A 72,089-nucleotide genomic window follows, 5' to 3' on the forward strand; every position below is an offset into this window, starting at 1 on the left:
ACTATCAAAACCATGTTGGCTGTCCATGTTCATTTACCAAAATCAATGTCTTTCACTCTCTGTTTAAAATTATCTAGTTGTCCGCCAGAATCTGTGCTTTAGAGTTCATTGTTAGTGCAGGCTGTAGTGTTTGCTTTTCTTCCAACGAATGACTCAGTTATAACACTAAATCTCTCCCTCTCCCTGTTTTTTTGTATTTTTTTTTTTTTTTAACTTTCACCTGTGAATATAGACGCCTACCTTTTCTCCCCCCACCCCCATTACTGGTATCTGGATGTTGACTTTTCAGTGTAACTTGAAATCGTTTATTTCCCCGATTCCAATAGGCAGTCAAAGATTGAGCAAGAAACGAATTCACTGGGGTTTTTTAGTCTTGACATTTAAAAAGAGTTAGATTAGGAAATCTAGATTTAAACATTCCCTAAGGAGTAGCTGTAATTAAATAATTACTCTGACAAGTGTCTGTTACCTGGAGGACATCACAAGCAAATCAGGAGGGTGAAAGACTCAGGCCTTATGAAGGATTGGCCTTTTAGAAGGAAGGGCCGTTTGGTAAATAAAAATGTGAAACAGAGAAGGTTGAGGGGTAATTTACCCCCCACCAGGTCCATTACAGCGCCTTAACCACAACGGAGGCATAATTCATGAATTTTGAGTGTGCTGGTGGAAGCCAGGCTGCAGGTGTGAGAACAAAAGAAAAGAGGAATTACTTAGGGCGAGGGGCAGAAAGGCTGTTTTTTTTTAAAATTTTGACACTGAGATGCTTGAGGGGGGAGAGGTCAGTGCATTTTGATCTCTGGGGAGACGAAACACCTAGTTGGACAAGACAGGAGGAACCTCAGAAAAATTCAGCTAACTTCCGAGTCTGTAAAAGACTTTGCAAGAACATGTGAGGGTAAGAATGTGCTGAAGCTGTGTCTCCTTCAAATCCCATTAGTGGGGAAAGTATTTTCGCAGCCACATTTTTAAAAAGCGCATGGCCATTTGCTGGATTCTTCTTTCCCGCTGCCCTCCCTCCCCCGAGGGGACCGAGGGAGAGCGGGGAGCAGGCACATTCAGAATAGTGTCTCACGAGCAGTAATGAGACCTGCCTCCAAGGACTGATTTGTCTGCAGAGAGGAGAAGTCATCAGGTATCCATTGTGGGAAGACCCGCCTTCTCTTCACAATGGCTCTGATGAAGCTGCTAGAAGGTTCTTATGGGGAAGAAAAGACTCCTAGCAGCAGGCGGAGGGAAGAAGGGAAAATGAAAGGCTACAACCCCCCAGATCGCGCTGCAGGCTCAGTGCAGTGGAGAGGAGAGGGGAGGCACACGTCCTGAATGCCAAGTGACACGGCTGGTCCATCAAACCGAGCCCCGAAAGAGGGAGATTAAAAAAGATGAGAGAGGGCCAGCCTCCCCGCCGGCGGGCCCGGGCAGGCCGGGTGAGGGGGACCGGGCTTGCACTGCAGAATTCTAAGTTCCTGGGGCTGAAGCAAATAACTGAAGGTCATAAAAGCATATCCCCTGGCCTCTCCCTAGAGATTTCCTAGGCCCAGGTCCTGGGGGGCTCCTTCTGTAGCTGGATCCTGGGAAGGAACGAAACATTCACATCCAGCACAGTCTTAACAAGACCCCAGGCCCAATCAGAAAACAACAGATTTTTCTGGGTGCTAGAAAAGGGGAAGAGTAGAGTGAATTTTGCACTTTTTAACTTTTGTTAGGTGCTTTTGTGATTTGGACTCCCTTAAACCTAATCACCTCCTGCGAGGCAGGGCTATTTACCACACAGTTAATGGACTCTGATCACAACTCCAGTCATACCACCCTCTTTTCAAAGTGCTTCATTGGCTCTTTATACTTAAATTGAGTTAACCTCTGTCCCCCCTCCGCCCCGGTGTTGAAAGCTTCTGTGATACAGCTCCCACCCAGCCCTCCTGCTTCCCCTCCCACCACTTTGGGCGCATCTTGCTTTGGTGCTAGACAGAGCTGACGTCTTGATGTTCTCCAATCAAGACCTCACTCCACCTCCCTGCCTGGGCTGAAGTGCTTCCCTCCACCTGGAGTGTTCTCTTGACATCTCTGGCTCTGCTCCCTTCACTTTTAAAAATATATATATATAATCTTTATTGATTTCAGAGAGAGGAAGGGAGAGGAAGAGAGAGAGATAGAAACATCAATGATGAGAGTCATTGATCGGCTGCCTCCTGCACACCCCCTGCTGGGGATCAAGCCAGCAACCCGGGCATGTGCTCTGACCGGGAATCGAACCTCGATCTCCTGGATCCTAGGTCGATGCTCCACTGCTGAGCCACGCCCGGCCTGGCCGGGCAACTCCCTTCACTTTTAACATCCCGTCGTCTAAAGTGGTGTGAATTCTCTCGCCTCCTTCATGAAGTCTTGATCCAAATGGAGATTAGGTTCTCCCTCCCCGAAACTCTCAGAGTACTTTTCTTCTCTGTTATGGGGCTTCTCCTGCTGCACCTTATATTATGATCATCGATGGTCTCATCTAACCCTCTGGAATGAGCCAGGAGTTCCAGGACAGGGGCTGTGTTCTGCTTACCTCTCTTTATCTCTCAGCGACTAGTATATAGTAGGTGATCAATAAATAGAGATTGAATTGGATTTTCATTAGCATCTGGATTTCTAATTGTGAAGTGCTGTAAACTTGCTTTTGTGATCCCTAACTTCTTTTGGAAAACAAAATGCACGGGAAACATTTGGATTTGTTGCGGCAGCATTCAAGTGCTAGATGAAGGTCACAGGGGAAGAGCTGTCCCCGACTGGCACCCTTATCAGGGACAGAGTGTTTAAATGGATTTGGATTTTGGCTTCTTTCACTGCTTTCCCTTCTCCTCTGAACAGGGTGGAATAAAACCCTACAAGGTGGAATTCATGGCCCCCTTACCCTGTGCCTAGCACTTTGTTAACCACTTTACATCATTCACCGATTTAATCTTTGTAACAGTCCCTTGAAGGAGGCAGTGTTTCCATTGCACAGCTGAATATACAGGCACAAGGAAGTTAAATACGTTGCCTAAGGTGATACAGCCAGCAAAGGTTCCAGCTCAGCTACTGGCTCCAAACTTGTGTACTTGCCCACTGTACTGTGCCGCCTCCTGGACCTGATCCAGAGGATTTTCCAGGAAAGAAACAGCCAGGGAGAGCACGCAAGATGCAACACTGCGTTAAAAATGAAATTTTAAGAAGCCCCTTAAGGACAGAGTAGACGGGTAACAGGATGTAGCAGTTGGTACTCTGCCTATTAATCTTCACAACCCCTGAGGCAATTCTGATTATCGGCGGATCTGAGAGCCACTGCTCTGTAGACAGAACACGGTTGTTATCGTCAGAAAACCGTGGTTCAAAACCCATCTCTGTCACGGGCCAGTCAAATGATATTTAAGCAGGTTACGGAAACTTCGTGCGCTCAATATTCTCACCTGTAGACTGGAGAGCGTAACAGTCTCTGGGATGTTTGTCGTAAGGATTGAAGAAAGGGATTCAATGTGATTAAATGACCATGGAGGACGTGAAATGGCCACCCTGATGCTTGAGACAATAAATTAGAACACCCTTTAAAAAGGTGGTTTTTAAAAAATATGTTTTTATTGATTTTAGAGAGAGGAAGGGAGAGGGAGAGAGAGATAGAAACATCGATGAAAGAGAAACATCAACATCGATCGGATCCACTGCCTCCTGCACGCCCCCCACTGGGGACTGAGCCCCCAGCCGGGGCATGCGCTCTGACCGGAAATCGAACCCGTGACACCTTGGCGCATAGGTCAGCAATCAACCACTGAACCACACTGGCCTGGCTAAAAAATGTGTTTTTTTAATGTGTTCTCTTATAGTCCCTAAAAGTGACCAATTTCGTGTGATGATAGAATGTTTTATTTTAATCCATTTCTCTCTCTGCAGAAAGCTTTCCCAACCTAAGCTTAGGCTCAGTGACCGCCCTTTCCGGGTGTTCCCAGAGTGCCCTGTGCACACAGTCCCCCGCCTCACTCTGCAGACATTCTCTATAGAAGTGTCTTGTCCAGGTGGCACTTAGGCAGAGAGCTGAACAGGAGGGGCACCAGTGCCCCATTTTTAAGAATACCAGAAATGTTGCCCAGCGGGATGGCTCAGCGGTTGAACATCGACCTAGGATCCAGGAGATGATGGTTTGATTCCAGGTCAAGGCACAGGCCCGGGTTGTGGGCTCGATCCCCAGTAGGGGGCGTGCAGGAGGCAGCAGATCAATGACTCTCATCATTGATGTTTCTCTCTCTCTCTCTCCCTCTCCCTCTCCCTTCTTCTATCTAAAATCAATAAAGACATATTTTAAAAAAACACCAATACCAGAAGTGTTGACTAACTTGCCCGAGACCATGTGATTAGCTAGAGGCAGAACTAGGAATCAGATCCCAGGGTTCCTCTCACCCTGTCAGGAAATAACACCTTAGAAGGAAAACTTGTCCTGGCCCGGGGAAGAGGTGACAGTCCAGAACAGAGGAGACTGGCTCTCTCCTCATCTCTAATTTCCTGGCTCTGGTTACATGTTAATGATTTTGCAGAAACTTCAAAATTAAACTTGCTAGAGCCCTCACTGCTAGTGGACCTCCAGGCAATTAGAGTAGCTGTCAAAGGTTTTAGACCAACATCCAACCCGACCCTCCTAAATGACTCAAAAGTGGCATTTTAATGAGAAACAAAAGCAGAAAAGCGTTTGTTTGGTTTTTTAAACAGTTTTTTTTTTTTAACAATGGTTTTGTTTTTTGTTGTTGTTTTCCTACGGAGAACCTGGTGCTGAATTTTACTGCCATCCAAAGGGTGAGATGAGGGGGACAGAGCCCAAGGCTGCTGACCTCAGCTTGTTACTGCCACTCTTAGTTTCCTGCAGTGGGTGCTAAAGAATTAGCCCCCTGGGGCTTTACGCTCATGGGAACATTTGGGACAGGGGGATCCTCAGCTCCCTTTCTTCCCCAGTTTCTTCAACTCTAGGCCTGCTCAAGGGTAACCTACTGAGTGCCAAAACTGAGCTACTTTTTTTTTTTTTAAAGGCAAAATTCACCCTTTTAAAGTGTACAATTCCATAGGTTTTAGTATATTAGCAAAGTTGGGTAACCATCACCACTATCTAATTCCAAAACATCTTCATCACTACAAACAAAAACACACACACCTCTACGCATTAGCAGCCACGTCCCATTCTCCCCTGGTAACCACTAATCTACTTTCTGTTTCCATGGATTTGCCTGTTCTGGACATTTCATGAAAATGGAATAATATGATATGTGGCATTTTCTGTCTCGCTTCATTCACTTGGCATAATGCTTTCAAAGTTGATAAGTTAGAGGAAACAGTCTGCAAGACCAATTACTTCTGACACCAACTGCAAGTTTGAGGGTCCCAAAGGCCACTAGTTTAATAATTAGCTGCAAGAACTCAGAAAACTTGGTGGCATAAGCACCACATCAGAGCAGAATCTCAGACTCCCTCCCCAAATCTAATAAATAAAAATCTGCATTTTAGCAAGATTCCCTGGTGACTCCTGTGCACAGTAAAATTTCATAAACAGTGATCTAAAATGTTATCAGATGCTTGCTTCAAAGTTGCTTTCTTTTCTTTTTTTTAAAAAAAATATGCATTTTTATTAAATTCAGAGAGAGGAAGGGAGAGGGAGAGAAACATCAATGATGAGAGAGTCACTGATCGGCTGCCTCCTGCACGTCCCCTGCTGGGGATTGAACCTGAAATCTAGGCATGTGCCCTGACCGAGAATTGAACCAAGATCTCCTGGATCATTGGTCAATGCTCAACTGCTGAGCCACTCCGGCTGTGCCAGAGTCACTTTATTTTCAAATGAATATTGGTATCTATAGGTACAGTTTAACCTGAAATAATGGGAATCAGTGGAAGGTTTATCTCCTCTCGATAAAATAAAATGAGCAAATAGTTATGAAATCCCTATTGGACAGCTAGTGGGTGTTTCTTTATGTGTTGTGAAGTGATGAAGCAATATAGTTGCTTTCTCTCAAAAATAACTCAGTAGTGGTCCACATGGCCCTCAAAATTATGTCACAGTTATTCTTTAGATTCTAATTCTTTTGTCACATCAGTGGGGGCAATGAGATAAACTGTTGTTAGGTGAATTTGAAAAAAAAAATATCAGAGACAGTGAAAATGGTTGGGGTTAATTGTGGGGGGGGGTGTCTATGGATCTATGGGGACAATGCTGGTACCTGGGGTTGCTACAGCAAGAAAGGATGCTCTGCAGGGGGCAGTGAGAAAGAACCCAAGATATACCTCAGTCTACATCCACCAAGGCTCAGCTACCGAAGCAATACAATTTGACTTTCCTAACTCAGGCTTGATGTTCTCCTAGTGAGAACCAAGCCGAAGATTCTTGTTACAGGACAGTGGCAATGATGGAGTAAGACATGCTTTCTTATCCAATTCCTTCGGAGAGAGGGAAGATCGATGGAAAACAATGCAAACATCTTCCTGGCCCAGATGGGCAAAGCATTTTGCTTGGGGCAGATCAGTCCTAGCACATTGGAGACAGTTCCAAGAACCACATCAGAAGTGCTTCAGGGAATAAAGGACTTGGCTGGGAAAGAAACAGCAACAGGAGGTAAATGTGGACTGGCTAGCTAAGCACCTCGGGTGGGGGAACCAAGCAGCACAGCGATGCTTGTCTGCAAAATGCTATGGGGAATTTTCCTGGGCTGTAAGGCATGAAATGGAGCAAATGTCAGGTGAGGGAGTATCCAGAAAGAATACCTTGCAGGGATATATTTACAGGAGATCCTCTCTCTCTCTTCTTTTTCTCCCCCTGATGTTATACTTTCCTAATGCTTGTTATGTGTGCATTTCCAGTGTAAGAAACCTAAAAAGACAACTTGAAAATTGCCTGAAGAAAGACCACATGGTGTTTGCCAACCTGAGCACATGATGTGAACAGCAACACCTGGGCCTCCTCCCATGTGTATGCTCCTTGATAGGTGGGCACCGTTTGGAGAAAGTCTTTTTCATAAAATGCTGGGCTCTGTGTGGAAGCAGCATGCCTTTCCTCCTTATATCTCTTTTGCTTGCTCTAGGGGAGGAATCAATATTTTTCATTTACTATTCTAGGTTCTTATCTGCTCTGTAACAAAAGACACACTAACAAGAGGGAAAAAGCATACAAATTTATATGTTTTATATGATACGGGAGACTTTATATGGAAACAAAGACCCAAAGTGATGGTTAAACCTGAATGTTTTGATACTAGGCTTGATGAGAGTGGCCAGCAGTGGGAAAATGTGACAAGACAGAGAGGTGTGAGCTGAGAGTGGTAAACCTGTGGAGTTTCAGCAAGTCCCATTCCCTTGGATTTTTCTCGAAGTCTTGGTCTTGGAGATAGGATGCTCTTTTCCTTCAGGTGTAGGAGGGGGGCACCTCTCACATGGGGGTCTTATGACCTGTTTCACTGGAAGGCCCTTCAGCTTAAAATATTCGATATGCTAAGGCATCATATTTTGGGGTAGCATGTTCTGAACCCCAACCTTGCTGAAAGAAGAAACAAAAAATAGTGAAGGTTTTTAACTTTTATTTTTTAGTCCATGAAATAGTTCGGTGGTTGAAAGGAGATTTTAATGTCTCTTACCTTGATAAAGAAACATTATTATGATGATACTTTTTAAGTTAATAATTTTTCTCATTTTTTAAATAGATTCAAGTTGATACTGGATAATGTCCTTCTAAAAATCTCTCTGTGATCCCACCCATAGGTTTACGAGACATTTTGGGAACTACTCTTAGAATATGGCCATGGCCAGTGGGAAAGGGTGATGACTGGTTCTGTTGTAAATATCCAGGAATTAACTTATGCTTAAAAAAGTTTTTTTTTTAAGTTTCATGTAACTGTTTCTGAGGGTAATGTGGATCCCCTGTTAAATTGGTTTTTACTGTAAGGGAGGAAAATTTTATTCTACCCTTCTAGGTTCTTTTGGCTGGTCTAGTAATTAAATTGACATAAGACAGATTAACAAGAGAAAAACAGATTTAATTTTATACATACGGAAGCCTCACATGGACATGACAGGCTAAAAGACAGGAAGGCAATCCAGGCCTATATGCTATCCTGAGCTAAGGAGAAGGGAGTAGGGGTCTGAGGCTTTAAGGGAAGGAAGCAATTAACAGGAAGATGGACGGAGCAAATGTTTGGTAAACTAATGTTTCCCATGCCACGCAGAGGCAATGGAACACAGACTTGGAACACACAGGCCCTACTGAGCTCCCCCCAGCCCACCACACCTGGCCCATACCCTATGTAGTTATTTCTGGTATTAATTCTCTTTCTGGACCAGGCTTTCTATCTAAATCCTTTTAGGCAGTTGAGGGGGAACTAAAAAACTCTGAGTCTTTTGGGCATTGATTGTCCCCAGCTCAAAAGAATCCACATGCCCAGGTGGTACATCTTGGGGGCAGCCCATTCTGCTGCCCAAAGTCACTACAAAGCAATGCCGATTAGGCAACGACCTGGGCCTCACTGGTTGGGGGATGACTGGTTTAGGCTATTAGCTTTGGGTGGGAGAGAATGGGATTTGAGATGCAAGATGAAGGGGAGAAGGCTAGAGCGCCAGGAGCTCAGCTGTGCCATAACCCTGCCTGGCAGTGGCCCTGCTGCCCGAAGGCTGCTCAGCTTTCAGAAGGCAAGAGGCAGCTTGAGCACCGTTATTTCTGGGGCGCACCCCCGGAGCCTGGTCCTGAAGAAACAGCCCGTCCTGTAACTCTACAGAAAGGGCTGTAAACATTTATGAATTCCGAACACTTGCGGCACGTGGCGGGCAGGCCTTTCAAAGGCAGATTGTTCACTTGTTCTGCGCACCGCAGGCCCCTCGTAAACACTGTCTCCTTGGAAAAGGTGCGGGCTTCCGTTCCGTTTCCCTCCCACCTCCCTTTGACTTGGGGAACTCGAGTTGCCGCTAAGCCAACTCCTCCTGCCCAGGGTGGCAGGGACACGGCGAGGGGAGAGGCCTGCCTGGTGCGGTGGATTTTCTTGCAAGCAGCCCGGTTTTATGAAAAGGGCCTCTATCATGCACGCAGGGAAGTGCTCTCGGCCCCATGCAAGTAAGCTGGCTAATCATGAGGTAGCCCAGCTCCTCTGCATGAGAAAGTATGAGGCTGAATGACATGCATCCAGCCACAGATGCACTAATTTAATTTCATGCCCCAACATCAGCTGCTCCTCTCCACTTAAAAGGAACATTTGCATCCATCTGTCATCATCTCTCCCTTTCATTTTAAAATCTCTTTATTCTATTTTCTTTCCCCCTCGCTCCTCCCCCCACCACAACTTGATGAAATAATGGGGCACATTTAAAATCCAAACTCAGGCAATTCAGATTCTGAACTGATGTGATTTTGTGCCATTCTGAGTCAGCCCGGAGAGTGTCTGGGGAGTAGAAATCAAAGGCCCCAACAAAAAAGCAAGTGGGAGAGGGAAGATTTCGAATGCAAATCAACCTCCCCAACCCATTTGAAAGAACCTGCTGTGAACTGGGCTAGAACGCATGGCCCATTAGCACCTTGTTAGGCTGTGGGAGCCAGAGCAGCTTCACCGGGAGGTAATGGGGGGAAAATGGCTGAGATCTTTGCAAGCCCATCCCCAGCTCCCTGCTATTCAATCCTACCTACTTCTGGGACCCCCGGGGCGGGGCTGGTAATTGTTGCTCAAGAGGAAACGAAAGTGGGAAAGAGCAACTTCATTAAACACATCATTAAAAACTTAACATGCACCTTTCTAGCAAAAAGGAACAGAGGTTTATTTTAGTTCTTCAGAGACCTCTCCAGGAGGACAACTGATTTCGTGTGTGTATGTGTGTGTGTGTATCTCTTTGTGTTTGCTCTCTCCTGCTTCATTAAATATTGAGATTTAGTAAGATAGATGATAGATAGATAGATAGATGATAGATAGATAGATAGATAGATAGATAGATAGATAGATAGATAGATAGATAGATAGATAGACACATATGTGTATCTATATATATATATGGACTGGTAAATATCTCAGGGATTAAGTGTTAATCCTCAGAAGGCAAATCTTCAAATACAAAATACACGGTTGACACACGTATCAGTAAGAATTCACTTGCAGATGCTTTTAAGAATGCAGTGCTTGCGTTAGGATCCGAAGAGGGAAAGGCTGGCTAGGACATCCTGGCCCCTCTTCTCTCCCCGAATGCTTTGGTGGCGAGCAGGGTTAGTGGTCTTATCGCTGACACCATGACACGTACATTGTAGAGAGGCCACAGTTCTTGCTAATGACAACGTTTACTTCTAGATATTAAAGGTATCAGATATTCTGGTCCTTCGGCAATGGGAGTATTTCCTTTCTTTCCTTCATAAAAATGCATAATTTATTTGGTTTGGTATGAAATCAACCAGGAGAGCCTTACTGACTTTAACAAACCATTAGAGAGGGCAGTGGGAAAATGAGATCTTGTTAGCATGAACAGCTAGTTGGTATTAACAAAAGAGAAGGGAGAAACCTGGCTGAGCTCGGTTAGGTTGGGAAACTATAGTCTCACGGATACTCCAGGGAATAGCCGAATCGCTCAGCCAAACGCATCAGCGGCCTGCTTTCCCATCACCCCAGGGATCACCTGCCAGTTCCCCCAGATGAAGGAGGGAGGGAGAAATGGTTAAGGGGGACGGTCCTCTACTGGGTGCACGCGCAGTAGAAGCCACAATGGGGACCATGAAGGGCAGGAGACGAATCTGAGGAAACCTGGGAAAGAGACCGGGTAGGATAGGAATGCAAGCCCAGGAAGAGCCAGGGAGGAGACTGGCTAGTTTGAGAGAAAGCCTGCCCTCTCCCAAGCCCAAGGAAATAGGGAGAATCTTAACAAAAGGCCCGATCTCTCTGTAGCAGCGTGTGTCGTGGTGGAAATGAGACCCTTTCAGATTCACAAGGAAAGCCTTCCAGGGACCCGCGCATGGGAGGATGGTAAGGTTTACGGTAGAAGCAGAGATCAAAGGACTGCCCCAGGTTCAGCAGCATCCTGCTGTGAATGAAGTCCAGCCTTGTCTCCATGGGGCCCAGATCAAAGGCCAAGATCCAGAAATTCTGTGCCCCTGGTTCAGTCCACTTCAGTCCCTGTCCCCATCGGGCTAGCTTAGTCTGTGTCCCAACTACACTCCAGCTGGCTCTCTGCCCAGGCCCGAGCTCGCAGCCCTTGACGTCTGCTGTGGGCCCCAAGTGACTGAGATGGGGGGGGAAGCTCTTTGTTATGCTGATCATATTATCTTGGGCTTGGGAAGGACCAGGCTCTCTCTCAAACTAACCAATCAAGTTTCCAATCCATGGGGCTAGTGTTGGGCCCTCCCCGTAACCTATCCATTCCCAGGATCTTCTGGGGTTCTGTGTCCCTTATCCAATCCTATCTTTTCCCAGGCGAGGCCCCTGGGAATTGCCACTGGCATTGTTATGTCCGAGAATCAGATCCCCTATGCGGCGGAAAGACAATCACTCCAGAGCTGATAATGTAACAGCAAAAGGTACTTTTATTCCAGCTACCTGGGGTTCCGTCGTATCCAATGCAGTGGAATTCTAACTCGAACCCCGATCCAAATTTACGACAGGCTTATATAGGGTTACAGTGAGCAAACAATCATTGTCCTTGCAAGGGTTGTAAATTCTTTAGGAAGGGTGGGCTCAGGATGTTTCTCAACCACAGGCGCCTGAAGCTTGAGTACACCTGGTATTTGTCAAACCCACCGATTTAAGTTAATTCCTGGAACTGCCACCACCCTCTGCAGTTTACTGAGTCACTCATGTATGCCTTTTGTCCTGCCCCGGGGCCTAGGGGCCTGCCTCTGTCTTGGTGGGTCCTCACAGTGTGGCAGTGCTGTGGTCTCCCGGGGAGTGTGCGAAGCTGTGGCTTCCTAGTACATGAGGCTTCTTAATGCCCGATTCCCTTTGCTTCCTTTCCTTTATTACTATTTAGGTACCCACACCAAGGCGCGGGCTGAAGCGCAGTGACAATAGTGGGCTGGATGGGAACAGAGACTGAGCTAGACTACCGGAGCCTTTGGTGCCGGGGTGATGGCACAGCAGCTTTGGGCCCTGGTGACCCTCCTGGGTCTGGTGGGCTCAAGTGCGGGCCTACTGCCCTGGAAGCTGAACTTCTCCCCACAGCGAGATGAAGCTGAACTACCTGGTCATGGATGAGACGCTGGGCGTGGTGTGCCCGGGGGCTGTGAATGCGACCTACCAGCTCAGTGCCAGGGAAGTGCCTCATTGAGTGCGGCAGCCTTTTCAAGGGCGCACTAGTAAATCTTGGCACCGTCACTTAAAATCCTCCTACACTTGTGTCCCTGAAATTTCTTTCTCAGGACACCATGGAAGAACCTATTTCTAGACTGGTCTTCCTTTGGTAACAATCTTGCAGGGTTTTTACCAAAAGGTTTACTTTAAATGGGATGGTGATGCCTTTAAGGTCAGGCTTAATGAGCTTGGACTAACTGAGGGTCAATGATCGTACAAATTTAGGACTTGTACAGAGAGATACAAACAATAACCACATGGATTGGTATGAAAAAGGTTGGAAAAAGATAGTTACTAGGGGATCCATGGTTTCCCCAATGAACTCTGCCATTTAGAAGGCAAATTTCTTCGAAAGAATTTCGAAATTATTCTGTTGTTTTTATCGAGGGGTGGGTTTATGTGGTTTTGCTTGGGGTAAGGGAAGATATTTCATAAATTCTTAAGGTCACCAGAATGTTTCTGTCCTCTTGGGCTATTCTTTTTAAAAAATATATATCTTCATTGATTTCAGAGAGAAGAAGGGAGAGGGAGAGAGAGAGAAACATCAGTGATGAGAGAGTCATTGATCGGCTGCCCCCTCCACGCCCCCTACTGGGGATGGAGCCTGGAACTTGGGCATGTGCTCTGACCGGGAATCGAACCATGATCTCTTGGATGCTCAACCACTGAGCCACGCACAGCCGGGCTCTTGGGCTATTCTTAAATATCAATAAGAGATAACCCAAGAATATTTGTTTTAATTTTTATTTAAGAATGGAGGTGGAGATTAAGATTTATAATAAGATGATTCTTTTGTCTCTCTGTCAGGATAAGAAATGAGTAATAACCATATTATACTTAATTTTATAAAAGTGCAAAGTACGTGCAAAATTTTGCAGATTTTTAAATAGTGCAATGTAAGTGCTAAACGCTAATAGTCCTTTGCTTTAACTCCTAAGGGAGCTTTCTCCCATTTTCTTCTATAGGCAGGATCCCTGAGGCTACTCAACATTTTACTTTTCTTAAGGGATAGGACATGTCCCTGGGACATCTGTCCTCTGCTGGCTGAGGCTCCCTCAGGGTTAATGAACACCCACAAAGACTGAGGAAGATAGCAAGCAAGCTTTCTTCACTGCCGATTAGCATTCGGCATTCTTTCCTTTGTGGTAATGATGGTCCAGAAGGTGCCTGGTGATAGAGGGGAGAGTGGAGGGTTGCTGCTTCCTCTGCCTCCAAAGCTTATTAAAATTCATTTCCATTCAAATAGCCATCGTCTGATTTTCATCATCAAATAAGCACACGCTGTACATATTTAACAGGCAGGAGACCTGTGCCGAGTTCATGTCTTTTTGAAGTGAAGGCCTGTTCTCTTAACGACTGTCCATGCTTATCTCTGTATGTAAATCCCCCCCCCCCGTTTCTTGCCCCCTCCACTTTACTGTCACCCCAGTTCTGGGATCTTGGATGAGCAGCCTAGATGCCCTATTATAATGATAATTCATTTGGAATGGAATGGAGGCCCCTTCTCTAGTCTAGCTCATTATAAAGGTGAAGCCCTCGGGAGGGCAGGCTGGGAATGAAACGGTTTACAGTTATTTTTTCTCTACAAGAGGCAGAGACAGAATGGGGGTTGTTTTCTTACTTCTCTCAGCCTTGGGTTTGTCTCGCTTTGGAGCTGGCCTCCATTCCCAGACACGGTGATTGTCCTGTAGCACTCCTGGGGACCTCCATGAGCTGGAAGGCATTTCAGCTCAGGCAGTTCTATACCGAGCAGCTGCTGGGAACAGCTGGGCCTGTGTGACTGTTGTCAGTGAGAAACCAAGAGGGCAAATGTGAGTTTATCCGGCTTTCTGAAAAGGATTCATGTGATCTAATAATTCAGGACCACACAAAGATGTTGTGGCAGGTCCACCCTGGTAAGGCCTATTTTAATACTCTTTTAAACACAAGGGCCATGCAAATTCTCTTTTGGAAATCTCAGAGGTATCAATAAAGCAATCATACTAGGGGTAAATGTTCTGTTAAACTCAGGACAAGATTTTGCAGCATTTTCTAGCATGATTCAATCTGTAAATTATCTCCTTATAATTATTATCCAATCAGGGCATGTTAACAAATCACTTTTAAGAAACTTTTCTTTCTGTTTTTCTCTCGCTTGCCTTAAAAACAAAATGAAACAAAAACTTTGGGTCTAAAGTGATCGAACTCAGTTTCATGAGTTGAAAAATCATCTCTACATCAGCAAAGGGTCTTGGAAGAATGGGGGGAAATTTTGGTTTTCCAAAGCACATGCTGAAACAAAATATAAGATTTGTGAGATTTGGGGTAAAAGCAAAGAAAAATATTTCTTGCTCAGGGTCTGTTGCTTGTAATTTCTTTCTTCTTTGGAAGCATATTGTGTCTCCTAATTTCAGAAACTTGATAATTCATAAGAAGTTCATTTTGATGAAGCAGTTTTCCTGTTTTAACTAAGAAATTAGACACCTTCTGAAAGTTTGTGTAACCTTGTTATCTGACTGTCTGGAGAGAATTGTTGTCACCAATATTTGGCAGCAATCGCTAGGAGCTCATGTCTGTTCCTAACCTTAAGGAGCTCTGTAGAGTTGCCTGGTTCAGCCTAACTTAAGCACCAAATGACCTGACAATACCTGATTCTTTATTGCTTTGGCTGCATTGTTTTTCACTTAGGGAAGGCCACTGATCGCTGGCTGAACAATAAGAATAAAATTGTATAGATGTAGATTTATTAGAGTTGCCGTTTCAGGCTCATCAATATCAAGGTTGGCAAACATTCCCCCTTCTTATCTGTAACAGAAACCAACCAAGACAATGTGAAGGATTCCAAAAGAGGCGATATGGATGAAGTCACTTATTAGATTTATAAGAGCTGAAGGAAAGTGCTGAAGCTATCCATCTTCTATACTTTATTGAGAACAGGACCAATGACTCAGACTATCTGGACAGTATCTCCAAGGCAGAATTGAAATCCTGAAGTAAGCCGAGGATAAGTGTACGATGCATTTTAAGAGAAGAGGGAAACAAAGGCCAGAGTAAAAAATGCATGTAAGCCTCCAAGTACATTGAATACGAATGTGTCTGCAAGCTATGCTGCAACATATCTTTATAAATAAAGATCTCATTTCTGAAAGCTTTAAAGGTTTTTGTCCTTCTAGTCCCTGCCTCCCTTGGGAATCATAGCTCCAAACATTAGGTTACAGTAGGCAAAATTATTATTTGACCCAGGCGAAATGGATCTGCGTGTGTAGATAAGTAAAACTAAGTGTGATGTAAGAGCAAATAATGCCATATAGTGGAGAAATGCACAAGTTAGCTCTTCTCTTTTGGCATGATGAAATTATCAAAGTCAAATTGGCTAAAAAAAAAAATTTTTTTTTCTGTGTCAAAAAGTGTCCTCAGTACATACAAGCTTGGAAATTGAGTAAATCTAAAGACATTTGCTTTAGAATCTTGACAATGTTAAATTCTAACATGTTCACCTAAGGGCATGAATTTCGTTTTTTAAATTAGACATTGATTCCAAAATCTTTTCTTTCTTTGGCTCACATTCCATCAGGTTGATCTGGTTTCAGCCCCTGTAAATGTCTGGTTTGCTACTTACAAGCTATATGACCTAGGGCAAATTTTATTTACCTTTTTTTTTTTTTTTTGTCTCAATTTTGTCTGTTTTAAAAGGGAATAATAACATTCCTTAGGTCGAAGATGAACCTTGATAATGAAATTAAAGCAGTTAGCTCAGTGCTCAGTAATAAATCAAGCAATTTATTATTATTTTAAAAATGTACAGCAGAGCCCTGGACCCTTCTAGAAGGGAGCCGTGAAGCCAGAAGAGGGCTGTGGATCAGGAATTCTCTGAGCTGTCTGGTTATTGCACAAGATTGAGGCTAAAATATTAATTTCATTGAAGAAATATTCACTGATCATCTACCAGGTTCAAGTACTTTCTGCTGTTAGAGACTGTAGTTGAGGAATGGAAACAAGAAACCTATGAGACTTACTTTGCTCCAAGCCAGAATGACACAGATTGATGGTAGTGCACCCATGGAGCTGTGGGAGCTTAGAGCAGACACTGCCACCTTCAGCAGGGATGGAGGTGGTCAGAGAAAGATTACTGAACCGATGAGTGAAGGAGAACCTTTTAAGAACAAATATAAATTTGAAAGGCAGGTATGCTCATTTATTTTACAAATATGTATTGAATATCTGCCAGATACTCTTTCATGCACTAGAGATTCAGTGAGTGAGCAAAGCAGACAAATTGCTTTATTTGGTGGAACCGAGAAGAAACATTTGAATGAATGTTCTTTGGATTGGAAGAAGAAAAAAATCTAAACTTTATGATGACAAGTAATAATGATTTTTGAATAAATATCTTAAAATCACAATGCCTGATCTCTACCCAGCAAGCATAAAAATGTGATCTATTTCTCAAAATTAGAAGATGAAAAGCAAAATTTATAGGTAGACGTCAAGAGATAAAACCTTAAAGCGCAAAGTGTACGCTTCATTCTGTTTCCTTGACTCATCCCCTTAAACGTTGATTTTCTATTTGACATAACGATAATTTTCTCTATGTGCCCTTATCTATATTTACATCTTCCCTCCATCTCTCAGGATAAGTTCTTTCATTACTAAGCGTCTACATGTTATGTTCTAACTTGTCCACTTGGCACATTTCCACTCTTGCCCCCTTTTGTCTCTTAGCTTACAGCAAATGTCTCTTCATAGCTCTCAAAATAGTTCACTGAAGGAAACAAAACAAATCCAATTATAAAATAGTAACAGATTATGCTGGCCTGAGCTCTATCAGTCTCCCCTCGAGAACAAGGGAGAAACCTAATGTTGATGGATCCTGGCACTCTGCTCCTAAAATGCACAATTATTGAATTAAATACAACCTAATTATTAGCAAATCTGGGTAGGCACATTTGCCCTTGGTCTGCCTGAAGGCTTCATCCTTCTGGACAATATCAATCTTCATTGAGTTTTGAAATCCCAGCAGCTCCTTCAAACCAGATGCCCCTCACCCAAAATTAAGATGAATGCATGTAATTGTCATTCAAAATTCTCCACATTCAGTGTCGCCATGTGCGGCGAGGAGTTTGCCTCCTTTGTGTGTCCCTGTCCGTGGTCCTAAAAGAGCCCACCATGGACTTCAGATGTGGAGGAGCCATTGGTGGAAACAGTAGGTATCAAAGAGTAGAAAAGCATCCTGAAAGCCAGGTTCTAACGGTGCTCTTTCTCAGAGATACATGCGCTTCATTTATAGCAGTTTTCACAGTGCTGATTTACTAGCAGTCTCTTTTTAATTATCGCCTCTCCTTCTCTGATTGATTGACCTTGGGTCATGGGAAGAAAATGTCAGGGTTTGCAGGGGGAAAGAAACATGTACTTATTAAAGGCAGATGGTTAAACCGAGCTAGGATTTGTCACTTCCTATTATAAAATTCTATTTCCAAAGGTTTTACAACTCAAGCATAAAAAATTGTACTGTTGGATAAAACTTAGGGGAAAAAAGGGACTTTTTGCAGGCACACTAATTAGGAAAAACTCCTGTAACCTGCAAGTTATACTCATAGAAAATCAAGCAATGCTGAACTATAAGTGCCTAACTATCTACCACCTATTGTGTGAAATCATATAATTTGAAAATCAATAAGTAGGTAGTGTGTTTAAGACTTCAAACCCCAGAATTGTGCAACACTAGCAATTAGGATTGGTATTCGGGGGAAAACATTGATAGTGGTGCCAAGAGATAGCTGAGGTGTTGAAGTTCCTGAGCCAGCTGTTATGCATCTGTTGTACTTTTTAAACCAATATCATTATGAAGAAGAGGGTTAGTGAGTTGGCAAGAAAAGCTAATACCTGATGCTTTTGAAATCATTAAATAAGATGGCATTACTTCAGCTTAGATCAGGGCCGGCTGAGCCCTCTTAGAATAGGTACAGAGATTACTCTAAATAACGGAATTTAAAAGTAGAAAACAGGGCAGGTTCAAATTCAAGATTTCTAGTCTTGTACTAGAAATTGGTTCATATATCTCTTGCTCAACAGAAAAATAAAGAACAAAATAAACTCCTTTTTTTTTTTTTTTTTTCTGGAGTGGTTGGAGAAATAAACCGTGTAATTCTAATGTAAAAAATGTTCAAAAGTTACATTTCAGACCTCTCCAACCATTAATATTGTTCTAAAAAATAAATTACTGGTATTTGATTATATGGTAAATTCTTCACAGCTGTGACTATCTTGACAAAAGAAAAGAACATAGAAATGATAATTGTATGAGAGCACTTCATTAATTCTTATGAATGAGTAATTTATTAAACGATTTATAATAAATGAGTAATTTATTCAATGATTTACATTGAGCATTTAGAACAATAAGTGCCACATAGCAAGCCTTCCTGCTACAAGTGTGTTTTGTTGTTGTTGATGGTGTTTTCTTTATTGTTGTCATTGACACAGGGTCAATAACATCCTCGTGACAATAAACCTACATTATCTGTTAAATAAAATCACCAGAGGTGGGTAGACAACCTCCTTCCCTTCTCTCTTCTTTTCCATCCTGTTACCTATATCCCAATATGTGATTTCTTGTCTTGATAACCTTGGGTTAAATTATTAGAGCTTAAAGAAAAGTTAATCATAGAAAGGCAAAAAGTTCTCTCTAAGCAATCTAATAGTCACAGAATGGCCCTTAGTTTAAATAATAAAAATATATTAAAAGTATAGTTAGAGTTTTAGTTTGCAATCCAAAAAATAAAATAGCCTGTTTCTTCACATGAAAAATGGGAATAATAAAGCCTATTCATAGAGCTTAATGAGTGTCAAATTAAATTTTTCAAAGTACTCAGCACAGTGTTTGACAGTTGGTGTCTAAGTGATTTAAACAATTGTTTAAAATAAATTTTTTACTTTTTGTTATTAGTCTTGTTCTCATTTTTCACATTGGGACCAGAATAGACATGGAGACCTCAGAGAGCCTCAAATTGTTCTGAATAGGAGCCAGAGAGCAAAGCACTGCTTCGGAAACTATCCGGTCAGGTGGGGAGATTAACTCCATCTCTATGGCCCAGGCAGTTCTCCTGCCAGGCCCCACTTTGTCTCTGTATAAACTTTCCTTTCTGTACCTTTTTGATACTTTCCTCCTAAACCCAGAAGGCTTCTAAGGCCTGCCTGTTCAGTCAACCGTGGGCATATGAAGCTACTTCACTCATCTAAGGGCAGAAGGTCATACCTGGTCGCAATTTATAGACTTCAGGAGTCAATGAATCCACAAAGACTGCTGAAGGTCATGCTTGGGATTTAGGGTAGCCTCAACGTTTTATCTCCAAATTCTTCCTTGACTTTTACCTCTACTCCAAAGTAGATGCCACCTTTTTCTATTTCCATGAGAATGAAGGTGATTCTTTTATAATAATCTGGTTATTATTTAACAGGAAAAGAACAAAGGGAAGGCTAGATAATATAGGCATGCCATTTATTCAGCTTTGCCAAAAAGCTACATTAACACTCTCCCTGCTGATAGATGGGGGAAGGGACTGGACAAAAGCAGTTTAGACACATGCCCAGTAAGGTCTGAGTGACATGGGAGGGTGGGTACCTACCTGTCAGTCACCTCTGGGAACAAGTTAGTGGCCAGGGATGGGCGAGGTCACTGCAAGTGCACAAAACCTAAATATTTAAACTTCTAGACAAAGGAGCACACTCTCTTCTCTCTTGGCCTTTGGCCCTCTGGCCCTCTTGGGACTCCTGTTGCAGGGGGCACACTCCCCTGTGCACAATGGACTAGTGGACTTTAATTAGCCTGAGTGCTGAATTGGACCTGGCTGCAACATGGAAGGGAAGCTCTGGGCACCAGGCTTGCTTTTGGCTCTACTGGAACCCCAGCTACACCTCTTCCAGGACTGGTTTATGGAGCCTGGGACTGTGGAATCCAAGGAATGTAACTCCACACAAATAAATCCTTTTACTGCATCCATTCGCCTGTGGGGGATTCTGAAAATGCTTATTTCAGCAGTACCCCAAGAACCTTATTCCCACTTGTGTCTGGGAAACCTGGTACATTAGTTTCTCCTGCAACAAAGGTAGCTGGCATGTCTAGCCTCTGGCTGGATTCTACAAGACTTCTGCAATCCAAGCAGCCTTCAGCATTCTAAGTGTCCCAGCTCCCTTGGTTTTCCATTGCTTAAATTTGTTTTTTTCTAAGTCATAAATCCTATGACTTTCAAAAGCCTTTCCTAGGTGGGTGTTTCCCTGTAACTCTCAAATACGTATAGTGGCCTGATTTATAATTTTCTCCCAACCACCAACCCTCTGTCACCAACTGTATTCTGCTTGTTTATTTAATTTTATTTCTAGCTTTTATTTTACTTAGGTATACAGAAGTGACTGAGCCCATTCATAACATGTTTAATTCCATATTTATATTATAATTTCTTCTGCCAAAGTTAGGCAGATTATAAAAAATTGGGGGATATTTGACCACAACTCAAGGGAATTGATTGAAGTATTTATTGCTCAGGTGACTAGATAGAATATTATTGTTTGTGTTATGTACTGAACTATTTTTTCCCAGTGAACATTTATTAGCTGGTTTCAGTACACTAGCTTCATATCTGTAGTTGCATATCAGAAAATGATAAATAAAATTAGATCTCTTCACCACTTGAAGTGTGAATTGCAAACTTCATTTTAGGAATTGTTGATTTGTTTTAGCGAGGGCAACTTCACTGGTCCATAGATTCAGGGTGACACAGAGGAAAGATAAAAGAAGGCAAAAGAGTCATTTTCCTAGGCAGTAGTCGCTAGAAAGAGTAGACCTAAGCCTTCGAGGGGTGGCAGAACAGTGAGCAGTCTTCTACGTCCTTGCATCTTCTGAGTCTAGTTCCTCAAGATAACTCGGCAGGAGGACCACGCACATAAGGCAAAGCAATCATCTGCTATTCTTCAGAACATTCTGCAGGACTTGCTCGTGGAGAGTGCAGGATGCAAACCCTGCTTGTTTTAATAGCTCAGAAATTCACTTGCACTGCTAAGTTGCTTTGAATAGTCAACTGTTGAATCTTCTGCTACCCCTGTGTGTAGAGTAAGGAGATAATTGCTCTGATCCCAGGGCGAACCATCTGCTAGAACAAATTGCTCTGCTGTCTGCTTCATTGAAACGCTTGTGTTTGTTATATTATGTTGAAATGCTCATGAAACGTGGCTTATACTAAGCTGTGTTTCTGGAAAATTTGATTCTATAAATGGGCAGAACATTCTTAATTACAAAGGCTCTTCTCTCTCTTTGGATTTCTAAACTGCTTTGCTGATTTGAGCTGAGGCCCTGGAGAGCCAGCATCCTGAGATAGCAGCTGATTATTGATGCCAAGGAGGACTCATCAGTGACAACCCAAATTTTCAAGACTCATAACAGTTTCTGAAACTTCCTTTGAAAACAGACGTTTTTAAGTACTGGAGTCTGGAAAAAAAAAAAAATGTCTTGTTATTATGATACAATTCTAACAGTCTTTGTTGAAGCTACTTTTAGACAGTTAAATTAGCACCTCATCTGTCAGCTTCATGTTTGTATTGTAGTAGCTAGCAGTCAGGGGAAAGTACAATTTGATAAATGCCCACTCCCAAATCTTTTGTTTTGCCGTGTTAATGTAAGATTAATGACCATTATGGCTCCAGATAGGATTTTTTTGATTTGTTGCTTTATGTCTTTCGGTATCAGACATATCTGCAAAATGTATGGCACAAAGGAAGAAAATGATGATATAGGAAGAAGAAGGGGGTAAGTCCTTCAATTAACAAGGCAGTTTTGTTGTTGTTGTTAATCCCCACCCGAATATGTGTCGTCCCCCCCCCCCCCCCCCGTTGATTCTTAGAGAAAGTGGAAGAGAGGGAGGAGGCGGGGGGGGGGGGGGGGGAGAGGAACATCGACTTGAGAGGGACACATTGATTGGTTGCCTTCCCCAGCTGAGGGGGTGCCAGGGATCAAACCTGCAACCCAGGTATGTGCCTTTGACCAGGAATTGAACCCCTGACCGTTTGGACCACTGAGCCGAACTGGCCAGGGCAACAAGGCATTTTTAACATTTTTAGGTAGATTTCATAATTCTCCAAGCCTGACTGGTAGAATTTTAGAGGTAAATGTGGGAAAAGGCAGAGGGACAATATTAAGACATTAGCAATTTCCTCCTGCCACAATATTCCTTAATCTACTGTGAATAAATCTACGGCTAACTTATTTACCCACTTATTCTTTGTACCAAAGTACAATTTAAAAAGCCATAAAACAAAGACTCAGGCAGGATGGCAGCTTTGCTCAGACTGAATACTCCAGTGATTTTTACCATCTGAGGTCTATTGACATATAATGGATATTAGCAAAAGTGGATTCGCTGGGTTGGGCATCTCCCACTGTTAGCTTCATGATCCATGATATTTTGCATACACCAAATATTTCTTTGAGTGGAATGATTTTACAAATGATGAATGGGGCTTCTATATATAAGGCTAAAAGTTAGTCAGGAGATCCGGCTTCAAACAGAAAGGTATGTATGTGACCAGTGACTTTTCTATTGCTCTCATAGGCTGGACTAGACAAACAGGAACATAAGCTCTTGTGTGGCAAAGTTAGTTTTAAAATCCCTCCTTTGTCTTTCCCACCTGGTTTGGACAGCCAAGGCCAAGAGAAGAGCTATTAATTTGAAACATTTCTCTCCTCTCTCTCTTCTTCATCTTTCATCAATTTGATTCCCTTTTTATTATCATTATTTATGTGTTGTATAACTAGAAGAATAATTTGTCATGGATTACGTCTTATTTGCAAGAGGCTCTAGTAAGATAGGAGCAAGGCATGCACAATATATCATAATTTAGCGGCTTCTCTTATAACTATACTGAAGTAATGGTGGAAAAAGTACACATAAACAACTCTGAGGACAGATTTTGAATGACGCAGTAATTTTGATTTATACTTGGTATTTGATGGAACTGTATTAGCAGTTAGAGTCAATGGCTAAATGATTCCCAGCACAAAATGAGCCAGAAGTACAAAAGGAGCTTTATAATGCACGATCCAGAGCTCTGAGCCTCCCAGCTTAAATTTCCAAACTGCGGTGTAAATTACAGGCCTGGCTGTCACGTTTAACTAACAGTTCTACCAAATATGGTCTAGGTGGGTAATTTATCCACTATTCCTTTATGAAACAGTAAACACCAGCCTAATTTCATTGGCTTTTCTAAAGCAAACAGCCTCATTTCTCATAGCTACTGCAGAGGAGGGGCGAATCTCCTGACTCTTATGACAATAAGCCCACTCCACAAACAACACATGGAACCTGAGATTGCTCAGAAATGCTTTCGATGTCTGTTAACAGGCCTTGGCTGCTGGTTGTCTTGAAGGGATGTCAACCTTCCTGAATCTTCTCAGGAGCAGAACCCTCATATTCCACATTTTCCTTTCTTATCAATATTCTCTCTCACCCCAACAGCCACATTCTCTTCATTTGTTTCCTCTCTGGCTTTCCTTACCAGAAGGAGAAAATAAATGAAAGCACTGGAAATCAAAATCCAGCCCTCTAACTACCGATATTAACAGAATGAGATAAACATTCCAAATATCAATAAGAGCTTCAAATCCAACCAAGCAAGGTAAGCAATTTAGGCAGGCAGATGCTAGTTCAGTAGCTGCCGAGACAGACTGATTGCTATTACTTCATTAATTTGACTTGCCTACTCTGGCAATTTGATCACACCCTCAGAGAGGATTTCTTAGCCAGAAACAGATCCCCCAAGATTACAGGTGTTATGAGAGAAAGATCATCCGAATGTGAGATTTTTTTTATCTTTTCAGGCCAGGTAGGAAAGCTAATAGATTTGCATAAATGCTTCCCAGGGCCTCTGTATCGTAGCAGTGATGTGGAAAGTTTCATTCAAGAGGTTGGAGGTGGACTGGTGAGCTCTCTTTTTCTCTCTAACCTAAACTTGGCAATCCTGAGCAGAGCACAAACCATTCTTCCATTGACCTATTGGTCTTTATTGCTCTATTTTGAGTCAAAGGCTATGATCCCTGACACTATCATTCATTTGAAAAGAATCATTAGAATCATTCAATCATTTATTCACTGACCAAATATTCGCTATGGCCTTACTTTTGCTAAAGCACTGTAGTGGGCATCAGGGATATAAAAACAAACACTCGTCATTGTCTTTGCACAGCTCAAGGCCCACTGGAAAAGATGCACATGTAAGTAGACTATTAAAACTACAATAATCACAATATGTGCAAATAATTGACATGACCCTGAAGAGCACTGAAGAGGAAGCAACTAACTGGGAAGGTTATGAAAGGATAAACGAGACGGTATAGGGACTTTGGCCTGGGAATGGAAAAATACCGGGTAGCTAGGAAGCCAAGTTAAGATCAGGTGGCAAAGATGTCAAACCAGTGTTCTGAGTGCGCAGTTGACGAAGGTTTGGCCTCCAGAGGACGTCCCTGTGGCGATGATAGTGAGAAACACCACCGTCTTGCGCCCACAGCCCAGAGGCAGAGATAGTTGCCAGGCAACTGGACAGAAGGACCTAACCTGGAAATTTCCACTCCTGAACCCTTCACGTGTCCACCTTTGCAAAAAGCTCTCCTTTTCCTGCGGGCCTGCTTTATCCGCAGCCGGTAAAAGCAGCCAAGCAGAGCCAGACCCTGGAGCCAGTTCAGAGGACCTTTCTTTCCTCTGTGCTGCCTCCCTTATGCTTGAGCATAAGCTCAATAAAATCTGTCTGGAAATTTCTCTGGGGTTTCTTCTCTGTTTCTACCTTGGGCAAGCCATGAACCCCAACTCCGGTAACGTAAGAACAAGAGATACGTGAGCGTGTTTCTAAAAGACGCCTAAGAATTTGCAACTTTTGGCAGGGAGTTGCTGCGGGGCGAGGGTCTGGAGGGTGTGGTCACTGCTCACTTGGGGGGGTTTTGTTGAGCGTGACCGTGTTTTCAGCTCTCTACCAGGTGAACTCAGCTCCATTATTCAACTCCCTGTCTTCCTGGGAGGCACCTCCTCCAAGATTAAAAAGAAAGGTGTGGGGATGTGGGGCGGGGAGGGGGAAACTTTGAGGTTCGTTACCTAAAGGTCATTTGGAGAACAAGAGCGTGTGATGTGTCCCCCTTTGCAAGCGCGTCTTCTCCTGAGCTGCCAAAATGCCACCGTTTAAGAAGACACCAGCAGAGTTTTACTCTTTAATTTCTCTGCTCATTAAGCCTTCACTTCTGAGGTGTGAAAATGACTCCAGGCTGGTAATAAACTGCTAGAGAAGTCATTATTTTAAAAACTGATCTTGCTCCCAAAGGGGGATGGAGTGGTACAGAGCACAATTGCTCCCAGATCAGCACCTCTGTAGGACAATGATTGTTCAATTTTTTCAGTTATCGTAAGAAAAGGGCTGTCTACTTACAGCAAGAAAAGATGAAGCCCTGAGTACCCAGACCTATTCAATAATCACTCTAGGCTGTTTCTGGGAGTGGGGAGAAGATACATTTCAATGGGGGGAAATTACAGAATTGTTGGCCTGTGTATTGTAATGCAAAGAGAGCGGAAAGGGTATAGAAAGGACCAAAGAGACAGAAGTCACTTTCAGGGAGTTTCGTGATGCTAAAAAAAGGCCTGGAATAGGTTAGAATAACAATAATGCTGTTAGTGATAATCAGCTCCTCCTAGAAGCTGTAAATGTCACTCGCCTTCACTTTTGAGAAAACTTAGTTGTGTGGAGACAGGACCTCTTGGGTTTGGCTTTTTCAAGTGGTTCTCATTTGGCCTCCGAAGTAGTGAGCAGACATTTTTCTCCTGAGTGATGCTTTCTTAAGGCAGTAAATCCCAGACCTTTGGGACATTAACTTTCTGCGCCCTTTCTCTTCCCTCCCTCCCTTCCTTTCTTCCTTTTTTCCTTCAAGTTGTTTGTTTAATGCTCACGGTTGTATTTCTCCTTTGAACACCTTCAGGTTACAACGCAATCGCTGCATTTTTCTTTAAAGGAAAGCGAATTAGAACAATTCGATTCTGAGAAATATTCGAGCACACGGGAGAACCCCGTGGGATAATCAGAGAGCTCCGGTGTTGCTGCCTAAGTGGAGATTGTGGGAGGTGTAGAGTGGAAAATCATTTTTGGATGCAGATAAAATGCTATTCTAAGGGTTCTGCTTTTTGTCCACTAATTTTCAAGTCTTTGAGCAATCAGCCCCCTCTGCTCGGACCAACTAGGGGCATGATTAGAGAGAGACTGAAGCTGCTGGCTGGGGTGCAGGGATAGCTTCTCCTCAGGAGGCAGCCTCTTCTCTGGGGCAGGGAATTCACTCAGTCACCTTACCTGTGACCTTGAGCCAGTGGACCTCTGATGGGCAGAAGGAATACGTACCCCCCTCACCCCGTGGTCTATATAAGGTTTTTAGTGTTTCTCCCGAGGTTACTGATTATTTCCCTCTGTGGCAATTTGGTACATGGCCTCACTGTGTTGCCGATGGGAGTGGGGTCCTTAGAAAAGCATTTTCGGGGAGCCACAAGGGAGTCTGGTGGTAAGATTTATTTGGGTAAAAATAAGAGGCTGCCCCTATGCTCCCAACGTTTCATCTCCATCCGTCCTGCCATGAGAAAGGTCCAGCCTTGTCTTCACCAAGCCCAGTACAGAGGCCAGTGTCCAAAAGGTCTGTGCCATGCTGAAGCTTGGTCTGGGTGAGTCCGTGCCTGTCCCCATCGGCTAGCGTAGCCTGGTCCTGGCTGGGCCCGGCCTAGCCCTGTGCCCAGGCCTGCTTTTGGAGCGCAGTGCTGCTGCTGGTGGCACAGCTGGTGGGACCTCATGGCTGCTATGGAGAGAGGACACAGGGGCGACTGGGGTGAGCGTGTGTTACAGAGAGAGACAGAGAGAGAGAGGGGTGGGGGGTAAAGCTTTGTTAAGCTTGGGTTATATTATCCTGGCCTTGGGAAGGACCAGGAGCCCTTTCAAACTAATCAATCAACTTCTAATCTTTCATGGACTCTGCTGGTTTCTCCCCCTAACCAATCCATTCCCTAGATCTTTTGGGGTTCTGTGTCCCTTATCCAATTGGATCCTTTTTCCAGGTTAGACTGACAGTCATCTATGTTTACCATCTTAGTTCCTACTGAGCATACCTCATAGCAGAAGCACTTCTCCCTGTAATATTTGGCTTCTACTGGGCATGCACCTAGCAGAGGAATTTCTCTTGCTGTTTTTTTTCTAATTTAATTTTTTTTACGTCAAATACTTTGTTTTAATTGCTCTTCCAGCCATTTATTTTTCTTTAGCTTGTGCTCAATGCAAATCAGTTCCAAGCACAATATACAATCCAAAACAGATGTACAGTGTTCAGATATAAAGCAGAAAAGAGTGTTCACACACGTAGATCTCATATAGCTTGAGATCTGTTGGATCTGGTTGTTCCCGTATAGGTTTCCAAAGATGGCCAATATTGGGGGCTAGGTAGAAAAAGGTATAAATAGTGATGGAAGGAGACTTGACTTGAGGTGGTAAACACAATACAATGTACAGATGATATATTATAGAATTGTGTACCTGAAACCTATATAATTTTATTAAACAATATTGTCCCAATAAATTCAATTAAAAGTATGAAAAACTAAAGATGGCAAATATTGGCTTAAGACTTAAGAGTGCTATGGCCATGCTGGATACTGTAATAATCTAAGCATCAGTGTGTGACATGTGAACCAAAGGTTTCATGGAGTGTCTATTTCTAAAAAGGCTTTCATATATCAAAGCAGTTGTAAAAAGTTTTAATTTCCAGAATCAAGTAGACTTAGACCATATTCTAACAATTTAAAAACATTGACTGGTATAGAAAGTGTTCCAAATATAGCTATTCTGATTCATAAAGCTTTTAAAAAATGTCTACAGAAAGAGCACAAAACAGTTGTAAATTTAATGCAGGCAAATTGCCAGTCTTCACTTCCCAAATACCTAATATACATTATTTTTGTCTCCTTCATATATTTGCCTCTTAATTTCAAGATTTGTCAAATATGCCTTCAAAACTTATCTAAGTTTTTAAACTGTAAAAATTATTCAACATATGCAGAAATAAAAAGTCGTATTTTTAAGAATGATTGATGTTGATGCACTTCTAAACTTCGGAATCAACTTAAGTGATCCAAGTTAGCTTAAAAAATCTGGCGCTCCTATTGGATGGAAATGTGTGATAGGAAATATCTGTCATTTGACTTTTAAGTGTATATACAAGAATTACCCATGGTTAGATTTGTAGTAGATTAGAATCCATCATTGCCCTGGCACATGTCAATTACTATGTAAAGTCAACTCAATGTCAAATACAAAGCCCTAGAGGAAAGAGTTAAATTCCTAAGAGAATAGTAAAAACTTAACAGTGTAAAACTTTCTGTAGAATATATGAACATTAAATTAAGACTGCTGATGCCCTGGGCAGTGTGGCTTAGTTGGTTGTAGTGTCATCCTGTACACTGAAAGGTGGCGGGTTTGATTTCTGGTCGGGGCACATACCCAGGCTATGGGTTCGGTCCCTAGTTGGGGTATGAACAGGAGGCAACCGATCAATGTTTCTCTCTCACATTGATGTTTCTCTCTCTCTCTTTCTTCCTCTCTTTAAAGTCTCAATAAAAAACATTAAAAAATAAAAATTTCAAAACAAATTAAGACTGCTGAAATACAAAGGATTTATAGTAACACTTGGTGGTTCCAATATACATATAATTGACATCATGGAAGCTCTTTAAATTACCTAATCATTTTACTGCCTTCTAGGTTTAATGAAGCAAAGTGAAAACCGACTCTCCATTCCACAGTTCATCTTTTCCTTTAGATCCAGGTGAAATTATTATTTTCAGGGTAAAGTTTTAGATGTCCATACTTAAAAATTTTAAGCTACACTTAATCACATCGTTAATTTTCTATGTTGTCTCTTTCTGTTCTTGTACGTGAAACTCCAGCAGACCCACTCTTGGCATTCATTACATAGTCAAACCTGCAGATACTCTTTAAACCAGTCCAATGGGAGATTCTCAACATTTTCTGCATTTGTAGATTAGAAATTAGTAGATTTGAGAAAGACCTGTTTTTTCTTGCCACATTGAACTTCAAGATGCCATATGGATTAGGCTGTAGAATATGAGTTGAACTGTAGATATTTCTTGGCCTGGGTCTCTTAAAAGTAGAGATGTAAAAGAGCAAATAAGACCACAAGGAGACTGGCTGTTAACTGCGAGGCACATTTGGATGGCACTGTGGTCGGCTCAGGAGGCTCTGGCGTAGTGATCAAAGGAATTTCTGAATAAATCTGCGTGGGTAGAAGCACCACCAAAAACAGCAGCCCCAGAGTGAGCCTGGTCACCATCCACTTGCTCATTTTGGTCACAGCACTTTGGATTGGGCCCTCCACTTGTGTGTTGGAGGGTCTTGGGCTCCTGCAAGGTGCAGTGTGGTAGGTAACTAGCAGGGCCTTAAATCAGGAAGCATCATAATGGCAGTGATGTGGCATGACCCACCCACCTGCTCTCACCACTGCCCACTCACAATCAATTTGTTTTCAAAACAAAATATTTCAGAGTTGTTTAGAGAGCCTGGGCCCTATTACTTAGAAATCTATATTAAAGAAGGTTTCCATTGTCTTTTCTTCCAAGTGACATTCTTTTCCCCCCCTGATTCTTAAAACTATGTTGTTGTTAAAAATTGTTAGCTCTTGTGAGACAACCTCACCCTCTGGATGAGTGAGCAGCAGGATGAAGGAGCAGGAGAGGGCAACTGAAGAGCCTTCAGATCCCTTCTTGGCCACAGTCACTAAGTATCTAGTGCTAAACCTATCTTATTGGCAGCACAGCCACTCAGATCTGCTCCTCTGTCCCCGGGCAGCCCTTCCACATGAATCTTCATGGGCGTTGCTCGGTTGATGGTTGCTTTGAGCCTACAGGAGATTTCTTTTCAAATTGTGGCGACAAGTGTGTTCTGAATGAGGCATTTTACTAGGCCTCTTGATATTTGTATATGGATTTTTTGTTGTTGTTCTTGCTGCCATGTATTTAAAACTATCCTTAAAAAAATAACCCCATTAGACATTGTTATTACTTATCCATACACTACAGTCATTAAATACATTGTTGCTATGATTATTTTGACACTTGAATCTGTTAAGAATAAGAAACGTAAATAATTTTATTCTGCTTTTATTTATTCTCGTACTTTTCCTTTCTTTACGTAGATCTGAGTTTTTGATGGGTATCAATTTACCTATTCTTTTGAAGAATTTCTTTTAACATTTCTTGCAAGGCAGGTTTACTGGTGATAAATTCTCTCAATTTCCTTTGTATTAAAAGGTTATTTCTTCTTTACATTTGAAGGATACTTTGTCTGGATACAGAATTCTAGGTTGGTGTGGGTTTTTTTTGTGTGTGTGTGTGTTTTTTTTTCATTTCAGCACTTTAAATATTTTACTCCGCTCTCACACACATGATTTTTGAGAAGTCTGATATGATTTTTATCCTTGGTCTTCTATAGGTATGATTTCTCTTCCCTTTCCTTACCCTTTGCAGCTTCTTTCAATATTTTCTCTATCCTTGATTTTTTTACAGTTTAAATATGATATGCCTAGGTGTAGTTTTGTGTGTGGTGTTTATCATGCTTGATGTCCACTGAGCTTCCTACATATGTATTATGGTGTCTATCATTAATTTAAAAAAATTATCAGTTATTACTGTTTCAAATATTGCTTCTGTTCCTCTCTCTCTTTGTTCGCCTTTTGGTATTTCCATTAGGTCTAAGTTATACTTTTTGTAATTGTCCTGCAGTTCTTTAGATATTCTGTTATGCCTTTTAAATTTTTTTCTCTTTGCTTTGACCTAATTGGTTCTTTCCTCAGCTGTTTCTACTTTTTTTTTTTAAAGAATAGTTTATTGATTTTCAGAAAGAGAGGAAGGGAGAAAACAGAAACATCAATGTGAGTGAGTAACATCAATCAGCTGCCACCTGCATACCTCCTACTGGGGATCAAGCCTGTAACGCAGGCATGTGCCCTGAACGGGAATCAAACCAGCAATCTCTTGGTGCACGGGAGGACACTTAACCAACTGAGCCATACCAGCCAAGGCTGTGTCTACTTTACTGATGAACATATTAAATGCATTCTTTATTTATGTTGTAGTGTTTCTGATTTCTACACTTGCTTTTGATTCTTTCTTAGTTTCCACCTGTCTGCTTGCATTCCCCATATATTTCTGCATGTTGAGCACTTTTTCCATTAGAACCTTTAGCATAATTATCATATTTATTTTAAATTCTTGGTCTGATAATTCTGGCTTCTCTTCCATAACGCAATCTGATTCTATGCTTACTTTTTATTTTTAAACTGTTTTTGTCCTGTAGTATGCCTTGTAATTTTCTGTTGAAAACCACATATGATCTAAAGTAAGTAGGCCTGCAGTGTGAGGTTCTATGTTTATCTGGATGGAGGTTAGGCTGTGCTTTACTGTTTGATGTCAAGGTTAAAATATACTTTGGCATCCTTGTTTTTGTTTCTCTCTTGTTTTTTGGTTTCCTTATATACTTCTTAAATAAGATCTGAGAGATGCAAGGTTTTTTTGTTATTTTTTTTTGTTATTATAAAGAAACACTTACTGATGTGGTGGTAAGGTATGTGGGGTAGGAGAAGTGTTCTATAATTTTGTGGTAGTCTTTTAGTGAGCCTGTACTCAGGGACTGTGACCTTCACAAGTGCTACTCAGTATTTTTTGTCTTTCTCCCACTTTGGGTGAGTGAGGAGGGCTAGAGTGCACTGGAGTTGGGTATTTCATTTCCCTTAGGTCAGGTAGGCGCTGATAAAAATCAGGCAGACCTTGTTAAGAATAACTGAACACTGGTATATTTTAAAATGGTTTATTTTCCCCTTCTGCTGGTAGCAAAAGGGGATTTTTTTTCTTTCTAGTATTCACTGTGGGAACTTGGTGCAGCTCCTGGAGGTAAAGCTTACAAAAGTACTAGTGCACCTTCCATATGCTGAGCCTCCCTGGGGTTTTTAACTCTCAGGCTTGTCCACGCCGAGCCTCCAGCAACTCATTAACTACAGTTTAGGTTTTCCTAACCCCAGTGCTGGTTTCTGTGAAGGTCTTTCTTCCTTAATTTGTGATTTTAAAAAATACCTGCCTATTATCTCTCAAATCCTTGGGGCATCAGTTTGTCCTGCGACCTCAATTCTCTGATGCCTCTAAGAAAAGTCGTTGATTTACAGTTTGTTTAGTGTGTGTATGTGTGTGTGTGAATGGTGACTTCCAAGCTCCTTGCATGTGCACTACAAAACCATTTTCTTCAAATGCTATATTTTAAAAAACAATTCTCATTCTAGGACACTTTCATTGACCTTAGAGAGAGGAAGGGAGAGTAAGAGAGAGAGTGAGAAACATCGATGTGAGAGAGAAACATCAATGAGTTGCCTCCTGTACAGGCCCTGATTGGGATCAAACCTGCAACCTAGGTGTGTGTCCTGACTGGGAATCAAACCACAAATTTTTTTTAAAAAAATGCTAATTTTTAAAAAATATATCTTCATTGATTTCAGAGAGAGGAAGGGAGAGGGAGAGAGATAGAAACATCAATGATGAGAGAGTCGTCATTGATCAGCTGCCTCCTGCACGCCCCACTGGGGATCAAGCTAGCAACCGGGGCATGTGCCCTGACTGGGAATCGAACCGCGATCACCTGGATCCTAGGTCGATGCTCAACTGCTGAGCCACACCCAGCCAAACTGTGCTGTCATTTTTAAAGGCAGTTATTTTCACTTTAATTTTCTTTCAATACTAAATATAGTGGTTTAAAATATATTTCTAGTGTTTCAATACCTGAGTCTTCAGGGACCTGTTTCTACTTCTGTTTTGGACTGTTGGTTCTCACTCTTCTTACTTTGTTTCCTTATGTAATTGAAAATTGTTTTGTGCTATCCATGGCCTTTGAAAATTATTTCTTTGGATTCCCAGAGGCTCTGGATGAAGATACCTTCCTCCAGAGTTGATCTGAGTTTGCTTCTTTAGGTACCTAGTACAGCTCTGTCGTTGGAGACCAGCTGTTCAATTTAGGCACACGTTATGCTGAACTCTTCATGTGTATCATCCATACTCGCTCAGCCATTGCTAGGGTCGCCAGGTTCTCACAGATGCACCCTGACCCTCCCTCGCTTGTTTTCTGCCTCAGGATAGTGTGGCACCATGGTGAGGATCCTGCAGAAGTGAACTGACATCCACATACACGACTTAGAAGTGAGTGGGAGTATTGCTCCATGGAATGATCTTTGACCACGGGGAAAAGGGAGCTTATGATAAATGCTTTCCACTCCCTTCCCTGAGATAAACATTTCTCAAGTGTGTTCTCCATCAGCTCCTCAGAGGGTCTCGCTGGTATTGATGTCCAGTTGTCCACAGGAATCCACCAGCTTGATAACACATCCTTGTACCGATTTTTCGCCCTTCCCAATTTTATCTTCCCTGCTCCCTGGGATCCGTTCTTAGAATAACATCACCTGCCATTTCTGTCTCAGGTTCTACTAAAACATGCACCAGCTATAACTGTATTAGCTGACAAAGCTGACAAAAACCTTTGACAGGTTCAAAAAAGTTTACCTCAACAAAGCTCAGTCTCTCTTTACAATACCCACCTATGAGTCATAGGCCAGGGCTGGAAAAAACAGCCTGGAGCATGTCTGAACCAATGCCTGGCTCTTGGGGAGATGCTGGCTCTGTAATACCCTTTTAACTTCAGGCCAGGTTTTAGATGATGTGCTTGTGTAAACAAAAAAGGCAGAAATGCACAGAGGTGGCATTATTCTAGTATTATAAACAGCTCATATGGATATCATGAGGAAACAAAGTCGAAAGCCTGACATACCACTTAGTCAAATGAATTGATTGCTGGATTTTAGGCCTGTTCTTTGGAAGGAATTAAGAGGAGCCAGAATAATAGAGGAAAAGTCCTCATAAATCTTTTATCTAAAAATGTGCAGCAGGAGTTTAAGGATTGAAAGAGCTTTAAGGATGCTTGAAAGGCCAGACACTCTAAGGTTGGCATGAAAACAAACATCCCAGAAAAGAGGAGTACTAGGCTGTGAATAAAATGTAGTCCTAAAATGCTGGCTCAGCTTCTTTCTTGTCTGTGAAACCTTGTTTCTAGTGACTTAACTATTTGAACTATAATTTTCTTGTCTGGAATTTGAGGATAATTTTGATCTAATGATATATCATAAAGTTCCAATGATGTAATGTCCATAAACAAAAGTTAACAAAAGCCAAAAATTTAGTGATAGCAGACTATGTACCAGGATCAGGGGCCCTGGGCCCTGGAGATGACTCTGCCATGGTCCTTGCCTTTGAAGAATTCCCAAAGTATGAAGACAGAGACAGGCACACATGGGAATATATAGCAGACAATGCCATTGATGGGAGACAGAAAAATCCCAGGGATCTAGAAGAGAAGCCATCACTTTTTCTGGGTGTGGGAAATGAGAAGTTGACACCTAAGCTAGAAGTAGGCTCTTAGTTTTCTTCATGCATAGGAAGAAGGGAAATGTGCAGGGGAAGCCAAGGGCATTCCAAGAAGATGAAAGAGCAGAACTAAGAAGTTAGAAACAATGCAGAGAATACGTTTGAGTTGGGTCTTGTAAAATTCAAAGTTCCAATGGAGCCTCCAGTGTTATTATTCAGTAAGTGGTTGGAATTAGGAGTTAGAGACTCAGGTGAGGGAATAGACCTAGACATAAGGTTTTGGGAGCAATTTGCATGTGCATAATTGTTGCCGTGAGAGTGGAAAAACTGCTCAGAGAAGGCAAGAGTATTGAGTGATGCAATAACTGGCTCAAGGACGGAAACTTGTGGAATACCAATATTTAAAGGATGGAGAAAGGGAGATGAAACAGAATGTTACATTGGAAGCTTTCACTGAGGCAACGAGAGAAAATAGATATAAAAATTACAAAGTGAGGTATCGGATTACCAGACAGATATGTAAAAGTAGGTGCCTAAGAATATTTAGCTAGCTCTCATGTTAACAATTAAAATGTAAAGGCATCTCCTGAGATTGACAGGAGAACTTACGATGATTTCTTTGGAAAAAGTCTGTCCTGGGATTCCTATGATTTCTCACTCAAGTCTGTTCAGAGGAGCTGCAAAGGAGGTCACGTGGAAAGGCTGGTATGTAAATCTTGTATTTAGAATTGGGGGGACAAGTGACTGCATTTAGCACATGCCTAAGGAAACCTAATGGGAGGAGAGGCCATCTGAGCTGGCCTGTGGTAGCAGTAAAATGAGAGATGCTTGATTCTAGAGAAGGGATGTGAACCTCAGGATAAGATGTTAATTTGGTGTAATTTTAAAAGTTATCTTGATCAAGAGACCTTATGTCAGAAGAGTTCCAGTTGGGACTTCAGCCTGGAAGCCTCCAAAAACCCACTAATATGCTTATGAGAGAAAGAGCCAGCTTTATATTCTGGCCAAGCCCAAAGGCAACAGAACCATCTTGAGGAAGAACTAGTAAAGGCAGAAGCTTCTCATTCCTCTTCTTTCCTGCTTTCATTTGGGCCCCCAACTCAATCCTAGCAGGTTAAAAAACAGCAGCTAGGAGGAGGTAAGAGAGAAAGAGAGAAAGGTGACCCCATCTTTCTTGATGGTAGTTTATCTGCTTTTAGTAATGACCTTTAAGATATGAGAAAAGGAAATGAGCTGTTATACCTTTGAATTAAGATTGAGATGTCAATCAACATATTGAACTAGAAATTTCTAAATGGAGACTATATGACTTAAGTAATTTTTTGATTTTATGTGTTTCCCAAGTGTAACTGTGTTTTTTTGTTTTTGTTTTTGTTAATCTAGGCACATGGGAAAGGGACCTCTCAATAAAAAGTGTAGACCTGGCCTGTGTGGCTTAGTTGGTTGGGCATTGTCCATGTACTGACAGGTTTGTCAGTGTGATTCCCAGTCAGGGTATATATCCAGGTTACGGTTTGATCCCCCATTGGTGTGCATGTGGGAGGCAACCAATTGAGGTTTCTCACTCACATTGATGTTTCTCTGTCTCTCTCTCAGTCTCCCTTCCTCTCTCTCTAAAATCAATAAAAACATATTCTCAGGTAAGAATGAAAAAAGTATAAATGGACAGTGAGGTACCAATATAAATTTGCATTTTGCATATATCCCATGAGTTGTGTTTTTTCCAAGGCTTGATATGAACAAGATCAGACTAAGAAAGAATTAAAAGCCAGAAAAGAAGTGGATAATATTAGACTTGTAGAAACCAAGGGACAAAATGTATAAGCTGGTGCAGGAGACAATTATTTTCATCCTAACAATGAGGACGAGCTGGATGAACTACAAAATCATAGTTTTGATTTTTTTAAAAACCCATCAGAGCTCTGAGGATTCAAAGGATCCTAAATAAACTAAATCCAAAAACATGAGCCCTTTATAAGAAAGAATAGTCTTATAGCTGTTTTAATTGCTGGATCATAATGGAAAGGGAAGGAAATAGTTTAATGAGAAGCCAGCCTTACTCTTAATGAACATTTCATGGCTGCATATAGACTGACATGACAGTTCAGAATTTTGAAGGGTCCCAGGCAGAGTGATTCTACATACAATCACCAACTCTTTCCCATGGGCCTTTTCCATATCACCCACCACACCTGGGCAGTGTGCTGAAAGTGAGGGCAGGGTGGAAGAACTGAGAGAGATTTCCCTCTGATACCAGGAGACTTTCTAAGAGCAAAGCAGTGGCACAGCAAGACAAAGGTAGAAGAGGAAACAGAAAAGTTTCTCTGGATCTTTACTAAGTGCAGTTTAATGGCCAAATAAGGGTTAGTAACAGGCCTGTAGAATAGTTCTTTCAAGACATGGAGAGCCAGCAAAGAATACTCTCCAGGTACCCAAATATTTTACAGACTGTAAATGAGAGAGATACCCCACAATTTGGAATGATAGTGCCTAGAGAATTCTCAAGGTTATCACAGGTATGCAGATTCTAAGACCTGCTGAAGGAAAATACCTGATCCTACCTTCAAAATATTTGGAACAATTGGAAAGGTGAATATAACTAATGTTGCAAAAAAGCCCAGATCTAGCTCAAGTGCAGAGTAGATTTATTCAGTCCACAAACTTTAGCAGCATGGCATAAAATGAGAGATTTTTTTTTCTGTTTTTAAATATTATTTACTTCAGTCTTTACTGTTCTTTTATATATGATGTCCTTTATACACTTAAAATTATTAAATATGAGGAGACGCAAGAAAATGTCAGCTATAAAAAAGGGTCAGTAGGAGACACACAGATGGTCCAGATGTTGAAATTATCTGCTGATAAGGACTTTAAATTAAACATTATACATATATTAAATATTTCAGCCAAAAAAGTAAAAAAAGGAACTACATGGGAATATTAGAAATAAAAAAATAATGTATCACAAATAAAGAATTTATTCAGTGGCTTGAATAGCAATCTGGGTACAGCAGAAGAAATTATCCATGAGTTGAAATATAGGTCAATGCAATTATTTAAACTAAAACTAAAACTAATAATAGAAAAAACAAAACAAAAACACACACACAAGCAAAGTATCCGAGACATATGGGATAATATCAAAAGGCCAAGGACATATATAACTGGAGTCTCAGAAGGAGAAGAGGGGGAGAGAAGAGTAGAAGGAATGTTTGAATAGATGATGGCCTAAAAGTTTTCAAAATTGATGAAAGGTGTCAACTGACAGATCCTAAAGCTCAGCAAACCTCAAGTAGGATAAATTAAAGAAAATAACACTTAAATACATCATAATCAAACTGATAAGTACTAACAATAAAAATTAAGTCTTAAAAACGGCTAGATTAAAAAACAACAAATGTACTGTGAACAACAAGAAGGATGACTGACTTCTTATCACAAACAATGGAGAGAGAAGAGACAATGGTACAACATCTTTCAGTGCTGAAAAAATGGAAAACACTGTCAACCTCAAATTCTATATCCATCCCTGGCCAGTGTGGCTCAGTTGGTTGGAGTGTTGTCCATAAACCGAAAAGTCACAGGGTAGATTCCCAGTCTTGTCGATGTTTCCCCCCCACTCCCTCTCTTCCTTCCTCTCTCTCTAAAATCAATGAACATATCCTTGGGTAAGGGTTAAAAATTTCCTCTATCCAGTAAGATTATCCTTGCTTTTTTTTTCCAGATAGATAAGAGCAGGGATAATTGTCCTTCATCACATCTGAACTACAAAAGAAATAGAGAATATATTTATGATTCTTGATGGAAGCCTAGTTTTTCAAGAAGGAATGCTGAGTACCACAAAAGGTAAAACTATGGATAAATATAAAAGATCTTTATATTTTCTTTAAACTTCCCTAATGGACTATTGACTGTCAACACAAGAATTTTAGCAATATTGTCTGAATGTGAAGAATTAACCCATAGTCTGATCTGTCCTGTGGGACAGGAGACAGAAACTCAGCTGGGGTGGTATGTTCTAGCCCGGTCAATGAGGAAGTTTGTGTGGTCAAGATTGGTGTGGCTGTGGCCAAGGAGAGAACCTGATATTAGTTAAATGCAGGGAGTTGAGCAAATAAGCAAATAATTTGAGGAGAGTGGGAGCCAGTTTGTTACTGTTCAGATGAGCCTTACAAGTATGGAAAGAGAGGAGGCCATAATAAACCCTGGCATGTTTGGCTAGAATGGGAGGTATTGGTGTGAACCCATGGTTGTGTATATCTATCTATCTACCTACATGTGTGTATAATATATATATATATACATATTATACACACACACACACACATACACACACGTAGGTATCTGTCTACATTTATATGTGTGTTTGTGTATGTATATATACATACACACACACATATAAATAAATAAGTAGAAATATAGATATTTGTGTATACACCCATATGTATTTCCTAGCTTTGCTATTGAGCAGACCTAGAACCAATGATATGTCAGGAGCAAAGAACAGACCTAGATTTTGCTTCCTAAATACCATTATCCATGAAAAGAAATCAGAACTTCTTAGAGAAATAATAAATTCTTGGACTGAGTAAGGGAAAGTACAACGTGAGAGTGTACTATCTTCCTGGGTCAGAAAATAAGAATGCTCAGAGAACGTCAAAAGATAGGAGAGACACATATGTGAGTCTGCTTGGGTGAACTCCTACTAGCTAAATCCAGCAATTCAAGCATTAAAATAAATAGTGATATAACAGGTTATGACCCACTGAATAAAATAAGAATTCATGTTTTCATGTTAATATAAATATGAATGAGTGGAAATGAAGGAAAAACTCTTTCTTATGGTCGGATGCCAACTAATAAAGGTAGAAGTAGTATGAGCATTAGAAAAATCACCATTTCAGCATCATCGTAATATTAAATAATTCAGGCAAGAATCATCAATAGAAATTAAAACTATCAGGGAAAATATGAATAGGAACAATATATTTACATATTGTCAGAGCATCTTCCTACAAATTACTTATTAATTAATAAGTACAAAATACTTAGTAATTAACTTTAGAGTGGAGTCACCTGGCAGACTCCATTTTAATCAAGAGATGAAAGTTGGCATCACCAGTAATAGCACAAATTTACATTATATGCTCCCTGATATGTTTCATTGAGAAGAACAGCATTACTTTTGTGGCATTTCTGCAACAACAACAAAAATGTAATCTGAATGCAATTATGAGGAAATGTCAAATAGACCCAAACAGACAATTATTCTACAAAGTAGCTGACTGTACATAACAATTATTTTTATTTTTAAAGAAGCAGTCATATGAGCCACCAGCTTCCATCCCAGTTCAGTATACAAATGGGAAGCTTTCAATAGGGCAAGACGAAAGGGGGAGGGGTTAGGTAGAGCAGATAACATCCATTTAGGGTCTTGCTTTATAGTCAGTGAGCTACTCCTTTAAGACAAAAAACCCTTATGAAAATGAAACCTAACATTCTCATCTTTTTTAAAAAAATTACTGATTTAGAGAGAGAGGAAGAGAGGGGGGAGTCGGTGGTGACATGGAGCACATGGCAATTAGGGGAAAGAAAGTACCTACTGGGAGAGTGGGGACTCTGCGGGGCAGTGAAGGACACTGCTCCCTGCCAGAGTGCAAAGGAAGGGAGATGTTAATGGGAGGAGAGAAAGCCCAACCCAAATTTTTGTCTTCTTTCGATTTTTTCTTTTGGTAGACTTGGCCATCTGCATTTCAACCCTGGAAAATCACCCAAAGAACTGTTGTCCTATGCAAAGAAGGTAATTCCCAATCCCTTGAACAGAGGTAATAGCCGGTCAAGACGGTTTCCAAGGGAGTAAGTGTGAGGTTGCAGCAGTCACCCATCTGATCACCTCACTAAAGAAAACCATTCCTACCCAGGAGGGTGGCTGCCCTATCAGGTAGATGTGGCTGGAAATTCATCCGGGTCCCAGAAAGATTTCACAAAAAGCCACAGATTCTGGCTGTACTATTGCCTCAGAAACCTGTCTGCCTGTGCTATCTGATCACCCCGAGGCCAGCCCCTGAAAGGAGCACTGTCTCCGAATGAGATCTGAGACACTGGAGTCTCAGATAAGTAAAAAGCAAAACAAAGCAAAAACCTTGTTCTACAGCCAGTTAATAATGCTTCCAATAAGGAGCCAGGAAGACAGAAGAAGTTGTTTTCATCAAACGAAGGCTGGCAGAGAGAAGAACATGTTTAGAAGGCTTCGCAGTGTCCATAGAGCTTTTAATTCTCTTGTCTCCCCAGATGCAGGGAGGGAGGCCCTGCATTAGGATGCCTGGGGGCAGTTGCCTACAGCTCTGCGCTTGTGCGGCGAGGCCCTGAAGGGCAGACTACAGGCCCACAGTTGTGGGTTGCACTTTGAGCAATGCGATTTACTAAATGAGGGCACCCTAGGTGCCACAGCGCTGACGAGATTCGCATTAGGACGCTGAGGGATGGAGAATGAATGTAAGCAACATCTGGAGGGGCCTTATGGGGGCCAACCTATCTCAGTATTTGCAGGACTCTCCTAGTTTTAAGTGCCATGCCTCAAACACCCCCTCAGTCCCAGGCAAATCTAGATGTCTGGTCACCCACCCAGTGAGTCAGCCTCAGTAATTTGTAAGGCTTTTTTCAAACCCTAAATCCTTTTATTCTGAAGCTTGTATCTGTAAGTCCAGTGCCCGCCTCTGTGAACTCTGAACTTGATATGATAGAAAACCTTAATGGTGGCACTAGTTTGGTCCAGAGGGCAGAGTGTTGGACTGGGAACTGGTGGTTCTGCCAGTAAATAACTCTGTGATCTTGGGGAAAATCTCTCTTCTCTGAGTCTTGTTTTTTCCTCCTCAGAATGAAGGAACTCACATGGATATTTTATTAGATTCTTCTGAACTCTACTGTACCATGGCTTTTGCCTGTGAATTTAAAGTGTCTTATGTGAGTCTAAGAAGATGCTCTTGGCTACCAATTCTCTGCTTCTCTGTGTGTGTGTGGAGGGGAGTGGTGGAGGGAGGGAGATGGAGAAAACATGTGGGTAGAATGAAACAAGGGATGTAGAAAGCACAGCAAAACAATGCCGAGAAATTCTGAGTTTTAATTCCAAGGAGACCAGAGGACCTGTTCTATGCCTATTTGCTTACCACTGCAGAATTCCTTTTAGACGCATAACAAGGAAGATCCCTCCTTTCCCCACCTTAGGCCCAGAGTGGGAAAGAAGTTTGTCCAAAGTTACACAGTAAACCAGCGGCAGACATAAGAAGTAGAGCTGATGTCTCCTAGACTGTGCCGTTTCCTGGGAGGCCGTGCTGCTTGAGAAATTCCCCAGTGAGAGTAACTGCTCTCTTCTGTCATGTTGAACCAAAGAGGGGAGCATTATGCTGATAAAAAAAAAAATATGGTAGACAGGGCTTCCTTTCCAGCCTCCTGCTCTTCTCCCCACTCACTGCCCAACCCTTGGCATTGTTGACAATTTCAGATATGGGTCAAATACAGGAAGGGGAAGTCAAGGCTGTACCTTAAAAATTAATTGTTCAAGTACTAGGTCATTTCAGGGTAATGTGCCGTGAAATTACGCTATTCTCCAGAAGAATTTTCATAAAGTTTAATATGCCATGACCACATTCCTTTTCCACTGGTGTTAGCTTTTTCTGAAAGTACATAGAGAGTCTTTGGAATCCAGGGGGGGGTGCAAACGTTGCTGCAGACGGAGCAGGACATGTCGGGCGGGGCTCTGAGGGCAGTAGATGTCACCCGGCCGCATGCCCCGTTTCCAAGGCATGTCCCATCAAAGCATAGCCCGCTGGTATCCGGGGAGGCGAGCGCAGGAGAAGCCATTAGTCTTGGTGCCTTTTCAGTGTTATTCACACTGGGGTAATGAGATTATTGGAATATTTTTTTTCCTAATGAGAATGAGACAGAATACCTTGGTCTCTAAATGATTTAGTCACAGAGGAAACACATTACTCTTCCCTTGATTGCTGTCAAATGCTGGAAAATTGGAATATTATACTGATATTTATCGTGATGGGCAATATTTTTCCTGCCTTCTCGGTGTCAGATGAGATGGGAAAAGTATTCGTCTGAAAAGCAGACCCTTTTACAAGGTTTGTAAGAAAGGAAGACAGATGAAGATGCAGGATAAAGAACAGGGGGCGGAGGTTGAAGGAGCATAATTGGACGATGCCTTTTTGCTATTTCTTCTTTTTTTCATCAGTGAAACTATCCCCTGTTTTAATTTCCTACAGACTTCTCTTTTAGTTAGCTCACCAGTGCCTGGGGCTAATTAGACACTGTTTAGATTCAGAATAGAAGGTTAATTTCAAGGGGAAATGGGTGTTTGTGTTGGTCTGGAGGTTATTAGTGGCAGCTAGTTAATTTGTGTTTCTTGGAAAGAAATAGTATCCTCGAGAGGGAGAATTCCTTGTAGAGGGAAAGAAGGTTTTTGCACACTTACTCTCAAGAACCTTTCACCTGAGACTTGTCAGCCCAAAGTTTATGCAGCCAGCAGAGACTAATTGGGTGACCTAATATATTGATATGCAACCCAGGTCCTAGATGGCTTTTGTAGACAAGCTGGACAAAGAAATCTTGAGGTCTAACTCCTGGTCGTGCCCCACCCCCAAACACCCTCCAAGAAGGTCTGAAACTTCTGAAAGCAAACAAAAAAATTTTAACGAGTGAAACCCTCTCTGTCATCATTATGAGTTGGCTTTCGGAGGGAGAGGTCACCGTGTTGACACATCACGATCAGGAAATTTTAGCATTCGCAATGCAACAGGTGGGACAGCCTTACAGCATTAGCATTGGTCCTGCAATTTACAGACACAACAGTTTTAGATTCATTCAGGGATCCTGTTATGCATTAGAAATTCAGGTTGTGCTCCTGATTCCATTAGTTGGGGTGAGGACCTATTCATCTGCATTTTAACAGGCTCCCAGGAGACTTCGTTGCAGCCATGGGCAGAAACTATGGCTCTTACAGAGGAAGGAGAGGCTCTAAATGCCTAGGAGAGTAGAGGAGGGCCCAGCAATAAATGCAAAAGACAACATGGGAATAAATGAGATGCCTGATTGTGGATGTATCATGTGGCCAAACTTTAGGCCTAGAAACCTCTGGGAGCAATTCTACATTTCATTATCAACTCATCTGTCATTTTGTACCACAGTGTCCTCCGAGATTAAGGATTGTATCTTCTTACCCAGAATCCCTGGAAAGAAATTCTTTAGTATCAGGAAAGAGTGCATTCATTTAGTTACAACTCCTCAATGAAATTCCTCATCCCTGGCCAAGAATCCCTTCTTTCAAACTAACGTATAGCTCTATGGCAAACAGTAATGTCCAACTAGTAGTATTTGTGTCTATAATTTAGCCCCAGCTGAACTAATGTACACAGTTTAAGACCAGAAACCATGTATCTTGTTTATTTCTGTATCTCATCCCTGAGTCTTGCCTATAGTTGGTGCCATATCCCTTAGTCCTGAATTAATTAAGTGGACAAAAAGTGCCCCAGAGAGAGAGACCACCTAGTGCAGTGAGGGGCCCTCGACTGCACCCTGGCATATTCCCCCTTTCTGTCTCTTCTCATTTCTTTCTTTCCCTACTCTGATGTCCCTTCCCCACCTCCAGCATCCCAGGTTCCCAGACAATGGCGTGGAGTTTTCTTCTTTTTTAAAAAAATATATCTTTATTGACTTCAGAGAGAGGAAGGGAGAGGGAGGGAGAGAGAGAGATAAACATCAATGATGAGAATCACTGACAGGCTGCCTCCTGGACGCCTCCAACGGGGTCGAGCCCGCAACCCGGCCATGTGCCCTGACCGGGAATCGAACAGCGATCTCTTGGATCCTAGGTTGATGCTCAACCCCTGAGCCACCCCCTGCCAGGCTTGTCATTTCTTTTATCTCCTCCTCTTCATTCTTTTTTCTAGCTCAGGCGCACAGTAGGAACATTATTTAGCTCATTCCCGGTCCGTGTTCCTATTGCTGCTGGGGTCCATGGTAAGGCTTGGGGGTTCTAGCATTGTTTTGCATCTGAACACAAATGCTTTCCCTGGAAGTGTATTCTAGTCACCCTTAGTTTCCAGAGAGCTTGCATCTCACCCCCATGAAACCACTTATTTGTAATATATCAATGTATTGACACGGTTGGAGAGAAAGGCTGTTTTGAGGTAAGATGGGAATTCCAAAGGAGTGAGCACTAATTGTGCCAGTGATTGTTTATTTATTGGCTAGGGCGTAATTATGCTTTATGGGTTTGTGCATTTGCCTCCAGGTTGCTACATGGCTGTGCTCTTGGGATTAGACCCGGGCAGTGTGTGTGGTCACTGAGTCTCAAACTTCCAAAGCAATCAGGCGGAACCTCCTGGAGAAGGTGGTGACCTTGCTCCCGAGGGATGCTGAGAGGTGCAGGGCGTGGCCTACTCTGGACTCTTTATTTTTTGTCTTCTTGGAGGGGTGCAAATACCATGTGGGTCCATTGTGTGGCCCAAAAGTAAATGGGTATAGCTGATGAGTAGTGGCCAGGTCCTGGAAAATTAGTACTGGGATGTGTGGCAAGCGTTCAGAGATGTATGACAAGCATTGTGCATTTAGAGATGTGCACAAGCATCACCCATTCAGAGATGTGATGCCAGCATTGCCCATTGAATGTCCCCTTTATTTTGCAAGGACCTGAGCTCCACAGTGGCACAGCTAATGATGAACACCTGAAGGGTCATGCAGGGGCACTTTTAAGGCAAACTCATCTGACCTCTGTAAATCCAGCCACACAGAATAGATACAAGGCTCTGTTCCTGACTGGTTAGCAGTCATTTCCTGGCAGCTTGGCTGAGATTACCTTGGACCCCTTCATGGACTCCCCCCCATTCTGAGGATCGGGGAAGATGAAACACCGGGCACTTGTCTCCCACAATCTCCCTGCAGCCTTCAACGCGGAGATGGGTCAGCACAAAACCAGAAGCCCAGTGGGCTCTGCGGGCCTGCAGCACCCTGCTCCTTGCAGTGGACCAGGGTGGAGTTGGGGTGAGTTTAGTTTCTACTGTTGTGTTACATGGCTGGAGGCTGTCTCTGGGAGAGTGAAGAGTTGATGTGGGAAAACGGCTGAGCATGGGAGAAATGGGTTTTCATGAAAGTGATTTGCCCAATTTTTTTTCTTATTATACATTTTTAGAGCAGATTTATTGCTAATAAAAGCGCTGGCTGGACAAAGCTCTCCCATCCTGTGCGTTCGCTTTTCTGTCTCGAATGTTTTAAAATCTCTCTAGGTGTTTTGTCTCTCTGATATCGGCTGGCAGAGAAACCTAGGCAGCCTGGATTCCCAGTCCACAGCCGCGAAGGCTTCGCTGTCTGCCGGCTGCCCTGCCTGGCCAGCTCCAGCCCTGCAGGCCCCCCGCAGTGGGGGTGCAGCACCAGATGGAGAGAGGAAGGCAGACCCAGCAAGGATCCTCCCTAAGAGGAGCGCGCGAACAGCCCAGGGAAGAGAAAGATGGTGCTGGACCAGTTGGACAAGAGCCCAGCTCTGAGTTACTCTTCCCATTTGGGCAAAATCAAATCACAAATGAGAACAGTAGGGAGCCGAGAACCAGCTGGAGACAAAGGGGTGTTAGCACTGGGGTGGGGGCTGTGAGACAAGCAGAGCTCTGAAGAGATTTCACAAGTCTGGCCTGGCATGGACAGCTGCCACCCAAGCTCCAGGCAGGGAACATTGTGACAGCTCAGTGAGCCTCCCCCTGTCGCAGCCCAGGACCTGGGAAGACCGAGAAGACAAGAGAGGCCTCCAGAACTCCTCCTGCTCCCCATCTTTTAGCCTTCCCTGTCCATCCATGGTGGTTTAGGGAGTCTTTCCATGACCCCTTCCTTAGACAACTGACAGCAGTGGGAGGAGGGGAAAGAGGGAGAGGAGGGCAGAGAGAGGAGCGGGACAGTTTCCGATCCAGAGTTTCGGAGCAGAGGCTGCTCCTTCCGTCCCCACCTCTGGGACTCTGCCTCTCCACCAGCAGCTGAGACAGTCCTTCTGGAGGGCTTGGCTTCTCCGATCTCAAGAATGTGGAACAGAAAGAGAAATCAATGTCCCTGTCCTGCCACGCATGCCGCTCGCGCTGTCCCATTCTTGGTTAGCAGATCACCCTGCCTGCGTCCTGACTGAGCTTTCATCCGGAAAGAGCACCGCACGCTCCAGGCCAGAGAGCTTTCTCCCCCTGCCTCTTACCCCACAACTCAGAAGATTAAAGACTTCTTCCTCCCGCACCCCACTGAGAAGCCAGAGTAACACCAAGTGCCATTTAGTTATTTGTGTTAACAGGTGATCTGACTTCTTGCTCTGACTTGAGGCTCCCTAGGTATTATCTCACCTGGGTAAAGGTAAATAGGGCTAAAAAAGATCCTAGTGAGTGGAGAAGACAGAGGATTAATTTATCTGAAGCATGTTATGCCATACACATACATTATATATTAAAATATAAATATATATAATATGTCATATATACATATATGTATATGTTATATATGTATTTATATATACATACATATAGGTATATGCATACATTTATGTTTAAATGAGATTTTTATACAATATTTAATATATTTGTATAATACTTCATATATAATTTTAATTTTTTTAAGAAATATTTTTATTGATTTCAGAGAGAGGAAGGGAGGGGGAGAGAGAGATAGAAACATCAGTGATGAGAGGGTCATTGATCAGCTGCCTCCTGCATGCTCCCTGCTGGGGATCGAGCCTGAAACTCAACCCGGGCATGTGCCCTGACCGGAAATCAAACCGTGATCTCCTGGATCCTAGGTTGATGCTCAACTGCTGAGCCACACCAGCTGGACATGCTTTATAAAGTATTTTCATATCTATTATTACATTTGATGTGACTTACATGACAATCTTGTAAGATATCTATAACATTAGAGTCCCCATTTTACAAAGGAAATTAAAGTTCAGAGAGGTTGTGACTTGTGTAAGGTCACAGCTACTACATGGCATAATGGGAATTCAAACTTAATTTTCTTTTTTTTTTTTTTTTTTAATATATCTTTATTGATTTCAGAGAGAGGAAGGGAGAGGGAGAGACAGAGATAGAAACATCAATGATGAGAAAGTCATTGATCGAACCTGCAACCCAGGCATGTGCCCTGACCGGGAATCGAACCCCGATCGCCTGGATCCTAGGTCGACACTCAACCCTTGAGCCACGCCCGGCCGGGCTTAATTTTCTTTTTTAATGTAAAGTTTTATGTTTTTCCCATTATGCGTCGCTGCCTTTCACACATGAGGTAGAATAATGGGGGTAGTACAGGTGCTCACAAAAATGTTTCCTTCATCTTTACCCAGTAATGCACGGGAGGCTACTTCAAATAGTCATTTAAGGTAGAAATTACTATTCTTCAGTATGTAAGTGGTAGAACCAGATTTGAACCAAGATCTGGATGACTATACAGCCACGCTCTTTCTGTTACTCCAGAGAATGGATAAGCTAACACTTAGCAGGCCAGTGGGGCAGAGCAGGCCAGTGGAAAGGCATAAGCTTTGCCATGGGATAGACCTGGGTTGGAACTCTAGATCTATCATTGCTTAGCTCTGGGAACTTGGGCAAGATCCTTAATCACTCTGAGTCTCAGTTTGCTCAGCTATGCTAATGGGATTAACAATGTTTATCCTATTGTGTGCTGTAAGAATTAAATGAGATAAGGTAGGTCTCTAGCATTGTAGGTACCTCTAAATGCTCTATGTTGTGTCTATGTTGCTGAATTGGGTGTGACTCCCATTCCCCACTTAGACCACATAAGCCACATAAATCAGGAAGAGTTGATAGATCTAAGTAAGAACAGGACATTAAGACCCAGAAGAGGACTTTTGAGGCTTAAACTAAGGCTTTCAGGGAAGAAGAGGAAATCCTGAGGGCATGGAGTTTCTGAGCATCGTCATCCTCGCTTCTCCCTTCTCTACTTTATTCCACTTTTCTGCGAGAGTGAGTGGGGCTAGTAGAAGAGCAAGCACACAGAAGCCTCCGGTACAGCTCTGAATTCTAACTACCCCATGGAGGTGGTGTCAGTCATGCCTGCCCTGTGCCACCCCTTCCATGCAAGCTTGGGAGGTAGCTCTTTGGTTTTACTTTCCTGAATGAAACAAAAGAGAGGAGTAGCTTAAGCAATATACGCTCTTAGGGTGGGGGGAAATTGCAATATGAAACCTCTTCCCTTCCCAATCCAGCCCGATCCCACCCAGTCCTGCTTTTCTGCTCGCTGACAGAGTTGTCACAACCTGTTAGCAGTGACAGAGACAAGTGCAAGGCGATGCTCAGTTTACAGAGCAAGGGTGGCACCCTGCTCTCTTCTTTGCAGATGCCGTATCCCTCGGAAGCTTCTGGTTAACAAAGACTTATGTCTCTTTTGTTCCTTTGTGTCTTAAATTAACTTTTGCCTTTTTTGTCTTAAACGATCAGATTTCTTCCCTAAGTCTTTCCCTCCCCTGACACATACAGACACTACATTTCTAGGCCCTCACTACTGTGTCTTTAGCTTTTCGTTTCCCTCTGATGCATGTGCCATCTTAATAATTCTAACATCAGGGTGGAGAAATGACAAAGAAAACAGTATGACAGAATACTTCTGAGCCGTTTTGAAATTAGTGATATTTTTCAGGAATGATCAATTGCATTACTTAACTGGAGAGCTCAGGTTATAAAGAGAAATATAATTAGTAGCAAATGTGGTGAGATATATAAAGACAGATAGGCGGGCCAGGGAACGGGAGCTCATCAATTTTCCCAGGTCCCATCAGGAGGGCAGTTGTTTTACTGCAAGACTCCAGTCGGGCGATTGAAAAGTGAAAACAGTCCGCACGTTGTGGGCGCTGCGGAGAAGAGCAGCAGCTCAGGTCAGCGGGGCTGCGTCTGGTCCCTCGCTGACTGCCAGGCAACTCGTTTCTCCCTCTGGGCCTCAGTTTCCTCCTCTCTAAAAGAGGCTTAGTAATGCCTGTCCTCCCTGCCTCCCTTGGAGCTGCTGCGGGGCTGAAATAAACCCTATGGATGTGGACTTGCTTTGAAAATGAAAAGCCCTCTGTGCATGCCAAGGAGGATTAGAAATATTATCACTATTTGAGCTGGGTCTTGCCGAATAAGTAGGATTTGACTTTCTGGAAATAGATATGAGGGATATCAATTAAAAGATACAGGACAAGCAAGGCATTGAACCCCTACATGAGTTCGGCTGTTGCATAGAATATTGAACAGAAGAGACAAAAATTACGCTCAGAATGTGGGCTGGAGAAAGGACACGAAGGCTTAGGAGTCGGAGCTTTTTTTCCCAAAGCAAGGGCAACCGCTCATTAGTTCTGGTGGGAAATGACACGATCCAGGCCGTTTTGCAGAGAGGTAAAGCTGGGAGAGGAGGGTAGGGGCATTTTCCAGAGGAACCGGTTAGAAAGTTATGGTAAGAAATAAGGGTTGCCGACTCCGGGGCATTGGGAATGAGAAGAGAAGCTGGTGGGAGACTTTCTCAGGCAGACCTGGCAGGACTAGAAATGCCCAGAAAGAAGCTGGGGAGAAGGGGAGAAGGGGGAAATTAAAGATTAATTCAAGGGTTGAAGTCTGAGCTTATGAGAGGGTGGCCGTGACCCTGACAGGCGTTTAGAATGCCGGTGGCTGAAGAGCATAAACATGTGATGGATGTTGCCAGTGTTGATTGTAAGGTGAGGATGAAAACTTCAGCTACGATTGCTGCTTAAATGGTGAAAACTGTCAGGACAGAGTTCAGGAGAGGGGCCAAGGCATTTGGAAATCATAAAGAAAGAGGAAAAGCCGTTAGAATTGAGGAAGTCTATGGAGAGGTTGAGAAAAGTGGACAGCAGTAAGATTTTCAGGAATTTTATTGGGAGGTGAAGTAGATGCTTATATTCCCTGAATTTTCCGCTTCCCTTCAAAATCTTACCTTTCTCCCAAGGAGAGTAAGAGGAGGCAGTATTAGGTCGCAACCTACGGGCCACAGGGGTTGTGAGAATGTTTGCTAGGCCCGGTCCAGTCATTAGCGTGGCACTTGGGCAGGGAAGGGATGGCTTCCGTGGGAGCCCACTAAAGCCACCCACGGTCAGCTACTCAGGCCTTGGGGAGTCTGGAGAGTTCTTTTGCAGCTACTTAGGAATCAGTACCATAGTTCTGATTTCCTGTGTCCAGAGCCAGAAAATTAGTGCTTCTGTGAGAATACAGATGGTCTGCATGGCTGCTTTGTTAATGGAAAACTATACACTTCTTGACTGGAGTGTTTCTCAAACTAGCAATTCTAAATATGGAGGAGCCACCAACTTGTGGCTTCCTTCCCTAGAACACTTTTACAGGCTCACCACTGTCATGGGAGGAAGGAAACGAACTGGACCAACAGATTGGAAACGACAGCCACACAACTTTCCATTTCGTGGCTCAAAATTCCACCCCTGGGTTGCAATGCCAGAAGGGACACCTTTGCTCTGGCACTGCCCAGTGCCTGGGTATTGTTTTCCCTGCTTTGTTTATGTATGTGCATGGGTGTGAGTGTTTATTTTTGAAATCTCAGACACACATTTTACGGGAAGAGTATTGGCATTTCGGAAGTCACCGATGTTTTGAGTTATTGTATACTAGAGATGTGGGTCATTTCCGAACAACCTGACATAAACATTATCAGGCTCGCAAACGTGTTTTCAAGTGAGATGTTCTAAAGCAATATTTATGGCAAAATTGTGACCTCAAGGCAACTAAATGTAATTCATTTTTAAATCTCATTTTTTCCCCTCTGAATCCTTCAATCTAATTAGGCTCACATCAGTATATTATTACAGAGAGTAATCATTTCTTTCTTCTAATAACATTCATGGATAATTTTATTTCTCATTTCCAGCCTCCCACTCCTGTGGTGTAATTAGTGTCTTTGGCACCTCGTGATGCTCAGAATGAGTTGCAGCTGCTAATTGCTAATTGAAAAATTAGAAACTCAGTTAGAAAAAGGATCTAATTAAAATGAAATTAGATAAAATTCCTTGAAACCAGCCCCTCTCCCCCCAATCCCCAATTTGTTTTTCTTTTTTTCCCTTTGGCCTTCTTTTTCCACCACATAAGTGTTAGCACTTGCAAAATATGTGTAATTGCTGAAAGACAAATACCTTTCCATAGCAGGCTTTACAATCGTCTCTTGGAGGTAGTTACGGGCACGTTTGCAAGAACTGAGTTCAGCCTTAGAACCTGGACCTTCTCTTTATACCAGTTAATAAGATTTCCAGGCTTTCTTGGTCAGGAGGACAAGTGTGTGGTCAGCCCCATGTGATTTTCCTGTGCATTTGGAAAGGCCATTGCCAGCCTCATGACCGTGAGTGATTGGGATCCACTCGCCTCTTGCTGCAAATCCACTCCCACCCTCTTCTCTTGCATTGTCCCACCTGACAAATGATTACCTAGGAAATGCTTGGCCCTATAGGAGACTCAGAGTAAACGAAGTCCTTTCTGCCTCCAAAGTACTTATAATCTGTTGAGAAGTCTAGACAGATGGGCATAACCACAAAATAAGAGAACATGTGACCAAATGCAAAATAGTGTTTCAGACTATATGTGATGTTTATTTAGGTCATCCCTTTGAATATTTTTGAGCACCCTTTAGCTACATGCCAGCCACGGTGCCTAGACATACAACATACATACCTTATAGTTCCTACCCTCAAGGAGTTCATATTTAGACATTTGTGAATAAGAAATTTATAATATCATATGATAAAAACAATAATAGCAAATTCATAAGTTGTTGAATTAATGTAGAAATAAGGGTGATGAATTTTGGTGAGCCAGACAGAGAGGACATCAGAGAACGCTTTACATGGAGGAAACGATACCACCGTAAGATTTTGAAGGATGAGTAGGAGTCCACCAGGGGGACACACATTTTAGACAAAGAAACCTGTTCCAAAAAGAGACACATAAAACGTATGGTGACTTCTGGAATGATGAATTATTTGGCATTTCTGATGCCTAAATTGAGAGGTGCATAGTATGAGATGAGGCTGAGGAAGTGAGTAGAAATTGTATTGCAAAGAATATTGTGTGTTTTTAAAGTTTAAAGAAGAAGGTTGAATATTTGGTAGAAAGTTTCTTAGACATTGTAGAATTAAAATGATAGTGGGATCAATAAAAGTCTTCAGGAGGGAATTTTGTGGAGTGAGAGAAATATTCTAGATTAATAAGCAAGATAGGAAAGACTTTGAATAGTCCCATTTGACTACAACAAAGAGAGTAGGTTAGGAATATAAAAAGAAATATAAAGTGATTTCAGCTTATGATTAAAAATTAGGCACGAAAGTTTATTTTAAAAAATAAAAACGGGCACTTTCTTTTAAAAAATTCAATTATTTTAATTATAGTTGACATACAATATTATATTAGTTTCAGGTGTACAACATGGTAATTAGACATTTATATAACTTATGAAATGATAACTGGATAAGTCTAGTATCCACCTGACACCATATATAGTATTACAATATTATTGTCTATGTTCCATATGCCGTGCTTTGTACCCCTGTGACTGTTTTTATAACTGGCAGTTTTTACTTGTTAACCCCTTCACCTTTTCACCCATCCTCCCAACCGCCCTTCCATCTGGCAGCCCTCAATGTGTTCTCTGTGTCTATGAGTTTGTTCTTGTTTTGTTTGTCCATTTATTTACTTATTTAATTTTTAGATTTCATGTATAAGTAAGATCATATGATATTTGTTTTCCTCTGTCTGGCTTATTTTCCGTAGCAAAATACCCTCTAGATCCATCAGTGGTGCCAAAAAATGACAAGATTTTGTTCTTTTTTATGATTAATATTTTGTTGTATATATGTACCACATATTTTTCATCCATGTGCCTAATGATGGACATTTAAGTTGCTTCCATATCTTGGCTATTGTAAATAATGCTGCTATGAACATAAGGGATGCATATATATTTTTGAATTAATATTTTGGATTTCTTCAGATAAATACCCAGAAATGAAATTGCTAGGTCATATGGTAGTTTTATTTTTAATTTTTTGAGGACCCTCCATACTGTTTTACATAGTGCTTTCAACAATCTGCGTTCCCACCAACAGTGCACGAGGGGTCCCTTTTCTGCACATCCTTGCCAGCACTCATGAGAGCCATTCTGACAGGTGTGAGGTGATGTCTCATTGGGGTTTAATTTTAATTTCCTTGATAATTAGTGATGTTAAGTATCTTTTCATATGCCCTCTTTGGAGAAATATCTATTCAAGATCTCTGCCCCCCAAATAGGTACTTTCATTGCATGCCCCCCTTTTTTTGTAGGTATAAAATGACTCTTTTTAAAGATGTGGATACTAAGACTCAAAAAGCTTAAATAATTTATCCAAGGTCACACAGCTAATTTGTGACTTAGGGAGAGTCCAACCCAAGTGAGTCTAACTCCGGAAGCTCTTCCAGAATTGTATACTCCACCAGCCCACCCCTCCAGGCTCCCAGCTCAGTCAGGTGTTCACTGTGCCACTGTCTGCCTTCCATGCATTCAGAGGGAGGCAACAGGGAATGGGGCCTGGCCTTCTTAGACTTGCGAGTCTCTCTTGGTTCAGTAAAAGAGGCAGACACTACTAATGGATTGTCAGGCTGGCACTTAAGGGAAGCCATCCCATGTTTTAAGAATTCTCAGTCAATAAAATGCAAGGAGATAAATGAGAAAGAGTGGAGACTAATGGGCCAAGGGCATATGTCTCTGCATGTACTGTGAAAGGGGAGAGCCAGAAACAACGAATACCAGGAACTCAATCACCAGTAATTTAATGTGTCTAGAAAACGACATGAGTAGTCTATTTTCTGCTTTAGGTATGGCTGTTCAAACAACTCAAAATTTATTCTGATCCAAAAAAGATAATGGACTGTCAATATAAATCTCGACTTCAAGAAGTCCTTCTTTATAGCTAACTTATATTTTTTATGCTGCAATTCAGGTTACTTCCCTAGTTGATGACATCAAGACCCAATGCTTTTAGCCTATCGTGATCTTCTACAATAATTAGAAGGTTCTGGTTTGGCCATACTCAACATGCTGAACAGAGCTAGAGTAAATGGGTAGAGTGATGTTGGTATGTGAGCTTTGGATCGGATTATCTGGATTCAAATCCTATCTCTTCTACCTAATTGTGCACGTTGATAAAAAATCTCCATGATGATGATGATGATGATGATGATGATGATGATAGTAGTTGTAGGGTTTGGGGACAGTCAAATGAGGTAATGCCTTGTGTGTTCAGCATGTGTTTGATACACACTGTGTGCAGTAAATGTTGAGACAAGAGGGTAGGAAAAAAAAAAGATGTGAGGAGAGAACAGGTAAAAGTGATGGCTACTCCTATTTATAGCGCTCAGCTTCGTGCCCTTTGTGCTATGGCTTCACTATAGGATGGACGCCTGGATGACAGCAGTTCTCTGCCTGGTTTGTTACGTGTCACTGTTAGCTATCTGAGCGACATTGGCCCCATGGTATCCGGTGGAGTGAGATGCTCTAAAGCATACTGACACAGAAGATGACACACTGACAATGTCTTCTGGAAGGAGACTGAACAAAGAAAAGAAGAAGATTGTGAACTGGCCAAGAGAATCAGCCCTATTCAGTTTTGAGAATGGACCCCGGTGGTGGCCACTCCAGCTGCTCCAGTGGCTGGTGCTCTGCTGCTTATCCTTCCTTGCTGACATCCTGGTTCTCCTTTCAAAGGCACCCTGGGGCTCTTCTGGGAAGTCCCTGGGAAAGTTTCTTCTTCTTCCCATAACTTTCTTACTTTGGGGGAGGAGCTTAATAACTGCATAGAAAGTAAATAAAACCTATGGGAAAGATAAGTGAAATTACCACTTCCTGGGGGGAAAAAAGATAGAGAAGGATTTTTATGTATGCCAACTTATTCTGAGACGCATGTTTTAAAAACAAGCTTCAGAAGTTCTTCAAGGGGAGCATTTATGGATTACAAATTATAACACCCTTGAAATTCAGTAGTGATCAGCTCAGGCTTCATGAAATAGATTGTATAACTTGTCTCTTTGCTCAACTATGCCCATGGACATCATTCTTTCCATTTTCCCCTCACACAAAGCATCACTGCATATCAACACGAAAATAATTCAGTGTGATACTCCAAGGAGAGAAACATTTTCCCCACTTTGACCTAAACTCTCTGTTCCCTCAAATAGGCATCTGGGGAACTCCTCCACCTCTCAGGCTCCATGCTTTAAAGGAGAAAATGAAAAATTTCACATCAAGAAAGACAGGATGTGAGACACATTCATATTCAAAGCACGATTCTGTTGGACAGGTCAGTTCGTCTGGGCTTCAGCTCACTTTCACCTGAACATACCCTGCAAACCGTAGCCAAGATGGCAAAGCTATTGCTATTCTGCATCATAGGGAAGGGATTTTCAAAGAAAGGTGCCTTTGAAGGTTTCAAGGCGAAAGTCACTGTCATTTGGCAGAGCTGGCTTTTCGCAGAGAAGGAATTCACTAGGGGATATTAGAAGGGCTGGGGGCTTTAAGTCCCTGATATGGCTAAGCTTCCCATCTCAGAGAAAGAGGCTGTCCTGCTAATTATCTGTCATGTCACCCTGGCTCTCTATAGAAACAGATAATTTCCTTCTCTGGCTTTTTCAAATCCATTTATAGTTGTGAGAAAAAAAAAACCTTCCCACCCTGTCTTTCAGAGAGTCTAGGAACAAGAGTAAAGGTAGTGACCATTGACACAATTTTCTTCAAGGACTTTTAAGTATGTTAATATCTCTTCAGGAAGAAAATGCTCTAACTCAGTTATAACAGTGTCTTTAAGTGAATAGATGCTGTTTTGTGGTTTCCAGCTACCTGGGTGGGGAGGGACAACAATAGTGCTAAGGGGAAACCAGGTAGAAGGGAATGACCTAGTGTATTAGGAGACCTGGGTAAGTGTTGCCCATAGGATTTGGATAGTCTGGCCCAAGGAACACCAACATAAAGTATTCTAATGATCTGGATTCTATTATGTGCAAACAACTTGAATTATTTCACATGGTGTAGAAGTTATAAGAGAGAAATCAGTTAAAGGAAACACAGGGGGAGATCACCTAGGGAGGCCTGGCTTCTAGGAAGCCTAAAAAAGACTGATGAAGTCACCACAGTCTAGAGACTACCCCTCTAGTCTATAGGTTCAGAGACTCAATTTTGTCAGTTTTCTGGAGTTCATCAGGGAAGACTGATACCATCAACAATAATATCAGTGTATTCAATACAATTGTGCCTATTATTGTGTGTCCTTCACAATGTTAAGGGCTGGCAGAGTCCAGTGCCAAGGAGAGAGGAAGCCCTTGAGGAGATAATCTGGGTTTTATTTATGCTTCAGTGTCCAGCCCAGTGCATGTCCCTAAGTACATTTTACTAGATGGCAAATGACTGCTCAATGACCCAGTGATTGGCTGGCTGGTTTGGTAGATGAGGTGGAGAGGAGATGGGTGTAGGTGGGTGGAGAGATAAATGGAGAGACAAGAGAAAGAACAAGGGGAAGGAAGATAGCAATAGTCCTAGCGGATATTTGCTGGACAACACTAGGTGCCCAGCACTGTGCTAAGTGCTTTTACATGCTTTAATCACTAAACCCTCACAATAACTCTAAGAAGATGGAAAAGTGGTGTTTTCCATTTTATACATGAGGAAACTGAGATTTAGAGGAAGATACCCTGTGCAAGCACACCCAAAGAGTAAGTGGTAGAGTCAGAATAGATTCACAAGAGACTAAGGCATAAAATAATTTTTATTAGGGCACCATGAGAACTGGAACTTCTAAGCTGACCCTATACTCGTAATCTCTGGCAAACATAGTCTCTCCTTCTGGACAAGCTACATGGGAAGCCAACTGTAATTAGGAGTGTCCTTGTAGAGGTTAGCCTCAGAATGAGGAAGCATTGATGTGGTTTAAACGGCTAATGTTGCGTAGTGGCTCCACACATGTCCATCACAGGGCACACCTGCCAGGTGGATCAAACCCTCATTTAACTCTTCACAACACCTTCTCCCCAGGACAGTGCTCAGATGGCTCGCTCTCTTTCTTCATGTTATGTGCTCCCATTACTCATCTTTTAGATTGACACTACCTTGGAGATCAGAGACCCTTTAAGAACATTTTAGATATTTGTACTTTGACACACTTCGTGTAAAATGCACACTTATCAACCGCTACTCTTATTTCCTTTATTGTTGAGTTCCCAGGGTGCAATTCAGTGTCATTTAAAGTTAACAGTAGGTAGGTGGTGGGTGTGAGGAAGGGAAGTGACTTGCTCAGCTGGATAGGCCGAGTCTCCTGATCCCAGCCTCATGCTTTCCCACTGGATTACAGCCTCTGGTTGAGTGAATTAATATCATTTCACAGAATCTTATACCCATCAAATTAAAGTTGTTTTTAATGAGAAGTGTCATGGTTTTTTACATGCTCCATGAGTTCAGTGGAACATGGGATTTCTCAGCTCTAGCGGCTTTATGCCTGTTTTCTCTGATCTTCCTGAGCTGGGGACCCGCCTCCGGCGTGTGGGCTCCTGCCACTGGTCTGCCAAGTCTGAGTGGGTCTTGTCTTCTGACTTAAGTACTTTGGAAACCCAATTATAGATTATATAGATGACTCCTTCTGTGAAATTAGCAGACACCATGTGGACACATCTCTTAAATCCACATCCCTTTCTAACACGTCTATTTTGACAACAGGATGTCAAGATTACTAGGTGCTCTGGACACCTGTCAATCCCACAGTTAATCATAAACTCTTCCTAATATAGCAAGACTGTTCCACACATCCATCTTAACCTTGCAAGACTTTGAAGATCAATTAATGTCACCAGAAATTCTTGGAAGACTTGAAGTGTCTTCTGAGATATTTTTTCCCCAGTAAGGAAGCTAGATGAAACTATGGCTACCATAGTGGACAGCTGATATGTCACTTTCTGTAGTGTGTGTGTGTGTGTGTGTGTGTGTGTGTGTGTGTGTAGGGAGATGGAGAAGGGGACAGGAGAATGGCTTCTTTTGCTAATACCTATCATGGAACAAATGGCCTCTGTTCCTCCCTAAAGGTGAAATGTCCTTGTAAATAGCTCTCTGTTTTTGCTACTCACATGCACACACACTGTACACACAGTTATACTATACACACATATATGCATACATACTATACACACATGTACACACACACACACACACACATACCCTCCCTCCAGTGGAGAGCCTGAAAACTAATCAAGGCTGGCCTTACACAGCTAAATAGTCCTGGCATCATGTTTTTCCATATTTTTTCTCTCTGGGTAATGTGTCCCATAAGTTCTCCAAGCACTTCATTATCTGCTTATTTTCTGTTTGACTTGCCCCTTCCTTGGCTAGCAGTTTCACTGGCACAGCTCAAAATTACTTTTAATAGTTTCTTTTAACTCATTTAAAAAACCTCTGCATCTTTAATCCCTTCATGGTAGACTTAGCTTTCTCCTGAACTAATCTCTGTGGTAGCAAATTAAGGTCAATGTATATTAAATATGTCACCAATCAGAGTTTATAATGAGAATCCTTCCATTTATTAGTTTTATTTCAAATTAAGTGGAATGATCAATGGGAGGGATGCAGAGCACCGAAGAGCAGGGTCTAAATTCTCCCAGCCAAGACCAGTGGGTGTAACTGTGTGGAGATGTGCACCTTTAGACATTTCTCGGTTACCATAGTGGAATAACTTGTCTTAAAGCAAATAAACACTTCTCAGACTGTCTGTGGGCTCTGGACGGGTCTGCTCCTGACATTCACAAAACCCAGGGCACAGTTACCAAACGGAGACTAACATGCCAATGTCTATGCATTTAAACCTTTTATATGAAGCTAAAAAACTGAAATAAAATATATTCTAAATGTCTACACTGACAATTATATCCAAGTAGTAACCTGAAGACCAGATTTACCTTTAGAATTCTTAGAGCCCTCAGGGTTCTGTTCTTAAAAGTGGTCTCATGGGACCATGGGAAGCCCTGGCTCCTGGCCTGTGCCCCCCCCCCCCGCCCCTTCTTCTTCCAGTTCTGGCTTTGACGTGCACCACGTGGGCCCCTGTGAGCATTCCTGTGAACATCCTAGTCTACACATCTAAGCTCTGTCCAATCTTCACCCCTTAAGTGGAGGTGTGGGTAAATAGAAGACCGGGGGAGAGGCTTACCTAGGCTCTGAAGTGAACTCCAAGCTGATTGGGGATCTGGGGAGCCTAGGTACTCTAAGCATTGTCTAGATAGATGTGGTTGCAGGCACACACTCTGGGTTGACATTTCCCTTCAGGCCCATGGACTTCTTACTCATTGGGGTGAGGAGCAGTTGAAGGAATGGGACAAAGAGGGGCCCTCTAAAGTGCGGGACTCCAAGTAGAGGCCCCTCTTGTGGGGTCAGATGGTAGCACTGGTTTTAGAAACTCAGTGGAATTTGAAGGAGTTAATGTCAGAAGAATCAGAGCTGACACAAAATTATTACTTTAAGGATATTTCCATCTTATTTTTATTAGGTAGCTTCCATTATGATAAGCAATAACCATTTTATTAAATTAATAAGTATTGTACACTCTCAATAAGTCTCAAAATGATTCAGGCTGCTGCTGTTTTAGCTGGATGAAACAATCCACCAAATCCGTAGCATCTACTCGTCTCCTGTACCTGTTCAACCCAGCCCACATCCCTAACAACATGTGCATGTGCACACACACACAAGCACATACTGAATGTCAGGGGCATGTTTGAACCTAAACTGAGCCTTGCAAGTGTAACCCATATAAGAGGTTTTTCTGAGCTAGAAGTGCCCTGAGAAATGCTTATATCCACCTCTCTTCCTTTGTAGAGGGTCAGAGCTACAGTCAAGAGAAGGGAAGTGACATGCTAGTGTTCTGTTTGATGACCCTCATTTCTTCAGAGGTCACTGTAGCTGTGAAAAAAGCAATATGAGGGCCACTGATAGGGTCAATTCTGGGGAAGGGACAGTATCCAGGTGTTCCTTGACCAGTGGTTAATTGGCTTAATTGATCCACTAAAAAAAATCAACTCTTATTTTCCCATTTTAGAAAACTTCTACCTACTCTTGGGGAAGGTTAATTGATCAGAAGGACTGGAAATGTTTTCACTTGACTCTAGGACGAGACTGACTAGTGCGTTTCTAAAGACTGAACCATTCTTATCCCCAAAAGAGGGTAAATATATATTGTTAAAGAATCATAGAGGCAACATTTATATACAATAAAATTCACCAATTTAAGAGTACAGTTTGATGAAATTTGACCCTACAGTCATAACTACTATCGTCATCGTGACGTAGTCCATTTTCATACCCCAAATTTCTCTCCTCCCTTTTGCAGTCAATACCTGCGTTTACCCTTGGAATACATCAAGTGATCAGCTGTTAGCCACTCTTCTGTTGACTTTTCTAGAATTTTTCATAACTAAAATCACATAGTATATAGACTTTTGTATCTAGTTTCTTTCACATCTGAGATTCATCTATGTTGTTGCATATAATAGCAGTCCATTTCTTTAATTGTTGAGTAGGATTGAATTACATGGATACACCAAATTTTGTTTACTTACTCACCAGCTGATAGACATTTGTATTGTTTCCAGTTTTTGACTAAGAAAGGAAAACGAAAAAGAACATCCCTGGCATTTGAAAGCTGGCATGGGACTCACAGCTTAGTCATGTTATTCTACAATAGGACATAAACAACCTCACAAAATAAAAATCTCAGGCAAGGTCACTACTCTGAGTCGGTGATAAAAAAACAAAGCAAGTCCACTTCATAATTGTGTCTAAGTACAGATGAAAACAAAGTTATCTGCTTTCCACAAAATACTAAACATGAGGCTAAGATGAACGATTACTACTTCTTTACTCATTGTAGCCCATCTGCTCTCCTTGTAGATCTAGTATTCAGATATCCAATCCTGGAGCTGCCTTCACTTTCTGACAGCCCCAATCTAGAATCAACCCCTATTTCCTTGGGCTGCCCCCTGTGTCACCCATCCAGACTCCAAATCCTGTAACTTTCTTTACAATGCCCTTTTACTGAGCTACCCCGAGCTTTCCCTTGGTATGTGTTCTCCCTCACTGCAATGATTCCTCTTCTTCCCTGAAAATCTTAGTTGAAACCTCAAAAGTCCTCTTCTGGGTCTTGATGTCCTGTTCTTACTTAAATCTATCAACTCTTGATTTATGTGGCTTATGTGGTCTAAGTGAGGACTGGGAATCACACCCAATTCAGCAACATAGGCACAGCATAGAAGGGACATTTAGAGGTATCAGGTATTAAGTACCTACTATGTGTCAAGCACCATGCTAGAGACCTACTTTATTTCATTTCATGCTTATGGCTCACAATAGGATAAACATTGTTAATCCCATTATCATTGCTGAGCAAACTGAGATTCGGAGTGACTAAGGATCTTGCCCAAGTTCCCAGAGCTGAGAAATGATAGATCTAGAGTTCCAACCCAGGTCAGTCCCATGGCAAAGCTTATGCCTTTTATTGGACTGACCTGCCCCACTGACCTGCTGTTAAGTGTTACCTTGCCCATCTTCTGGAGTAATGGAAAGAGCATGGCTGTAATCATCCAGATCTTTGATCTAGGTATGTCCAAGGGGATTTTTGGCTGGAGGACTGTTCCTTGAAACACTCATGTACAAGTCTTGGTGTGTTCAGGTTTTCCTTTCTTTTGAATAAGTCTTGCGGTGGAATGGTTGCATTGGTAAGTGTAAGCTTAATTTTATAAATTGCCAAATTAAAAAAATTGTCAAATTGTTTCTCAAGGTGACTGCAATGTATGAGAGTTAAGCTGGTTCACAACCTCCCCAATGCTTTATGCTTACAGCCTTTTCAATTTGACCACTCCAAGGGGTTGGACATTGTGGTTTTAACTTTCATTTCCCTGTTCACTAGCATCTTTTAATTTGCTGATATGCATTCATGTATCTTATAAGTGAAATGACTTCAAATCTTTTGCCCATTTTTAATTGTGTTGTTTGTCTATACTGTGTTCTAATAATTGTTAGAACGTGTTATATATTTTGGATTCAAGTCTTTTATCAGTTATAATTTGCAAACATTTCTTCCAGTCTGTGATTTACCTTCACATTTTGTTACTAATTTCTTTTAAAGAGAAAAAGTTTGAAGAGCAGTTTTAAACATTAAAAAATTTTTTTCATAATACCTATTTTATCAAATTTTTTGTTTTTTGTTTTTACATTTTATGTTCTAAGATTTCTTTGCTTAACCTAAGGTGATAAAATTTTTCTGCTATTTTTTTTTTCTAGAAGTCTTCAGCAGCCTGTGTGTATTTTACATCTACCTCATATTTTGCTTCATATTAACCACAATTTAATTGCTCAATAGCCCCAGGTGGCTAGTGGCAACCATACATATGGGACAGTTCCAGATATGAGGTGTATCAATCTTACTGATCTTTTCAAAGGATCAGCTTATAATTCTTTGATCTTCTCTGCTGCTGTCCTGGTTTCCACTTGGCTCGTTTCTGCTGTCACCCTTTTTATTTTTACTCATCTGCTACCTTGGATTTAATGCTTTCTTCTTACCTGTTTTTGGTTTTTTAAAGTAGAAATTTATACAATTGATACGAGACCTTTTCTCTCACCTGAAAAGCTTCATCCACAAATTCTAATGTTTCATTTTAATTTACATACATTTCAAAGTACATTTTTATCTTCCTTTTGATTTCCTCTTTTACCCATTTGTTATTTAGAAATGTAGTTTTTGTTTCCAAATATTTTTAGGTTTTCTAAGTAGCTCTTTATTATTCATTTCCATTTTTATTTAGCTGTAGTCAGAGAACATATGATTTTAACTTTCTTAAACATAGTGATGCATGTTTTATGGCTCAAAATATGATTAATCTGGTGAATGTTCCATTTTCACATGAAGAAAAACAGAGTACCCCACTGTTACTGAGTGGAGGATTCTATAAATGCATTTAGGTCATGTTGATGTCCAAGTGTGACATGTCCTATCCCCCTGTGCATGTGACTAGATAGTCTATCAATTACTAAGTGAAGAAGGTGGACCTCTCCAACAATAATTGTGAATTTGTCTTTTCTTTCAGTTCTATCAGTTTTTGCTTTATGTTTTGAAATTCTGCTATGTGCATACACATTTAGAAAAATTATGCCCTTGTGATGACTTGACCTTGTTATCACTATGACCCATCCTTCCTCACCCCTGGTAATACTTATGGTTCTGGAGACTACCTTGAACTAGCGTAGCAATTCAAACTTTCTTTTATTAGTGTTTGCACAGTATATATTTTTCATCATTTTACTTTAAACCTATGTTTCTCTACAAAAGGTAGGTTTCTTATTCACACCATATAGTTGGGTCTTGTTCTTTTATCCATTTTTACAATATCTGCCTTTTAACTGAAATCTGTAACACATTTAATGTAGTTATCAATATAGCTGGGTTTAAATCTACTGTCTTGCTGTTTCTATTATATTTGTCACATCTGTTCTTTGTTCTGTTTCTCCCTTTCCTGTTTTTTAGATTAATTAAACTAAAAAGATGATTTCACTTTATGTCCACCACGGGTTTATTGTTCAAAACTCTGCATTTTATTTTGCTTTTTAGTGGTTGCTGGAGAGTTGCAATATTACCAGATCTCCTGTGTAGTGTAAGAATATTACGACTTGAGAGTTCCCTTCCCCTCTTGTCTTTTCTGCTGTGTGTGTCATTCATTTTATAATGTGTGTTCTTTTCCCCTCTAGTTCTTTGAAGATTTCCTCTTTATCACTGGTTTTTAGCAATTCTGTTAGGATGCATCTTGGTTGATTTCTTTGTTTTTCTTTTGAGTTTCCTAGAATTTGTTATATCTGTGTGTTTCTATTCTGTTCTTTAAATTTGGAAAAATCTGATCATTACTTCTTCAAGTATTTTTCCATCCCTCCCTTTATCGATTTACAACTACTATTATACACACGGACATTGATGCTCTGCTCAGTTCTTTTAAAGTTTTTCTTTTTTCCTTTATGTTTCATTTTAGTGGATCGATTGTATTGCTGTATCTTTAAGTTTACTAATCTTTTCTTCTTCTCTGTCTAACCTGCTATTCCACCTACTCTCTTTTTTCATTTTAGATATTATATTTCTCATCTCCAGAAGTCCTCTTGAATTAAAAAAATATTTTCACCTTCTCCATTATGTTCATACTGCCCTTTACGTTTTTGAATATATGAAGCGTATTTATGATAGTTATTTTAATATTTTTGTCAAATAATTTTATCACTTATCAACTCTGGGTCTGTTTTAATTAATTGGGTAATTAAATTTTTTCCTGGCTATGTTTGCCTATTTGTTTTTCTGTTTCTAATTGAATGCAGACATCGTGAATTTTATTTTGGGGGTTGATGAATTCTGTTATATTATTTAAAGGGGTATTTCGAGGCGGTAATCCTAACGGAGTTCTTAGATTTCATGACAGGTGAAGCTGGAATGTCGTCAGTTACACAACAGAACCATGTGGAATAAAAATATAAACTAACAAACTTGTGGCTCATCCATAAAGAACCAATTAGAAAGGTGCTGAGATTACTGGAGACACTGTGGAATGTTCTAGGAGGAAATATGTGCCGTATCTTGTACTATCTGCACAATGTGTAGATGTCAACCAAATTATTGTTGAATGAGCAGATTAATTAAGTTATAAATCTATTCTACACGGAGTGGGTAAAGAACACTAAGCTAAATACTTTTTTTACCCTTCCATCCTATTTTGTCTCTGCCTTTTCCTCCTTTCTAATATTGCCCCTTTTTTCTCCCTTTGTAACTCAAACGAGTTGGACAACTTCAGGCAGAGCAGATCCGTTAATGCTGAATGAAGTGCGGTGTTTCGTTTTCTTAGCATCCTATCTCCAGGAGGCTAAGCACTGCCTTCCTCACTTGCTCCACCTGGCTGTGCGGATGAAACGAGATCCTCTCTCTGGATTTATTGTACTCAGTGCCCGTGCCATAAGAAGTGCTTAATATTGGTTGGGTGTTATTTGTGTATGCCCCTCATGATTGGTTCCTCACTTAGGCATATCCCAAACTCCAAAATTACTCTAGGAAACGTTCACGACCCTGGCTGGGTAGCTTGGTCGGTTGGATTGTTGTCCTGATACACCAAGGTTGTGGGTTTGATCCCTGATCAGGGCACGTATAAGAATCAACCAGTGAACGCATAAATAAGTGCAACAACAACTCTCTCTCTAAAAAATATCAATAAAAATGAAATAAAAACCTTCCCTTTTATATCAATAGGTATTCCTTGTTTCTGTGCCATCAATGGTGTTAGGGAGCAGCAAAATGAAAAAAATAGTCATACTAAGGGGAAATTCCCCCCCTTCATAAGGTTTTGTTTTTAAAAGAAGAATTTGTTACTGCTAAGGAATTAAACTCTAAATATATATCCATATGGCAAATACAGGTTGGGGGAGGCCATCTCTTTCATGAATGTCCAGGGTTAGGAAATGCAGGGGGAAATACTTACCTGGCTTTTCAATTTAATCACTGAATAAATTTAATCAGTACTTTTAGGGTCGGGTTCAATTTCTATAATTTCTAGAAGTCAAAAAGACCAGGTCTAAATATTATCCTGTTGAAAACTATCAGAAATCAAATGCTCAAAAAATATTTATAACAACTACATTCAGAATGTTGCAGTGAGAAATATTTTTCTGTTTTAGAGGGAGGTGAGCAAAGCCTGGAAAGTCTGAGTCAGTCCGAGTGATGAAATGGGATGCAAATCCGAGCCCTTCTTCCTAGAACACGTTCCACTTTTTGGCCCCACAGCCCTCCTTGCTTAGGTTAGCAACCGTGCAGTGACCGCTTGCTCCTGTTTGCAGCCACGTGAGAAAGGGGTGCTGGTGGAGCTGAGCTGGCAAATGCAGCGAGGCCCTGGAATGTTTGACTTCTCAGAAAGTAGCCCCCTCTCCTTCCTCACCTGAGGGGAATGGCCCAGGCAGCCTTCGGCTTGGTCCCCCTACTGCAGCTGCTTGCTTTGGGAATGTCTTGCTCACTAGGTATTGGAGCAGTTGCAGCGGGCCGTGCAGCCAAGCAGAAATACCACATTCTTTGTGGAAACCCCAGGTCAGCACAGTTTCTTCCCAGGGAAATTATAACCTTTTCTGCAGAGATTGGGATGTCTGAGTTAGAGAAAGGGGAAAGAGAAAAACAGTTTCTAGGGTCTCCTAAGCCCTTATGTCCTTCCAGAGCACCAGAGCTAAGATCACAAGTTCATTTGTTACACAAATACTGGGTCCCTTCTCTGGGGGTGGTTGAGAACTCAGGGTGTTTGCAAGCGCTGTGCCAGGGACATTGGCATCTAAGGAGCACATGCTTTTGGGTTCCCTGACGTCTTGCTCTTACCTCTGTGACTTTGCACAAGCTCATTCTTCTGTTTCAAATGACCGATCTTCTCTCCACCTTTAAAGATTCAACGCTACAAAAAAGTAGCTCCTGAACTTCCCATTTCACACATACCTCTTTCCCCACCATTGCTAGTTGAACAGCTTCTTCGCTCTTACAGCCTCCAGTGTTTGCCTTCGACCTAGAGAGCAGGTAGGACTGTATCAAACTTTCCATTTGGGTGTCTGTGTTTCCATTGCTCCTTGCCAGCAAGGAACATATTTTATTTATCACTATCTGGAGGGCTCAGGGTTCAGTTTAAAAGCTTTGTCAGAGACATATAAACTCAAACGTATTCTGTCCTTTACTAGCTTCATGTACTTTATTTCCTTTTCTTCAAAATGAAGATGTCTTGAAGGTTAATATAATTTATATATAATATGTATATTATATATATACATACATGTATATGTATATTCTTTAATTTGTTATAGAAACTTATTTTTTATTGAGTGAATGTTTGCTAAACATCAAGACCCTCTTTGAGGAACAGAAGGTGTCACAATAGCTACACAGGTTGAGGGGGGATGTAAGAGAGAGGAAGGTGTAGATACAGAGCGCCCAGTCTTTCTGTGACATGAGTAGAGGAGGTGGTGGTGGAATGCTATGGACTGATTCTAAACGTTTATGTGTGAGGTCTTTCATGGTGCAGGTAGGCTGGGCGGTCACCTTCTTGTCAACTTCAGTCTTCTTTTCCACTGCTCTCTCCACCCCCACACTCCCCATTGCAATGTCCCAAGTCATCACCTGGAACATTACTAGATTTTGTGGTCAGACATGATTTCAGAATAAGGTCTCAGGAGAAAGAACCTTTCTCTCTTTGTTCAGATCCAAGCTTAGCCATATTGCCCGGACCTGGACCCTGCCCTTTTCTTAGAGGATTTTGAATGGTTACTTTAGTTCTAATGCATTTTGATTTGTGCAGAAATATGGTCATCATATAGGCCTATTTCATGTCTCACTTACCTGAAGAGAAAAACAACTCTGGAGACTTTCAGTTCATGAGCACACCTGAGAAAGTATCAGTTTATGTGGCAGCATTTCTAGGTGTGAAATGAAGTAGTGGTTTAACATTACGCCTCTTTAGCTACACATTAAATAAGCATTCCTTGAAAATTCCTGACATGCCAGCACACATTTTTTCATACGCACTGTTTCTCTTCATTTTCACAACATTTCAAGGTAGGTATTATTATTGCCACTTTGTAGAAAGAGTCCCAGAGGTAAAGTGACTCACCCAAAGGCACAGGGGAAGTAAGTGGAAGAGTCAGGATTTGAACCCAAGCCTGTCTGACTGTCAAGTTCAATTTCTCCCCCTTAACTTCAGCTGTTTCCCCAGTGTTAAAATATACTTTGCACCAAAGAATTACAAATATTGAGCTCTAGTACAACCCTCAATTTCATAAATTTGGGGAGCCACGGACTCACTTGTGAACTGACAAAAGGCACACTCCTTCCTCTTAGGAAAAATGTATGTACATAGCAAATGTTGTATCTAATTTCTAGGATTAACAGAACCCTGAATCCTGTCCATGAGCCTCAGGTTAAAAATCTCTGATCTGGTACAAATCATCAGTTTACTTATGAAGAAGCCAATACCCAGAGAGAGGGAAAGGAAATATTTAGTGAGTCAGGCCTTTCAAACCTTAGTCCAATTTTATTTTACTATTTGATGGGATCTCTCACACTGAACTGTACACTGAGGGGGAAAAAACATGCTCAGGAAGAAAATGAAACTCAAGGTGAGGGAAGGTAACTGCTTTAATTATATAAACCCCAATATCTAGGCCCAAATTATTGCTGGCTGTGAGGGCATTGGTCCCCAGGGTGGAGGCAGAGCATGCTGGTGATTTTAACTCCTTCTGGTGTCTGTTAGTCTGGGAAGCCTGAATCCTCAAGGCACTTCACCTGCTATAGAGCAGCTTATGCACAGAGATGATCTGTGACATCAATATTCTAGCCTTGCCTCGCGCCCTATAGATCAATGGCTTGTTCTTATCTGACAGCGTCCACTGACAAATTTCCCTGGGATCGAAGAAGGAAGACAAGAAATTGCAGGTAGGATTTGCAGCTGGCTGGCATATTGTGCTTTTATTGAAAGGCTTTGCTATCCCCACAATGCCTGGATCCCCCAAATCCAGGCAGTCAAGAGTCCTGGCATGCACGGGCATGTCCTAGGAGGGCCCTGTCAGTAAGTTTCCACTGTTCCACATTAGCTGGCTCCTTACTATATTGAAATAGCTTCAAGAGCTCTGCCTCTTATCCTGGCAATTCTGTATTTTTATGAGAGAATGGGCAGAGCAAATCCATGCCATGTGTAAATGCAGATCCATATACAGACTTGCCCTTAGGGCGGATGATGCAGACTGTTAGATTCAGAATTCACAAAAGGGGAAAAATGCATAAAGGTAGACTATGAGTATGAGTAATTGCACGAAAGCACTTCTCAGGTAAAATAAACTCTCATAAATTCTTATTGAGTAGGTGCCTGGGACTGTGTTAGGTGCTGGGATGTAAGAGTCAAGGCATTCCATGGAATATTATTCTGCCATGATAAAGGACATCCTGCCATTTGTGACCATGTGGACGACCTTGAGTATGTCATGCTAAGTGAGATAGGTCATACACATAAAGATAGGTACTGTATGATATCACATATGGGGAATCTTAAAAAAGACAAACTTGTAAGAAGAGAAGGTAAAATGGTGGTTACCAAAAGATGGGGTGTGTGTGGAGGGACAAGACAGTTGTTTAAAGGTCCAAACTCTGAAGGAGTAGAAAGTACTAGAGATTTAATGCACAATACAGTGAACATAGACATAAATATTTTATTAGAGACACCCACTTGCTTAGAGACTGAGAGTCAATAACTCCATCTACAAAAAAAAAAAAAAAAAAAAAAAAGATAATTAAAGTGATAGAGATGCTAATTATCACTATAATGGCAATCATATTACAATATAAAATGCACCAAATTAATATGTTTTTACATCTTAAATTTGCACAATGTTATAAGGTCAAACATATTTCAATTAAAAAAAAAGAGTCAGGCATCCATCTATCCATCCATCCATTCTTTCGCGGGGGGGGGGGGGGGAGGGAAGCTTATTCTAGGGTTTCTACAGAAGCACAAAAGAAATAAATGTAAATCAAATTAAATGATTAGGTAGGACACCCTACCCCAGGAGTTGACCACTAAGCTGAATTTTGAAATGGAGTGGGGCACTCAGGATAAATTGGAGACTGAGGCGGGATGACTGGGGCTTTTACTTAATGCAGAGAGTATATGATGCATGCACCCTGGCATGGATGCATGAACTAGCAGGGTGAGTTTGCTTTAATATTGCTGAAGTAAAGGATGTGTGTGATAGAGGAGGGGGGGCAGGGAAGGAAGAGATGGGAGAGTTATTCAGGGACCAGATCACATAGGGTTTTATGTGCTAAGCCAAGGAGTTTGAACTTCATCTTGAAAACTAAGGGGGACTATTGAAAGATTTTAATAGTGGAAGGATCAGGTTTACGGTTTAGACCGAATATTCTGTCTACAGGGAGGGGAATGTGTTGGAAAGGGACCAGACTCCAGGCTGAGAGATGAGTTGGGAGGCTGCGGCTGTAATCCAGATGGTATACAGAATAAAGCAGTAGCAGCTGTTAAAGAGAGGAAGGCAGATATATTAAAAAAAAAAAGACATTTAAGAGGTAGTCTATAAAAGGCTTGAACTATCAGTATGTAAGAGATGAAAGGGAAAGAGGAATTGTGGATTCCGCTTGGGGCAGTTATTTGTAGGGTGGTGCCATTTGCCAAAATAATGAACGTGATCAGAGCTGTATATGGCAGGATATTGACTAAGGCAAAGTAATTAATACATTTTAGGAGACTTTGAATGTGTAGTTGGACGAATGTTCAAGTGGAGATTCCAACATTTTAAACATTACAAAAATATCTCAACTCTACAAATCTCATCTGAGAACAAAGACCAAAGGATCCTTTGCTGGTTGATGAAATGGAGATAAACATGGGGAGTAAGGAGAGAGAGTGAAGACAGTGCTGCTACAGGCCTCTAAGAGGCTGCCAGGGGACATGCACCCAGGACACGCTTCAGGCCCCATGTGGAGAGAAAGGGGGAAGCAATCTGCCATTTTGAGAAAGTCTTCAGGACTTTTTGCGAGGCAACTAAGGATATAGACCTCTTTCTCTCTGACAGCCAAATAACCTGGTCCTGCCCCAAATGGACTACACACCAGAGCGTGGTATCAGATTACATGTATATGTGTGTGTGTGTGAGTGTGTGTGTACACGTAAGAGCTGCTCCAACTAATTTCTTATTTATAAAATTGATCCACTTTCCAAAAAATGCTGTATGTTCTGAAATGCCATTTTTTTGCAACACACTGTGAGAGGGAACAATTACTGAACAATATAATGGGACTTGTGACCTGGGATGAAATTGTGAGTTACAGATGATGTGAATGACAGGAGTCCACTGGAAGGGCTTGGGCATAGTGGGCTGGAAGAGCAAAGTTGAAAATAAAGTCAAAACTGGAAGAGCCCTGGAAATCATGTAGTTCAAACATTTTCCCCTTTCACAGACTCAACTCCATTTTACAAGTGAGGAGACTGAGGCTCAGAGAGGTGAAGTCACTTACCTGGGGTCACAAAGTGAATGAGTGACAGAGCTGTAATAAAATAAGTTAAAAATGGCAGAAGCAGTCAAGAGGTGTTTGAGTAAAGTCAAGAGTGATGTAGTAATAGTAGTCATTGTTATTAAAAAAACACAATTTCCACTGATGAAATCCTTACTAGGCACC

The sequence above is a fragment of the Miniopterus schreibersii genome, assembly GCF_964146895.1.
Source record: "Miniopterus schreibersii genome assembly, chromosome: 19".
Classification (NCBI taxonomy): Eukaryota; Metazoa; Chordata; class Mammalia; order Chiroptera; family Miniopteridae; genus Miniopterus; species Miniopterus schreibersii.